This window comes from Lathyrus oleraceus, chromosome 4 (assembly GCF_024323335.1).
Source record: "Lathyrus oleraceus cultivar Zhongwan6 chromosome 4, CAAS_Psat_ZW6_1.0, whole genome shotgun sequence".
Lineage (NCBI taxonomy): Eukaryota > Viridiplantae > Streptophyta > Magnoliopsida > Fabales > Fabaceae > Lathyrus > Lathyrus oleraceus.
In genome coordinates this window covers 427,878,816-427,950,904 of record NC_066582.1, presented here as the reverse complement: position 1 = coordinate 427,950,904, position 72,089 = coordinate 427,878,816, and the positions used below count along the sequence as shown (strand labels likewise).

General features: G+C 39.3%; 2 pseudogenes; both read left to right on the top strand.

Moving 5' to 3' along the window:
* The first annotated feature begins 31,095 nt into the window (after nt 1–31,095).
* On the top strand, nt 31,096–31,195 carry LOC127077263 (uncharacterized; annotated as a pseudogene).
* A 6,663-nt stretch (nt 31,196–37,858) lies between these two features.
* Nucleotides 37,859–37,958, top strand: LOC127077262 (uncharacterized; annotated as a pseudogene).
* Nucleotides 37,959–72,089: the final 34,131 nt, after the last annotated feature.

The window sequence follows — 72,089 nt, the reverse complement described above, 5'->3', positions numbered from 1 at the left end:
AACTGAATTTTGCTTCGAATCTCATCACACATTGATCCATTTGCCTTGATCTTGTGTGGTCTGAAGTCCCCTGTATAGAGGCATCATTATTGTGTTCTTAATTGTTGAAATCGAGCAAGTTTAGTTGAACACCACCAAAGTTCCATCTCTGATTTCTCTCTTAATAAGGATCTAGAGGAATTGAGTGGCATAGGAGTGATGCACATCACTCCACCTTTCGAATGGTGCCTGGATCGTGTATTTTAATTAACATTTTTTGATCTGCAATTTTTGATCTCCACCGGAGCTAGTCGGAGAAGACGGTGGCGCTGGTCACCGTCTGGTCTCCAGATCCAATCGTGGCCGTCCATGTTTATTTCCAGATCTAATCTCAGCAGTCCAAACTTATGACTTATTTTAATTCAGCGTGTGGTGGCATTGACCGTGGAACACGTTGGGCGCGCGCTTATGGATGCTTGGATCTGCCAGCTCAATTAATGAGCTTAGATCCAAGGGCTCTCGCTTTTCCATTTATTTTAATTCTGATTTTAATTTCTATTTCATTTTTTCATTCCATTTCATTTTCTAAAATTCATATCTCTTTTATTATTGCTCCAAAAATTATGGGACCAATTGCATTTTTTCTCTTTTAATTCCTAGTTTCTAAAAATGATTTTTAATATTTTTTATTTTATCATTTGCTATTTTTTAGTAATTTTCTCTTTTCTGGTTATTTTTGATTCATTTTAAATAGTTTTTGATATTCAAAAAATACAAAAATATTTTCTCAACCTCTTTGAATGATGATAGATCTATGAAACATATTCTCATCAATTTAATAATTGATTTGAGATTTATTTGAGATTTTAGTTCAATTAGGTTATTTATATGCATTTTTAATTGATTTAAAATAGTTTCTGACTTTTAAAAATGCTGAAATTTTTTGTCAAACTTTGTTTGACCTTGTTGAACTTGGGATAATTCACTTGGACTTTTCAAAGTTGATTTGAAGTGAGTTTGAAGTTTGACCTTCCTTTAATATTTTAATTCAAGTTTCATTTTAAATATTAAAAATGCCAAAAATATTTTGTTTATTTCTTGACTTCCAATCTTCATTTTGCTTCTGTTTTCTATTGTTTGACCTTGATCTTCCCTATCTTTGGTCAACATTTGTTGATTGGTACATTCCATTTCATTTAATGCACTTTAATTCTTCATTTATAATTCTTCTTCTTCACCTTCTTTTCTTTTTTTATCAATGAGTTAAAGGTTGATGGTTAGCATTGATTAGGGAGGTTTAATCTTTCTTGATTCAAATCTAATTCATCTTGATCAAATGATCAAGTGAATGGCTTTGCATTAAGGATAGATTGCTTTCTAAATCATGCAAAGGACTTAAACTAATACAAGATCATTTCTCATCTTCTTCTTGGCATGGCAAGTTGTTGGAGTTTGATTCACTAATCAAGACCTCTAACTTGTGTTGTTGCCTACATTATATTGACCGACCTCAGATAGTTGAGACTTCTACATAAGTCCAATTAGGATTGCTTAACATAGCGCTAAATTTGCCTTATGGCACACTAACTATTAAAACTAACCACTAACTATTAACATTTAGTTCTTGCTCTTTACATTTATGTAATTTACTATTCTTGTACATATTATTCATTTGCTTTTCCCCTTTGCTCATTTGAGCACATGTTTATGTTAATGCAATTTGCCTTTTGCTCACTTGAGCATATAATTGTGTATATATTATTGTGCTTGTGTTTTGTTTTGATTGTTGTGGACCAAATGCAAAAGAAATGAAAAAATGGACATAGTTTCTAGGAAATTCCCTATGCAAATTGGAGTAAAAGGACCCTAATGTTGAAGATGGATTAGAAGGACCAAATCTCTGAACTCACCCTTGTCCATTCTTGATTTAATTCATGGAACTTTTGATGTGTGTGCTTTTGTGCTAGGGAATTCTATGAGAGCTCAAATTGAAGAACCATTGCGATGTTCATCCAAAGTGAAAGACACAAGATACATTGAGGATCTTCTAAGGAGCTTGTTTTGAGTTGTGTTGATTGCTTGAGCTTACTATCATTTTGCTTGCATATTCCAAAGGATGGGAGCTACTTGGATCATCAATATGATCTCAAGAGAGGAACTCCATTTATGGTCTTGTTTCTTATCCCTTATCTCTTGTATGATTAGGACTTTAGCCATTCTTCTTCTTCCCTCCACTCTAACCCAAGCCAAAACTTTTGTGCAAACATTTAATAATTCTTTTCAAACATTAGAAACCTAAGCCTTATGCTTATGATTTTTAAACTTTCTTTTCATAACACTTATTTTGAATTGAACTTCTAAGGCAACTTTGACCATATTTTGTACATACTTTTCATTGGTAAATATAACTCATTCAAATACCTTTTGTGGTTTCAATGGCCACTTCCTTAATCAAATTTTTTCATAACCTTTAGCTATTAGGTTTGAGTTATCCTTGAGGTAGATGTAATACTCACCTATATCCTTAGTGATGGACAATGAGTCTTCCATGCTTATTATAGGGTTAACCCCTCACTAGCATGTTGAAGCTATCCTCACATGGTGGATTTGTGGTTTTAGGTTGAGTTTTCTCCTTTTGATAACAAAAGACCTTAAGGCTTTTGGACCAAATCAATTCACCAACTTATTTTGAGATTTTTACCCCGAACTACGAGGTTTTGATCCTAATCTTCTTTAAGATTGTACGTAGGCAATGGGTTTATCCATCCAAACACAAAAATGTAAATAACTTGTATATTCTCTTCTCATATTTTCAATCATGTTTGCACAAACAAATTTTCACAAAATACCAACCTTACAATAAGTATGAAAAGGGCTCCCTAGGAGTACCTAGGATGTTTTGGGTGCTTAAAACCTTCCCATTGCATAACCAACCCCCTTACCCCGATCTTTGACATTTTTACTAGTTTTTGATTCGATAAAACTTTTAGGTTTTTGTTCGCTTTCTAACCATTCCTTTGGATAAATAGAAGTGCGGTGGCGACTCGACTTGTATGGTTTACCTTAGATTTAGTCAATATCTCTAATGGTAACGAATACCCCGCTACACTATCTGATCATATGCATTAGCTTTGGGATCACACCTTGGGATCCTCCTTACCCCTCATTCATTGGGTTTGCATTGGGAGAGGTCACCAAGCACATTTGATTGTATCATACTTTTTTTTAATTATTTACTAACCAAAATACCAAAAATATGTCAATATGTAGTTTGTTGCTTTTGTAGGTAGTGTGTGTGTTCACCCATGCTTCATCAAGCTCATATATAGGGTTTGAGACCCTCAATGCAAGGAGACTGATCAAGATATGGTTCACACTAACTCTAGACATCATATATGGATCCCCATGATCTTCACATATCATTTTGATCAAGAATTCATCAAGAGTTTGAAGCTTGTTTGCCTTGGAAACCCTAATTCATCTAGGTATCTTGTGTGACTTCCTCAGCAAGTTTCTTCATCAATTGATCAAATATTTCAAGGTATACTTCATATTACATCATTTTACACATATATGATCCTCCATGAGTCCCATAAAAATTAAGATAATGTCAAGATAGCAAGTTGGTTCATGGTGACTGACCAGAGAAAGTCAACTGGTCAAAACTGGGGTTCCCTAGACCCTATCTCCTATAATGTTTGTCATATGAAAATTATTCCAAGATAAACGTTACTCCTTATTACATTCCAAACAACTTTCATGTTTAAGTCAAGAGCTAATTTTTCTTGGAAAGTCATTTTTTATGGTGAAAGATTATAGGTCATTTTGTCTGAACCCTAGTTAGGAGGTCAACTTCCAAGGACCATAACTTTCTCAATTTTTATGATATTAAATCCATTCAAGTTCCATGATTAAATTCAATATGTACTCTTCAACTTTGATGTTTGGAAGATGTTCAAATTCAACTGGAAAATGCATGTGCCAAGAGAAAACATTATAGGTCATTTTGGGCCACTACCATTGAACAAGTGATTTTCCTCAACTTCTAAAATGCATAACTCCTTAATTCCAAATCCAAATAAGGTCAAATTTATGAACAAATTAAATAAGTTTAAAATAGATACAACTTTTATGAAGGGACCTTTTCCATTTTAAGTCCACACCAAAAGTTATTCAAGGTGGAAGAAGTGAATATTTGACTTGGTACTTAGAATTTTTTTGAATATGTTTGATTTTTCAAACCTACACCTCTAAATTCATCATGATCCAAGCTTCAAATAGAAAAGTGTTCAGCATGAAAGTTGTTCCCTTTGATCTCACCTTTCCAAAAAGTCCAAGATCATCTCATTTGGATAAGAAATGAAGGACTTGCGCATGGGTTCTTTCCAAAGGACCATTTGGATGAATTTCACCTTCACATTTCAAATTCAAATGCATGGCCACATGACATGATTTCATCATGATACACAAGCATTTTTGGACCTGAATACATCACTTAATGGGCCTATCACACGCCCATGCAAGCATGCAAGCATGAAAGCATGCAAGGTGAATTGCTAAATTTAGCAAATTTTGGAAGTGTGTGGAAATGAATCACATTGGCTATAAATACTACCCTCATGACTCAGAATTGAGGACCTCATGCCCAAGCTTTGAACCTACAATCCGAACCCTCATCATTAAAGGATAATCTTGAAGGTTTTCATTTGAAAATCAAGTTTCAAATCTCATTCTGTTTTGAGATTGAAACTCCAAGAGTCCAAGACTCACTTTGATCCTAATCACCTCGTACAAGCTTTTGAAGCCAAGCCAAGCACAATTGGGATCAAGATCAAGCAACGTTGAAGCTCTTTCGAAGGTAATTTTTCAGAATTTTTATCTCTTTGATTATCCCTCAATTCTTCACTATTCTTTGTGATTTTTGGTTGGTTGAAGTCCTACCAATGTATGTAACAAGATTGAGTTACTTTGAGTTCAAATCGAAGCAACTCAACTCATGATTCTCAAAATTCAAATCCCTGTATCTTTTGATATACTTGGAATTAGAGAAAATTGATGCCAGATTCGAGCTCCTGAGCATTTTTGTTTTAAATCCATGTCCTTGTTTTTCATTTTGGTGATGGTTGGTAGTAGACCAGTCCAGTGAGGTCCACCGGAGAAGAAGACTGGAGCCTAGTTCCGGTGATGTGTTGGCAATGTCCTGAACCATCAGATCTTCCTCTTATCTTCTAATCCTGACCTTCACTTCAGATTACCACGTGTGTACACGCGTTAACTGTGGTACATGATGGAGCGCGCGCTTTGGCCATCAGATCTGCCACCTCAATTAATGAGGGAGATCTGATGGCCCTTGTTTTTTTTACTTTCTTTTTAATTTCTGAATTTATGTTTAATTGCTTTATTTTGTTTAATTCATATTAATTTCATTTTTAATCCAAAAAATATGGGACTTTCACCAAAAATATTTATATACTTTTCTATTTCATTTTCTGAATTTAAATTATTTTTTGGATTAATTTTGATATTTTTCATGAATTAAATATTTTTGTACATATTTTTAATTGTTTAAAAATACTTCTGACTTTTCAAAAATGATGAATTTTTTTGTCTAAGGTCCTTTGAACTTGTTTGACCTAGGATAAATCTCTTGACCATTTATTTGGTGTTTTGAAGAGATTTTAGGTTTTGACCAAATTAAATTGAATTTTAATGCATTTTTAAATTGATTGGTTGTGTAAAAATTATGTTGAGCCACTTTTATGGTCTTGTGATGCTTGACTATTTGTTTGGGCCTTGGTCAAGGTTGATTTGACTTTTGTTGAATTAAAATCATTGGATTTAGGGGATTGATGAAATGTGCATTTCATCTCCCAAAATGAATGAATGATTTTAAGTTGACAAAATCTCTCCCATGACCAATTTGTGTTTCTCTCACTCCCCTCCCCACTTCATATTCATCCCTATTATTTCCCATTTCTTTTATTGACCAATGAAATATCAAATATCCTAAGGCTAATTGGTTCATCAATGACCTTGTGTCAGATGAACCAATACGAGTATGAATGAGATATGTCCATTGCTCTATATATTTTCTTTTAGTGTGTGGTATGTTTTAAGAGTTTGGTTCATTATACCAAAGCTTTAACATGCATTAACACCTAAATTTTTATTGCCCGGCCTCAGATAGTTGTGACTTCTACATAAGTCCAATTACGATTGCTTAACATAAAGCTAAATTTGACCCTAAAAGGCATATCATTCTAGTAAGTGAGATTGTAAGTCTCCTATCCTTCATGGTATTATGTGGAAACTTGGCCTTTTTTCCTTCCTATGGAAGATGTCTTGAAAGTGTTCTCCAAAGAATGACTTAATCAATAAAAAAAGCAAAACACCACTAACATTCAATTAACCTTGACTAACATTTGACTAGCTCTTATTAATGTTGCTTTACTTTTAAGTCATTTACTTTATGCAATTTAATTTCTAGTCACTTATCATTCATTGTCATTTACATTTCATTTAACTTGTTTATGTTTATGTCATTTTCACTTTGCTCATTTGAGCCATATCTTGTGATTGTATATATTTGTTTGTGCAACTTGATTTTGTTTGTGGTCTTAGGACGTTAAAATACTTAATAAATAACAAAAACCCTAAAAAATGTTTCATGGATTGTTGAGTTTAATATGAACTTTTGGAATTAGTACTAGGCAACATTCCCTATGCAAAAAGTTATTGTGAACTAAGCCTTAATCTGATGCAAGTGTTTAGATTCATTTGAACTTATCTGCTATATTGTCTTGGTGAAAACTGTTATTTTGATCTTGTGTCTAATGCTCTATTCTGAGTTGATCAAGGAGTATTTCATCTGATACATGAGAAGACAAAGAAGATTGCTAGCTATGGGATTTGCTTGCTTGGATATGGCTATCTTTATTTGATGCCTTGATCTTCATGATGTTTGATATTGCTAATTGCTTGTTGATTATTGCTTGATTCAAAGTCCAAAGGGAAAATGGGTTTTCTATATGACATTCTTGTCTGTTGGATTGCACCAAATTGGTTAGATCTTTTCAACTCTTAACTTTTAATTTTATGCTTAGGATAACCTCTTCATCTTCTCCCACTTCTTAAATTTCAAAATATCTCCCCCTTTTCAAAAACTTTCTTTACTTGTGATTTCAAACTTAGACCTTATTTCAAGTAGAAACTTTGCCCTTATGCCATTGAATTTTTGAACTTCTTTTTCTTAAATCAAACTTGTAAATAAACTTAATCATATTGACTTAAAATTTCAAAAGACAAAAAGAACTAACAACCCCATTCAAACCTTTGGCCCTTTGTGCCTTTCTCAATAATTTTTTTGTTAAAAGCAATTCACCAACTTTGAAATTTTTACCACGAACTACGAGGTTTTGATCCCTCATTTTTATGTTGGTACGTAGGCACAAGTCCGAAGGTCTTGTCAAACAAAAAAATATAATCAATGAATTCTTTTCTCATCCCCACACTCTATTTTTCTCAAACATATTTTATACCCAAAACACACATACACATAAAAAAGGGCTCCCTAGGAGTACCTAAGACACTTTGGGTGCTAACACCTTCCCTCTATGTAACCAACCCCCTTACCTGTAATCTCTGGCATTTTATTAGTTTTGATTTGAAAAACTTCTTATCTTTGGGTTTTGTTTGTACTTTTCCCTTTTCCTTTGTAAACAATAAAAGCGCGGTGGCGACTCTGGTTTTATTAACGTCAAGCTTATCCATAGCTTGATGGTCATGAATTTACCGCTACAAAAATTAATAGGCGACTCTGCTGGGGAGTAGTCCTCAGTGGGTTTAGCCTACTTTTTATGTGTATATATTTGTATATTTGTTTGTGTGATATAATCTGTCTGTTGTGCTTGGTGATCTCTGAGCGGTGAGATAAGTTCTAACCCGAAATTGAGTGCAATTAAGATATGAGGATGGTATAGTCATGTTCAACTTGTGTGGAGTAGTCCTTAACAAGTTGGCTTGAGACCCATCTACTCAGTTGAGACCCTTTTTGAGTTACTAATGTCACACAAGTTATTTGTGGCTAGGCATTACTTTCTCTGATTTGGGGTCTGAGAAGTTGAGGACCGTAGAACATTTAACCCAACTTGGCCTATTTAAGACGTAGTGTGGAGACTGTTCAGGTGTAGACCTGATAACAGTTGTTACGGGATACTACACTCACACGAGTTTCTCTTGAGAATATTATGGGTCGATGAGTCAGTCATCCTAACCTGTAATAGTCGATATATGGGATTAAGACTCTGAGAACTCTTTAGAACATGATCTACAGGTTTTTATCCTTAGTCCATTCACTTGGTGGAGGTCATGTTGGGATCAATAATGTCACACAAGTAAGTTGTGGTTAGACATTACTCTTTCCAATATAGACCTTAGAAGCCAAGGACCTTAGTTTACCAAGCCCATCTTGGCCTTTTCTTAGGATGTAGTGCGAAAGTCGTTCAAGTGTAAGATTTGATACGATTGTTACGCGATACTACACTCATAAGAGTCTCTCTTGAGAATATTTTTGGAATACGAGTAGTCGTTTCTCCGATAATATCCGAAAGATGGGATGATGACTATGGGAACCTCTTGTAGAACACGTTTGGCAGGTTTAAACCCTAGTACACTCCCTTGGGTGGTTCTTAACCGAGACTCCATGCTCGTGACTTGCAACAAACCCTTGATTCATGGTTATCCGTTCATGTGTCCTTAATATCAATGGAACTTGGGTGTTGATAAGGTGTAAACCATAATCCACCAAAATGGATGATTGATATTAAGGATGACATGATCTATCCCATGACCTTTGTTTGGTGTGCTTTGCTTGATCCTTGAGTGTGATTGTTGCATTCATGCATTCATGCACTCGTTTGCATCCATATCATCAATAATGAGGAAAATTTCAAGGAACTTAAGAGGTCTATTTGCAAATTTTTAGACATGGAAAGACAAAGAAGGAATACGAAGAAGTACAGTTTTAGACAACCCGACTTGAAAGAGCTAAGGAATTTGACATCCTATGTATTAGATCCCTTGGGTTTCAAGGCTCGTTTTGGGAAGCTTCTATCTGTTCTGACTACTCAAGTGGACGAAGGATTGATGAGTGTATTGGTGCAGTTTTATGATCCCTTGTACCGTTGTTTCACATTTCCGGATTTTCAGCTTTTGTCCACGCTTGAGGAGTATGCCTACCTTGTGGGTATACCTATTCTAGACCAGTTGCCGTTCAGTGGCTTAGAGAGTATTCCTACTTCTCAAGAGATAGCTGACATGTTGCATATAGATGAATCTCTGGTTGGTGCGCATATGACTACCAAAGGTGGAATTCAAGGTCTCCCTTCTGAGTTCCTCATTGCTCAAGCTACTATGTATGGGAAGGCCATGAGTGAGGACGCCTTTGAGGCCATATTCGTACTTCTCATCTATGGGCTAGTGTTATTCCCTAACATCGACAAGCTAGTGTTATTCCCTAACTCTGTGTTCTTCGTTTATTTTGAAGACAAGCTGACTCACCGGTACTACACCAGAGCAAACATTTCAAGACTGATGGATCATTTGGAACAAGAGAACCGTGAGCTTAAGGAGGAAGTGGCCAGATTGACTGCCCTGATGGAGTCATTCATGGCTGCCCAAAGCCAGTCATCTCCGACGCCTTCAACTCCTCCCCAGAGGACAGTCATTTCTGAGATTGTCTCTTCAACTGTGCCTGCGGCCAGCGTACACTTCGCTCCAACAGCCATGCCAGTCGGGTTTCCGTGGGGGATGCCTCCTAACTTCATGTCTGAGGGTCCTGCCCCCACTTTTGCTTCTCTATCGGCATCTAGCCCGATCCTTGCCGTTCCTCCTCCTGTCGTGCATACTATGTCCAGAGTAGACGACACCATCTATCATTCAGAGCCGTCTGAGGGCCCAGATGTCTATGAGAAGATGGACGCTATCAACGATCAATTTCTTGAGCTTCACAAGGAATTGAAAACTCTCAGAGGAAAGGATCTTTTCGACAAGTCTACTGCCGAACTCTACTTAGTCCCCAATGTGAAGATCCATGTGAAATTCAAGGTCCCTGACTTTGAAAAATACAAGGGAAATACTTGCCCTCTCAGCCACCTGGTCATGTATGCCAGGAAAATGTCGACTCAGACCGACAACGACCAACTGCTCATCCACTACTTTCAGGACAGCTTGTCCGGTGCTGCCCTACGTTGGTATATGGGCTTGGACAATGCGAACATCCGATCCTTCAACGACCTTGGCGAGGCCTTCGTCAAGCAGTACAAATATAATATGGATATGGCTCCTGATAGGGATCAATTGAGGGCCATGTCCCAAAAGGACAAGGAAACATTCAAAGAGTACGCCCAGAGGTGGCGAGAGGTGGCAACACAGATCGTGCCCCCGCTAGAAGAGAAAGAGATGACCAAGATCTTTTTGAAGACCGTAAGTTCTTTTTATTATGAGCGGATGATTGCCAGCGCTCCTTCTGACTTCACCGAGATGGTGAACATGGGGATGCGACTGGAAGAAGGAGCCAGGGAAGGGCGCCTGACCAGAGAAGAAGGCTCTTCTGCCAAACGTTATGGGGCGTTTGTGAAGAAGAAAGATGGAGAGGCACATGCTGTGACCTCCCATGTGAAACCTAGAAGACCCTCTGTAAGGAGGAAGACCGTGCGTCCTGCCGATAACCAGCACCAGGTGGCTCATATAGCACCTGTCTTCAGAGATAATCAGCAACAACCACATCCGCAATATCAACAATAACAGCACCGTCCGTAACAGCAGGCCTACCAGCCTCGAAACAGTAATCAAACCAACACAAGTTACGAGAGGAAAAGGGTCACCTTTGATCCTATTCCGATGACGTATGCAGAGTTATACCCCTCTTTGATAGAGAGGAAGTTGATTACGCCACGAGACCCACCGACTATACCTACAAACCCCCGGTGGTGGTATAAGCCCGAATTACATTGTGTTTATCATTCCGGTGCTCCCCGCCACGACGTGGAAAATTGCTACCCTTTGAAGACTAAGGTTCAAGACCTTGTGAGATGTGGTATTCTGTGTTTCGAGGACGTAGGTTCTAACGTGAAGAAGAATCCATTGCCCGAGCATGGGAAATCTGTCAACATGGTCTAGGGCTGCCCTGGCAAGTACAAAGTCAAATACGTCAGTCATATTCGACAATCTCTGGTCGAGATGCATCGTTTGCTGTGTGATTATAGTCATTACGAGCATGACCACGATAGATGCCGAGTCTGTTCTGTTAATCAAAGAGGTTGTCGCCAGGTGCGTAAAGATGTTCAAGAAATGTTGGATGTGGGAGTCATTGAGATCCTTCAAAACAGAAATTTCGACGAAGATGCTGATGAAGTCAACGTAATTTCTCTAGTATTCTGAATCCCCGAGCCTGTTATCATCAAGTATGATGGTAGCAAGTAGAGGGTTTCTCCTGTTTTGACCATTAAGCCAGCCGGCCCTGTACCGTATTCTTCTAAGAAGGTGGTCCCTTATCGCTATAATGCTGTAGCATTGGAGAATGGGAAGGAGGTGCCCCTGCCCTCTTCATCTGTTGTTAATATTGCCGACGTCAATGGCCTGACCCGCAGCGGTCGTATTTTCTCGGCTCCGCCAAAGCCGCAAGCTAATGCTTGAAGGAATGATAATGCTGATTATGCTGAACGCCCGATTGGGAATGCTGTGAACGCTCTGAATTCGACACTTGTTGCTAAACCTACCTCTACGTTGAAAAATTCTGTCTCTGTTGGCCCGAGTTGCAATACGAAAGAAGAATGTGATGAGATGCTGAGGCTCACCAAGAGAAGTGAATACAACGTTGTAGATCAGCTTCTGCAAACGCCATGCAAAATCTCTGTATTATCCTTGCTGATGAATTCAGAACCATACCGAGAAGCTCTGCAGAAGGTGTTAGATATGGCGTATGTGGATCACGACGTCACGATTGAACAATTCGATAGTATTGTTGCAAACATCATCGCTTGTAACAATTTGAGTTTTTGTGATGCTGATCTCCCCGAGGAGGGAAGAGACCACAACCTGGCATTACACATATCTATGAGCTGCAAAGATGACACCATGTCCATTGTGCTGGTGGACACTGGGTCATCATTGAATGTATTGACAAAAACCACTCTTGCAAAGTTATCATATCAGGGGCCTCCCATGAGGCAGAGTGGAGTAGTTGTGAAGGCTTTCGATGGGTCTCGCAAAACTGTGATTGGAGAGGTTGATCTCCCAGTCAAAATCGGACCAAGTGATTTCCAGATTACCTTCCAGGTTATGGACATTCACCCATCGTATAGCTGTCTCTTAGGTAGACCATGGATTCACGAGGCAGGCGCCGTGACATCCACCCTACACCAGAAACTGAAGTTTGTGAAGAATAAGAAACTAGTGGTGGTAGGGGGAGAAAAGGCTCTCCTGGTTAGCCGTTTGTCTTCCTTCTCTTATATAGATGCTGAGGATGAAGTTGGAACGTCGTTCCAAGCTTTATGTATTGCTGAACCTGTTAAGAAGGGAACTTCTTCATTTGCTTCCTATAAAAATGAAAAGTTGGCCATTGAGCATGGTGCAACTGCTGGATTGAGGCAAATGATCAAGTTGGAAGACAACAAATCCCGGGCTGGCATAGGCTATTCTTTTGGTGTCTTCAACAAGCAAGGGTTGTTTAAGAGCGGTGGATTCGTCCACACCGGTCAAGATGAAGAGGCTGCTGCCATTCTGGAAGAGGATGAAGAGGATTCTAACAACTTCATCATCCCTGGAGGGATCTGCAATAATTGGGTCGCTGTTGATATTCCGACAGTTATCCATAAGTCAAAGTAATGTTCATTGTGTTTGAAAACCCTTCTCCCATGCCAAAAGGAGAAGTGATGACATTGTTGGCACATAAATACAATGATATTTTCATTCAATAAATTCATGTTAAATGTTTGTTTTTCCAATTATTTTCCATTTTCGCTTTTGCATGAAATTGGTGATCACATAAAACCCCAAATAGAAAAAAATAATCTTTTCATCTGCATAATGATTTGCCTTGCTTAAATTCTAAAAACTTTTATATCCAAAATCATTATGCAAGTTGATCAAACCCATCGAACATAATGATCCAACACCATCTCCCAACTTTGAATTCCCTGTATTTGAGGCGGAAGAAGATGATGTTGAAGAGATTCCTGACAAGATTACCCGTCTACTTGAGCATGAAGAGAAGATCATTCAACCGCATCTTGAGAATCTGGAAACACTCAACTTGGGGTCTGAAGATTGTGTGCGAGAAGTGAAGATTGGGGCACTTCTGGAAGAATCTGTTAAGAAGGGGTTGATTGAGTTGCTACGAGAGTATGTCGACGTCTTTGCCTGGTCATATGAAGACATGCCTGGTTTAGATGCTGATATCGTGCAACATTTCCTGCCTTTGAAGCCTGAGTGCGTGCCTGTGAAGCAGAAGCTCAGAAGAACTCATCCCGATATGGAAGTGAAGATCAAAGAGGAAGTTCAGAAGCAAATAGATGCGGGGTTTCTGGTGACTTCTACATATCCTCAATGGGTGGCCAATATTGTGCCAATGCCTAAAAAAGATGGAAAAGTCCGAATGTGTGTGGACTATAGAGACTTGAATAAAGCTAGTCCAAAAGATGATTTCCCACTACCACATATTGATATGTTGGTAGATAATACAACTAAATTTAATGTCTTCTCATTTATGGACGGATTTTCCGGATATAATCAGATCAAAATGGCACCCGAGGATATGGAGAAGACAACATTCATCACACCTTGGGGAACATTCTGTTATCGAGTGATGCCCTTCGGTTTGAAGAACGCCGGAGCCACATATCAACGAGCTATGACTACCATTTTTCATGATATGATGCACAAGGAGATCGAGGTATATGTTGATGATATGATTGCAAAGTCAAGAATGGAAGTTGAACACGTAGAACACTTGTTGAAGCTTTTTCAGCGTCCGAGGAAGTATAAGCTTCGTCTGAATCCTAACAAGTGTACATTTGGAGTCCGTTCTGGAAAGTTATTGGGCTTTATTGTCAGTGAAAGAGGTATTGAGGTTGATCCTGCAAAGGTCAAAGCAATACAAGAGATGCCTGCGTCCAAAACTGAGAAGCAAGTCCGAGGTTTTCTTGACCGCTTGAATTATATTTCCAGATTTATATCCCACATGACTGCCACATGTGCGCCAATATTCAAGCTCCTCCAGAAAGATCAGTCTCATGATTGGACCGAGGATTGCCAAAAGGCCTTTGATAGTATTAAAGAATATCTGTCTGAGCCTCCAATTCTGTCCCCGCCTGTGGAAGGGAGACCGTTGATTATGTATTTAACAGTCCTTGAAGACTCGATGGGTTGTGTTCTTGGTCAGCAAGACGAATCAGGAAAGAAAGAGTATGCTATCTACTACCTGAGTAAGAAGTTCACTGATTGTGAGTCTCGATACTTAATGCTTGAGAAGACATGCTGTGCTTTGGCTTGGGCTGCTAAGCGCTTACGCCAGTATAAGTTGAATCATGCGACTTGGTTGATATCCAAAATGGATCCAATTAAGTATATCTTTGAGAAGCCTGCTTTAACTGGGAGGATTTCCCGTTGGCAGATGTTGTTATCTGAGTATGATATTGAGTATCGAGCTCAGAAGGCGATAAAAGGTAGTATCTTGGCTGACCACTTGGCACATCAACCAATCGAGGATTATCAGTCAGTTTAGTATGACTTCCCAGATGAGGAGATTCTGTATTTGAAAATGAAAGATTGTGATGAGCCTACACTTGATGAAGGGCCAGAGCCTGGTTCCAAATGGAGTATGGTGTTTGATGGCACTGTGAATCAATATGGAAATGGTATTGGGGCAGTGATTATTACTCCTCAGGGCACACATTTTCCTTTTACAGCAAGGCTAACTTTCAAATGCACGAATAATATGGCGGAATATGAGGCTTGTATTATGGGATTGGAAGAATGTATTGATCTTAGGATCAAGCATCTCGATGTTTATGGTGATTCGGCCCTCGTTGTTAATCAGATTAAGGGTGAATGGGAAACGAATCAGCCTGGCCTCATCCCATATAGAGATTATGCAAGGAGGATTTCAACGTTCTTTACTGAGGTTGACTTCCATCATATTCCTCGAGATGAGAATCGGATAGTGTCGCATTACGCGAAAAAACCGGCGGGAAAATGAAACAACAGAGTCGCCACCGTGCGTTATTTATCCCAAAGGAGGGAAAGGAAACGCTCGAAGTAAACCTGGAAAAGACATGGTCTCGCGACCAAAGAGAGATGGGATCGGGAGTCGGTTATGCGAAGGGAAGGTATTAGCACCCCTACGCATCCGTCGTACTCGACGGGATCCACGCACAAAAGAAAGGATAGGGTTGCTAAAAAAACTGCTCACAAACTGCACACAAGGCTGGAAGGAACACACAGAAAGACAAGAGAAACAGGACTCGGCAGGATATCGCATCCTGGGCCTACGTAGTCTGTCAGGCACAGACATCAGAGTCGACGTAGTTCGGGACAGGGGAAACGTGCTCGCTAGGATGTCGCATCCTATGCATACGTATCTTCTCTAACCAGAGAAGAATCAGAGCACTCGTAGCTCGGCTAACGCACGCCAAACAAAACACAAACACAAACAGGAAACCGACTGCCAATCGCTGGACTTATGTCAGACTCCACACAAACAGGCAAACATGGAAACCGAATGCCAATCGCTGGACTTACATCAGACTCCGAACCAACAGACGCACACCCACACAGGAAACCAACTGCCAATCGCTGGACTTATGTCAGACTCCAAACACACACGAAGGGGTTGAAAAAGAAAAAGGGCGCCCGGAGAGATCAGCTCATCTCCTGCCTACGTACCTCATCTGGTATGAGGATCAGGGCGACGTAGTTCCCCTACGCAGGGAAAAAGGACTAGCCTAACCAGATACAAAGGGAGACACAAACTACTAGGGAGATTACGACTCGAGCCTAGAAGTTGTCATGCATACGATCCCTATGTTAAGGTTTCTATCTAACTTGCACAGGGAGCAAGCTATCCTAAACAGCACAAGCAAATACATACAAGCACAAAAAGCAAGCACACACACTATATGCAAACAATTGGGCTCATACAAGGTTAAGCTGTGAAACACAAGCCAACTGGAACCGGGTGTAGTTAGCTCTTAACCCTAACATTGAGAGTTAGGGTGAAGCAGATGAAATGGGAAGTGAGGGTAAGACCTCACAGCTCTTATCTCTGGCCTGGGAGAGCTTCAGACAAATGAAAGTGTGGGAGTTCAGAAAGTTGGAACTCTTCTCCACATATGACTGACACAACAAAGATCTTGGGCTATTATCCACAATGCATCAACACAAGGTGTGTGAGCAAAGTGGATGACACACTGAATAGCAGGAGATGGATTGCACATCTCTTTTATCTTCCAATTGCCTCTTAGAGGTCTTTACCTGCTTGGCACAAATTTAAACATTCACAAGCATTGCCTCTTAAGGAGGGCTTCAGACAGGTGCCTGCCCACATAACAGGACAGGTCTTCCAGACTACATGAAGTCAGAGAGTTATACCTCAATGGTTAAGCAACCATGCAAAGCAAAAGCAAGTTCAAAAGAACTCAAAGCAACTTAGGTACCTGAAAAAATCTAACCCAATCAGTATACAATTCAAACAATCAAACAGACAGTCAATCACACAATCAGACAAATAAGGCATTGAGCAACAATATGCAAGCCACAAGCCAATAGGCACAACACAAATAACTTGGCATCAACCTACAAAACAACATAAGGTTAGCCAACATCCATCAACTAATCAACTCAAATGAGTGAGCAACTCCAATCATGGCAATGTGCTTCTTAACCTGAAATCCACAATCCAAACAGTGAGTCCAAACCACTAGGTCAAAGCCTAGCGTCAAAGAGGGTCAAACATTCAAAACAGAACATGAAATTTAACATGAATCAAACTCATTCAATCAAGAACACATTCCAAAAGGTCTCATGTCAATATCATTAACCAAAAGCATTTCATGAACCAAACATGGCAAGGTATGCACATTGTGACCACATTGTGACATCAGAAGAAACAAATGCACATTAAATAAAAAATGATTCAAATAATCCTGGAAAAATTCATGAGTAAATAGGACATACAACATGATCATCACACAAAAAATTAGAGGCATTGGACATCATTAGGCACGGCAATCACATAGCATAAGTCAAGGCAAGCACAACAAGCACATGTGTGACACAAATTGTCACACCAACTTAGCATAGGCATAAAACAGAGATGGATTATGGTAAAAACCTCAAATCAAAGCCAAAACAACACTCAATATGTCTAGAAATAGCGTGCAAAAATTCACATTCATTGGATAAGAATCAAGCATTTCACAATCAAATGAAATTCAAGGCAATTTAAAAGCTAAAATGTGACCATCCAGAATGAAAAATCTCAATTAAATCAGAAGTGATCCCAAAAATTCCAACAAAAATCATGAGCAATCACAACATCCATAAAATGCATCATACAAAAAATCAAGACAATTGGATATCATTTGGCATGGAAAACATATCAATCAAGTTGAACATCACAAGGTGTGACACAAATTGTCACACCTACCTTAGCATGATCATAAAACAACAATGGTAAATGATAAAAATACCAAATCAACACCAAAATGTCAAGCAATGAGTCTAGTTATAGCATGCAAAATTTCATAGGCATTGGATCAAAGACCAGCATTTCAAAAATGATATGGCAAAACAAGGTCAAACAAGCATACATGTTCAAGTACCCTAGCACCAAAAAATATTCAGCCATGCACAATTTATGGAAAAATGATTAAAAAATAGTAGACAGAATGAGGAATACAATGCAAAAAATCTCATGATTTTTGGATCAATATTCAATTAGATATGATATTTGTAAGATGGAGAAAAAATAAAAATGTAATGTGAAGCATGTATATGAAATGATGAAGAAATGGTGAAAAAACACAAAGCAAATGGTAAAATGCGCTCAGCAGGATTTGAGCCATGTACAAATTCAAACTCAAATGCGCCAAAGCCAAAAACGATTGCGTTTCATCACTTAACCCTAACGCGCGCCAGCATGCATTCAAAAAAAATCCGCAGGTAACAACATGAACTCGTGGATGAATTCGCAGGAAAACCTATGCGTTTTGCAAGAAAATTCGCAGGAAACCTTGACATGCTATGAACACTATGAACACGATGAATATCTTCATATGGAAATTTCCAGATCCAATGAACTGTTCCAGAAATCCACAAAACTCATACCAAACAACTTGCCATGCATCAAACAACAAGGATCAATGAATAATTCATGCTAAAACATCAAGATGAACACGGATCGAAGGAATCAAATATTCACATCAAAACTTAAATCACATGGATCTTCATGGATATAGCATCATTTTACTCGATTCAAAGCTCAGATTACTCAGCATACCATGAACTACAAGAATATCACAACAATTTTGAGAATTAAGGAGGTCGAAAAAGTAACCTCTTGATGAACAGAGTTGAATCCACGCGCTTCCAAGGCTTGGCAATGCTCAAATCTTCTTCCAACGTGCTTCTTGAGATGGATGATGATGAAGTAGAAGCTCAAATGCTCTTGAATTCAACTGAATTTCACATCACCATTAATGCTCCACTCTTTGAGTATGAACAAAACAGTCACGATTTCTGCTGAATTTTCGTCCAAATCTCTTCAACAATACCTCAGGATGATGAATGAATCAAGGAAGAATGCTTGTGTTTGCAGAATTTTGGAGAAAAAAGTGAGAGAGAATTTTGAGAATTTTTGAAAATCTAGATCTAGAATTGGTCATTGTGATGAAACAATTAGCATTAAGGCTTTATTGTCCATGCTAAACATGATTAGGAAAGGATTAGGGCAAATGCAAATAAGTTTAAGGACTTTGTGGTGTGAATACAAAAAATCAATTTCCATGCTCCATGCACCCCATGCACGTGAATAGTGCATGTTTTGGCCTTAAACCCCCTTAAAATGATTCCATGCACCCTTTGGAAATGATTTGGTATGCTCATGTTACACCAAAATGAGTTTATGCAATTTTCCACAAAAATCTTCATGATTGAACCAATGCCATGCAAATGATATTTCATGCCAAATGATTGTATGCTTGGAAAATACATGTTATAAGGAGCAATATGCAAAAAGAGCCACTCAAATTGGACTTTTGGTTTGAAAGTTATGCTCATTTGAAGTTTAAACCACACTTTGTTAAGTTTTGATCACATCTCCTTAACCACACATGAGAAATCCATGATCTTGGGATTTTTGGAAATGGGAGAGAAAGATCTTCAACTTTCATTTGAAGCTTTCTTGATGATGTAATCTTGAGTTGAAGTTGGTCCAAAACCTCTCCATTTTTGGCAAGTTCAAATTACAGGTCACTTGCTATTTTTGGAAAGTCTTGATCTGACTTCAAATCCTTCAATGTTGATGTTTGAGATGTCAAATGATTCTTGTTTGAACATGAATGAGGCATCTCTAACCATTTCCCATCTTCAAATCCATGGTTGAATTGACAGTTGACTTCTGTTGACTTTTTAGGGTTTCAGATGATTTGCACATTGACTGATGATCTCTGAACCTCCAATTCTTGGCCAAATCACTTCAAAATGATCCTTGGGTCACATGAACCCATTATACCAACCCCAGGGCTTTGATCTCATGGAAAATGCACTTGTTGCCTTGCACAGTTGAACCTCCTGACCAGTCCTGCCTGATGACTTGATGGACTATGCAATGAACAATGCAATGTTAATGACCTAAAATGAAAATGTATATACAAAATGGGGGGTACAAATTTGAGGTGCTACAACTGCCCCTATTCAATCAGCTGGGGACATGAACGGATGAGAGCAACGACTGTCAGACCTTCGAGGTAAGCAGGGATTGAATACCAAAGAACCGTAGAAATTTGCACTCTGCGGGATATGATACAGGATATTTGCAACAATGACCAGACAAGACGTTTACCGACGAATCTACTGGGGATTTTGATTTTCATCAAAGGAAAGATACAACCAAACGTCAACGGACGAATGGGAAAAACTCATCGTTTATCGACACCAACGGAGAGGTGACCAGACATCAACGGATGAATGGGAAAGACTCGACCAGATGTCAACGGACGAACGGGAGAAGCTCGACGTTTGTCGACACCAACGGAGAGGTGACCAGACATCAACGGATGACTGGGAAAGACTCGACCAGACGTCAACGGACGAACGGGAGAAGCTCGACGTTTATCGACACCAACGGAGAGGTGAACACTTTGTTGGTGTAAGCCCTAGAGGCCAATACATTTTGGTACTTGTATCGAATAATAAAAGGCATTCTCTTTATTATGGTTGATTAATAAAGTCCCTGGAATAGATAGTCCGTTTAATATATTAAGTGTGACTTAATCATGAGAACACATTAAACATAAGGACACTATTCCTAAAGTATCCGTAGTCGAGCTTTAGTGTGAAATGGGATAACATTAAAGCATTAAGACTATTATGTTTGTAGAATGATGATCACATCTCATGGATCATGGATAAAGAGTTATCAAGTCTTAAACATAGGTATGAATATTAGGAGTAATATTTATACCGGATTGACCCGCTATGAGAATACTATATAGAAAGTTGTGCAAGGTGTCATAAGTTATTCTCATGGTGATAATAGTGTATTCCACTCTTCGACCTGAAACCACTATGGATCCTAGATGTAGAGTCGAGTGCTTTATTGCTGATCCAACGTTGTCCGTAACTGGATAACCATAAAGACAGTTGATGGGTACTCCACAAAGCATGCTGAGGGACATGAGTGACCTAGATGGAATTTGCCCATCCTGCATAACAGGATAAATGTCTATGGGCCCAATATTGAACTGGACAAGGATGACACGGTATATGCCTTATGTTCAATATAGACATAAGGGCAAAAAGGTAATTATACACATAAGTATTATCACAAAAGGTTTTGTCAGATCACACGACATTTTTGTGTCTTAGGTAGCAGTGATGTGTTGCTAGATACCGCTCACTGTTTATTATGTTAAATGCGTGATTTAATATAATTGCCAACGTCACGAAAACCTACAGGGTCACACACAAAGGACGGATTGATGAGAGATAGAGTAACTAAGGAATACCGTAAGGTACGGTGCCCTTAAGTGAGTTATAGAGCATCGTAAGGTACGATGTACTTGAGTAGAATACGAAATATGGTAAGGTACCATGAGCTTAAGTGATTTTGGGCATATTATAAGATATGGGCCAAAATACACTTAAGTGGGCTTTTAGCTTGAAGCCCACACAAGTGGTTCTATAAATTTGGCGGTTGCATTATTTTCGTTTTCTCTCACTCTCTCTCTCTCACTCAAAGCCTTCATTCATACCAGCTAGCACTGAGATTGAAGGAACCCGTTCGTGTGGACTGAGTAGAGACGTTGTCATCGTTCAACGTTCGTGATCGCTTCGTGGATCTACATCAAAGGTTTTGATCGTCACAAGAGATCTGCACCAAAGGTTTCAACCGTCACAAGAGGTAAATATTCTATCACTGATCATGACCATTCGTAAGGATCTCTAAAGGAGAAATTTTTATTTCCGCTGCGTTTTGGACCGCAATTCTCCTTCACACTTCCCTGGGGAAGGGAAATGGTATTTGCAACTGGAAACCAGACAGGACGTTTACCGACGACTCTACTGGGTACCTCTGGCTGGGGAATTACCAGACATTTACCGATGACTGGGATGAGACTCGACGTTTATCGACATCGAAAGATGATGTTTACCGACATCAAACAAAAGACGACCAGACATTTACCGATGACCGGGGAATAAAATGTGCAACCAGACGTCAACGGACGACCAGGCAAAAACTCAACGTTTATCGACACCAACGGAGAGGTGAACTTACTGGGGAAAAGCTAATCACAACCAAACGTCAACGGACGATTGGGAAAAACTCATCGTTTATCGACACCAACGGAGAGGTGACACAGACATCAACGGATGACCTGTGGGGAGGATACAACTAGACGTCAACGGACGAATAGGAAAAACTCAACGTTTATCAACACCAACAGAGAGGTGACTCCTGGGGAAAGAATATATGTTACGAACATCGGACGATGATGTTTACCGACATCAACAAAGAAAACCAGACATTTACCGATGACTGGGGTGGGACTCGATGCTTACCGACACCGAAAGAATGGTGTTTACTGACACCAAAGAAAGAACACACACGGGTGTTGACATGACACTTACCGGTATCACAAGAGGACGACATCTACATATGTCAGGGCAAGGCTAAACACTTGCTGGGGGTCTCACTGGGGAGAATCCAGCTTTCCGTTCGCGGACAGGTGAGGAAATAAACCTCTCTGGGAAATATCAATCCTGAATGCTGTCAGGAGCAACTGTAGCAAACGTGCCGTACAGATGTTGAACAAAGATCCGCCTCTGTCGGGGATATGGTCCAATTAGGTTTGACATATGAATGCATATGTTTGAATTTTCCTATGGCGTAATGCTCCAAATTGAATGGAAATGCTATGCGATTTGAGGATGCAATGATCACTACATGCAAAATGCAAAATGATGAACTCCTGCCGGGGAGCAAACTGATCAGATACTCCAACTCTGTGGGGAGACTCTGTCTGAGGAATACTCTGCGGGGAGTAGCACCAACTTCTCACTCATGCTGGAGAATAGCCCTGCTGCTGGGGAAAGGATCCCAATCCACTCGGGGACTCTGCTAGGGAAACAACCAAAGCGACCTCGCTGGGGAGAGCTGCCAATCCACTCCACAGGTAGGATAAACTCTGCTGAAGATAATTTTCACCGGACCTGATCCACTCGGGGAACCTGCTGGGGAAAACCTTCACAACTCTGGTGGGGAAAGGCATAACTCTGTTGGGGAAATAATATACCAGACCACGCTAAGGATAGACATCCACAACCCTGCCGGGGAAAAGCGTTCACGACCACGCTGGGGATAGCAGTACTTCAAGCCAGACTGCTGGGGAATAAAACCACTCCACCGACACCTCCGCTAGGGATACAACATCCTTCCAATCCGGTGGGGATTAACAATCTTCAGACTCAGTGGGGAACTGCCAACTTTCAGATTAGTTGGAGATAAACCCACTTTCATGCCTGCTGGGGAGTTATAAATCCTTAGACCTGCTGGGGGATAAAAGGCCCTATCCACGGACGTCTCTGCAGGGGATAAGAATAGTTCTGATAACTTTCAGACTTGCTTGGGGAAACATCCTCAATCCGCTGGGGAATTCCTGATCTTGACATAAGTTGGGGAGACAAATCCCGAACTTGCTTCATCTGCTAGGGAATATCCCCATCCTCTCACACTGCTGAGGAATCAACCGTGGCTTAACTGCTTCAGCCAGGAATCAAAAGGTAATAATCTGCAAAACAACACGACAAACATGCCCCGGGGGTTGCATGGACAAGATACGCTCAAGTTTCCTCAACATTTCAAAATGATTTTCAAATGTTTTATCTTTCTGCACGTTATTGTCTAGCCTTCAGGTTTTTATATGCAATGTTTATCAAAAATTCGGACATTTTTGCAAACAAAACAGTAAAATAAAAACAAGAGAGCAATTTATCTGAATAACGACTTTTATTGATTGAAAATGGGCCTGAAAAGGCGAATACATCGGGAAGCAATTCCTAGAAAGAGGTAATTGCGCACAAAAGGAAAAATCTATCCTAATGGTAATGTGAACACGACATCCACTATTTCCCAATTCTGTTATAACTCACAGATCCTCAATTTCTCCCAATTCCTTGCTTTCTGAGAAGAATGATTGGACCGATCCTATCCTTCGAGATGGTAGACGACGAAGCGCGATGAAATACAGATAACTCAGACTGTAGTCTTCTCTTTAATCCCTCTTTTGCCTGGATCGCCCTTTCGGGTTTTCATTCCACCGGGATACCCATTTTTGCCTAAGCCGCCCTTGCGGGTTTTAGACTTACCGGGTGTACAAATTCTTTTCATTTTTATCCCTAACTTTTGCCCGAACCTTTTCTTTTTTTCTTGGTTCGTCGGGATGCCCTTTTTTGCCTGGACTATTTTATTCTTTTTGTCCAGCGGGTCAATTTATGCGAAGTATTTTTTGACTACATCTGAGTTAACAGGGGACGGAAAATCTTCACCATCCATAGTTGTAAGCATCAAGGCTCCACCGGAGAAAACCTTCTTAACAACATATGGACCTTCATAATTAGGAGTCCACTTGCCCCTGTTATCTGTACCGGGAGGAAGGATCCTCTTCAAGACTAGATCACCAGTCTGATAGCTTCGAGGACGCACTTTCTGATCAAAGGCTCTTTTCATCCTTCTCTGATACAACTGCCCATGGCACACAGCTGCTAACCGTCTTTCTTCGATAAGGCTCAACTCGTTAAACCTTGTTTGAATCCACTCAGCTTCGTCTAGCTTGACATCCAGCAAGACTCTCAGAGAAGGGATCTCCACTTCAACTGGTAGGACTGCTTCCATACCATACACAAGGGAGTAAGGGGTTGCCCCGGTCGACGTACGTACTGACGTTCGGTACCCATGCAAAGCGAAAGGCAGCATCTCATGCCAATCCTTGTACGTCACGACCATCTTTTGCACAATCTTCTTGATATTCTTGTTTGCCGCCTCTACAGCACCGTTCATCTTCGGTCTGTAAGGAGAAGAATTGTGATGTTCAATCTTGAACTTCATCATCTTGTTATTGAGATTCGAACCATTATCAGTGATGATTCTCTCAGGAACCCCATAACGACAGATGATTCCCTTCTTAAGGAACCAGGCAACCACTTGTTTGGTGACGTTAGCATAGGAAGCTTCTTCCACCCACTTGGTGAAGTAATCAATCGCAACCAGGATGAAGCGATGTCCATTCGAAGCAGTAGGCTCAATCTTCCCAATCATATCAATCCCCCACATGGAGAACGGCTGACAAACTCATAGCTACTTTGGAAGAGAACAACTCCGACATGCAAGTAGAAACCACCTTAGCTATATCTGTCACACCATGGTACGCTGATCTAGTCAATTATTTAGCTGCCGGAATAGTTCCACCTACTTTATCTTACCAGCAGAAGAAACGATTCTTCCACGACATAAAACACTATTACTGGGATGATCCCTTACTTTTCAAAAGAGGCCCCGATGTTATTTTCCGTCGATGTATACCCGAAGAAGAGGTAGAAAATATAATCCAACACTGTCACTCCGCTCCTTATGGTGGACACACAAGTACATCCAAGACCTGCTCTAAAATCCTACAAGCTGGCTTTTATTGGCCAACTATTTGGAAGGACGTGCATACGGCTATTAAGGAGTGTGACAGATGTCAACGCACGGGAAACATATCTAGACGTGACGAGATGCCACAAAAAGGTATTTTGGAAGTAGAGATTTTTGACGTGTGGGGGATAGACTTCATGGGACCTTTCCCATCCTCTTTCGGTAACAAATACATACTTGTGGCAGTTGACTACGTATCAAAGTGGATCGAAGCTATAGCTTCTCCAACAAATGACACCCGAGTAGTAACTAGACTCTTTAAAAATATAATATTTCCGAGATTTGGCATCCCAAGAATAGTAGTCAGTGATGGTGGATCGCACTTTATATCCAAGGTACTCGAAAAACTACTACTTAAATATGGAGTGAGACATAGGATAGCAACACCTTACCACCCTCAAACCAGTGGACAAGTGGAAGTATCTAACAGAGAAATCAAGCAAATACTAGAAAAAACGGTCGCCACTTCAAGGAAAGATTGGTCATTGAAATTACCAGAAGCTTTGTGGGCATACCGAACTGCTTATAAAACTCCCATAGGGACGACCCCATTTAAGCTCATTTATGGAAAATCCTGTCACCTCCCGGTAGAATTAGAACATAAAGCCTATTGGGCTATTAGAAATTTAAATTTGAATTATAAAGCCGCCGGTGAAAAGAGAATCCTTGACATAAACGAATTAGAGGAACTCAGAAGAGACGCCTATGAAAATGCCAAAATCTATAAAGAAAGAACAAAACAATGGCATGACAAGCGTATATCAAGGAAAATCTTCAAGCAAGGCGACGCAGTACTTTTATTTAACTCTAGACTAAAGTTATTCCCTGGAAAACTACGATCCAGATGGTCAGGACCTTTTCATATCACTAAAATCTTTCCCAGTGGAGCAGTAGAAATAAAAGGACAATCTACAGAACCGTTCACCGTAAACGGGCAACGTCTGAAACACTATCACTATGCGGAAACCAACGAGGATTCGCAAATTCTACACTTAGACGAAACGCCCCCAGGACTTATAGACTATATTTAACAGTTTCTTTGTCGAGCTTGCGACATTTAAACAAAGCGCTTAGTGGGAGACAACCCACAAATTAATTTGTTATTTTATTATTCTATTATCATTTCCCTATTTCTTTCTTAATTATTCTTTTAATTTCTGTTTAGTATTCATTCTTGATTTATTTAAAAAGAAAAAACAAAAAAAAAACAATTTTTTTTTTTTTTTATAATAATATTTTTTTCCTTCTTTCGGCATTTGGCCAAATCCTGACTTAAACTCATGTTTTCTTTTCTCTAGCTAACACTAACCAGATGCTAGGAATGCCATAACCGACCAGCGGTTTACTGAGTTGTTCAGCAGGTTCGACAACTTAGACTTACGTCAGAGATCACCAGGTCCAAGAACCAGAGGCGGAAGACAACCTTAGTTGTAGTTTCTTTTTCCTTTCCATCTTGTATTTCATTTCCTTAAAACATTGGGGACAATGTTTAGTTTAAGTATGGGGGGGGGGGGGGAAACAATATTCTTCCTATTTCCATTTTTCAAGTATGTTACCTTCCCTTTCATTGTTATTTCCCTTTCTTATTATGAAAAAAAAAAAAAAAAATTTATTTTAAGTTAAGTCCCTAGTGTGAAATATTTCTATTATCTATTCCCTCAATTTTCTTGAGCCATATCAAAAAAAAAAAAAAAAAAAAAAAAAAATTTAACACACCCAATAAGTATAAAGGTCGCTTACTTTATAAAATTTGAGTGAAATCAAAACAAAATCATTACCATAACAACGCTCTGAGAACCTCAATATGTTAGATCAGGATAAGTACCTATTATACCGATTCCTTGAACTTTTAGTTCTATGGCAACCCCAAGTAGTTTATACAGAAGTCAGCACCATCTTAATAGCAAACTACGTGGAGAGCCGATGAATATAAGTGAATGATCCCCAAAGTAACCTAAGATATATAAATATATCAAGAAATGCACTAATTAAATTAGGTGATCCTTACCAGATCATTTAATCTAAAGGTTGCAGATCATGCAAAAGCACAATACGAAAGATCCATTATGAGTTGGTTCAGTAGGAATCTGGTACTGAACTTGGTAGGGCGGACTACGGTTCGATCCCCCGCAATTTGCAATGGACTGAATAATAAAGTTATCCGACTTATGTACCAGAACTTCTAGCTAAAAGCGGATCATAATCACTAACCGGTTACTCCACTGCGTGCGCGAAAAGATAAAGGGCTTAATGTGATTTCGCTAGAATGAAAACGGGTAAAATAAGACTAAAGGAACCAGGATAGCTATCATAGGGTACTTGAACTGATTTGCATAAGGTAGGGTTATCTAAGTTGTAACGGTAGTTGTTGATGTCAAGATTAAACTCAAGTCCTCCTAAACAAAAATCCATTTGCAACCTAGTACGAATTGATGTGTGCTTTGAAATTTCATCTGGCTAAAACTTTTAACAAGTTCTATACTGAATTTTGCTTGAGGACAAGCAAAGATTTAAGTATGGGGGAGTTTGATAACACGAAATTATATCACATTTTAAGACTTAATTCAATTAGATTATATTATCATTTACTTTAGTTTATCTCATTTTATCAGATATTATGCAGTATTTCCTTGCTATTTATGTCAGGTATCCATTTTGAAGCAAAAGTGAAAAAGGGAAGAAAAGGAGGTGTAGAAAGGAGTAAAAAGGAAACAAATATCAAAGACCAAGCCCAGCCCAAAGAAAGCGCACGTTGTGCCTGTGACGGGCGTCACAAGGGTTGTGACGAGCGTCACACTAAAAGCACCCCTGTGACGAGCGTCACACATGGTGTGACGAGCGTCACACCATTCCACTAGCTTTTTGGCGCAAGTCACGCCCTCAGAAGAATTGAAGAGACGTTGAGAGAGTTCGTGTCCTATGCCCACGCCGTGTATTTAGCCATGCTGAAGACTCGTGGGAAACAAAAAGCAGTTAGAAGCACTACTATAAATAGCTACATTAGAAACCTAAAAGGGCTCCGCTTCCTCTCCCCTCTTTTGCCGTCTACTCTGCCGAAGCTTTTCAAACCTTCTGTTTTAGCTTTTGCTTATTTTTCTTTTACAGAAAAGTCATCCATAAATACTTCCATGATGTTTTCGAGAAAGTCGGCGAATATTGCCATCATGCATCTTTGAAAAGTTGCAGGGGCATTACACAGACCAAACGGCATTCGTCTATAAGCGAAGGTACCAAAAGGGCATGTGAATGTTGTCTTTTCTTGGTCATCAGGGTGAATTGGTATTTGAAAGAAGCCTGAATAACCGTCTAAATAACAGAAATGTGAATGTTTAGCTAATCGTTCTAACATTTGGTCAATGAATGGTAAAGGGAAATGATCTTTTCGGGTTGCTTTGTTTAGTTTCCTATAATCAATGCACATTCTCCATCCCGATTCGATTCGTTTAGTTATAGTTTCTCCTTTTTCGTTTTCAATAACGGTTATGCCTCCTTTCTTTGGTACAACGTGTACAGGACTAACCCATTTGCTATCAGATATAGGATATATAATACCTGCTTCCAATAACTTGGTTATTTCTTTCTTTACTACCTCACTTAGGATCGGATTTAGTCTTCTCTGGTGTTCCCTAGAGGTTTTACAGTCTTCTTCTAACATGATGCGGTGCATACAAATAGAAGGGCTTATTCCTTTAAGATCGGTTATGTGGTATCCTAGTGCGGTTGGGTATTTTCTTAAGATATGTAGGAGTTTTTCTGTTTCGAGTCTTCCTAGATCGGCATTAACTATCACAGGTCGTTCAAGTTCTAAGTCTAGGAATTCATATCTCAGATTTTTGGGAAGTGTTTTCAAATCAGGGGTTGGTTTGTTAAGACACTGCGTAGGGTCCGGTGTTATTGCTAAACATTGGTTAGATTTGTCCTCTAAAAGATAGTCTGATGATTTGTCTTCTCCTGACTTTGCTTCTTTTATGCATTCATCGATGATATCCATGAAGTAACATGTATCTTCTATTGCAGGTGCTTTCAAGAATTGGGAAAGAATGAATTCAATTTTCTCTTCACCTACTTCGAAGGTGAGTCGTCCTCGTTTTACGTCTATGATTGCACCGGCAGTTGCTAAGAATGGTCTTCCTAGTATAATAGGTGTAGTATCATCTTCTCTAATGTCCATAATTGTGAAGTCAGTGGGAATGTAAAACTGACCTATGCGTACGGGAACGTTTTCAAGGATTCCTACAGGATATTTGATGGAACGATCTGCTAATTGCACAGACATTTTGGTCGGTCTTAATTCTCCCATTTCCAGTTTCTTACATATGGATAAAGGCATAACGCTAATTCCGGCTCCTAAATCGCATAAGGCTTTGTCGATGACAAATTTTCCTATGTGACAGGGTATAGAGAAACTACCCGGATCCTTGAGTTTAGGGGGCATGTTTTGGATTATAGCGCTACATTCGGCAGGGAGTGTAACGGTTTCGCTATCCTCAAGTTTCCTCTTATTAGAAAGAATTTCTTTTAAGAATTTAGCATATGAGGGCATCTGCGTAATAGCTTCGGTAAACGGAATTGTAACGTTTAATTGTTTAAGGAGATCAACAAATTTTCTAAATTGGCCTACATCTTTGGTTTTAACAAGCCTTTGAGGGTAAGGTATAGGTGGTTTGTAAGGTGGTGGAGGTACATAAGGTTCCTTCTTTTCTAGGGTTTCCTTATTACTCTCTTCCTTTTCCTTAGGTTCACTTTCCTCAGTTGATTTCTTAGGGTTTTGGTTTTCTATCCTTGGGTCAGACGGTCCTTCCACTTCCGTTCCACTTCTTAATATAATTGCATGAGCTTGGCTTCTCGGATTGGGTTGGGGCTGTCCAGGGAATGTACCAGTTGGGGCAGCAGTAGGTGCTTGTTGTTGAGCTACTTGAGATATTTGTGTTTCTAGCATTTTGTTATGGGTAGCCAAGGCATCTACTTTGCTTGCTAGTTGTTTAAGTTGTTCGCCAGTGTGTATGTTCTGGTTTAAGAAATCTTTATTGGTTTGTTGTTGGGAAGCTATAAAGTTTTCCATCATGATTTCCAAGTTGGATTTTCTAGGGGTATTATTGTTAGGATTCTGTTTCTGATATCCCGGAGGTATAGATGGGGCTTGATTTGGAGACTGTCCAGGTGCGTATAAAGCATTATTACTCTTATATGAAAAGTTTGGATGGTTCTTCCAATTTGGGTTATAGGTATTCGAATAGGGGCTTCCTTGAGCATAGTTTACTTGCTCTGCTTGGATTCCAGTCAAGAGTTGACATTCCGCAGGAGTGTGGCCTTGGATTCCACAGACCTCGCAATTCTGAGTTATAGCAACCACGGCGGCTGGAGGTGATACATTTAAACTTTCAATTTTCTGGACCAAAGCATCCACTTTTGCATTGACGTGATCAAGGTTACTTATCTCGTACATGCCAGTTTTCGGTTGAGGTTTTTCCACCGTTGTTCGTTCGGTTCCCCACTGATAGTGGTTTTGGGCCATGCTCTCGATAAGCTGGTAAGCATCAGCATAGGGTTTGTTCATTAGTGCACCACCTGCAGCGGCGTCTATTGTTAACCTTGTATTGTATAAGAGACCATTATAAAATGTGTGAATTACTAACCAGTCTTCCAAACCATGGTGTGGGCAAAGTCTCATCATGTCTTTGTATCTTTCCCATGCTTCGAAAAGAGACTCGTTGTCTTTCTGTTTAAATCCGTTTATCTGGGCTCTTAACATAGCTGTTTTGCTTGGCGGAAAATATCGGGCAAGAAAAACTTTCTTCAACTCGTTCCATGTGGTGACTGAGTTGGAAGGAAGTGATTGAAGCCATCTTCTAGCGCTATCTCTTAATGAGAAAGGAAAAAGACGAAGTCGAATTGCCTCTGAAGTGACACCATTAGCTTTAACAGTATCAGCGTATTGGACAAATACGGATAAATGAAGGTTTGGATCTTCGGTAAGATTTCCAGAGAATTGGTTTTGTTGCACAGCCTGCAACAGCGAAGGTTTAAGTTCAAAGTTGTTTGCTTTGATTGCGGGCGGAGCAATACTTGAATGCGGTTCATCTTGCGACGGAGCGGCGTAATCTCTAAGAGCACGAGCTGGTTCTGCCATCTCGGGTATCGAAGGAAAAATGTTTTTGAAATCAGGAAGGTCTACAGGAGGGAGATTGTTCGCAGCACGATATTCCCGAATTCGTCGTAAGACTCGGAGATATAGTTCGATATCGTTGATTCGTAAATAGAACGGTTCGCCTTGTGAGCGAGTGCGTGGCATACAAATCAACGAAAGAAAGAAAATAGAAGAAAAAGAAACCTTAGTCTCTACAGCGTAACGGAAGAGTTACGATATCGATTGAATAAAAGTCCCCGGCAACGGCGCCAAAAACTTGATCGCTCGACTGGGTGAGTCGAGAATGGGATACAAACTGCAAGTGCACAGTTCTATCGCGTAGTTTTAAAAGATATCGATCCCACAGGGACTTATGAATCGATATACCGTTATCTAAGGTTACTACGTAAATCTAAGGTGAAAATGTTTGATTGTTTGGGGAAAAACTAAGAGCTAAACTAATATCTAGATTAAATATTAATGAAACGGATATCGGTATGTAGTTCGTCAAAACTAGGGAATCAAGTCTTTGTCGGTCTCTTGGTTTTAAAATGAATCGTTTCGGTTAACTTTATTGGTTAAAGGTTTTATCTCAAACTCTCGCTCTGTTGAATAAACCATGATTTTATATTAATGTAGCTGTCACTTATAATTAAGTCAAAAACCATATTTTGAAAACAATAAAGTTGCAGAAACTCCTTTTAAGAAAATACTGACCGTTTTAAACACCCTTATCTCAAACTCTCGCTCTGTTGACTTAGGTTATATAATCAAATCCAAATGCTTAACTCTCGTCCTCACATTCAATCTTTAAAAATACTTTTTGGAAAAGGTCAGAATTTAATTAACTCTAAAACTTGCTCTCGCCCTGATCTAGAATTAATGCCTAACTTACACTGTCCAGTTAAAATCTCAAACTCTCGCTCTATTGATTTTAACTTCTTTATGTCTTTTACTTTTGTAAAAAATCTTGTTATTAAACCTGTAAGTTGAGACCGTAAAAAGATTGATTTTGATTTTTAGTTTAGATAGACCGACTCAGTCTTGATCCCTTATTCTGCTTACTTTACATACCGATACCTAGGCAAATTAGCCAGACATGCTAAATAAATAAGAATTTATATCATGCATAAACAGACTCATTCCAGGCAGATAATATAGATAAATAATAAAACAAAATATTAAATAATGATTAAAGAACCTGAATGCGTAATACAATAGTCTTGAACGCTCCACCACAAGCCGGTAGGATTTGTTCTTGGATTCTTCAATTAAACAGTAAATTAAATCAAGGAAATAAAACTGGAATATAACGTAAGGTTAAATCCGGTATAAAGTTGCACAATAGTTTCCGGTGTAGAACCTATTATGCGAAAAATATCTAAAAGCTAAAACGGGAAAGGTAAATTTGCAAGGGAAAAAGAATGTAAAGCTTGCAAAAGAAATAAATAAAATAAACAATGCTGGAAAAGAAAAATAAGCAAAAGCTAAAACAGACTATCTATTCATCCCAGTCATCGGTAAATGTCTGGTAATTCCCCAGCCAAAGGTACCCAGTAGAGTCGTCGGTAAACGTCCTGTCTGGTTTCCGGTTGCAAATACCATTTCCCTTCCCCAGGGAAGTGTGAAGGAGAATTGCGGTCCAAAACGCAGCGGAAATAAAAATTTCTCCTTTAGAGATCCTTACGAATGGTCATGATCAGTGATAGAATATTTACCTCTTGTGACGGTTGAAACCTTTGGTGCAGATCTCTTGTGACGATCAAAACCTTTGATGTAGATCCACGAAGCGATCACGCACGTTGAACGATGACAACGTCTCTACTCAGTCCACACGAACGGGTTCCTTCAATCTCAGTGCTAGCTGGTATGAATGAAGGCTTTGAGTGAGAGAGAGAGAGTGAGAGAAAACGAAAATAATGCAACCGCCAATTTTTGCTTCTGCACAAGGGTTCTATTTATAGAACCACTTGTGTGGGCTTCAAGCTAAAAGCCCACTTAAGTGTATTTTGGCCCATATCTTATAATATGCCCAAAATCACTTAAGCTCATGGTACCTTACCATATTTCGTATTCTACTCAAGTACATCGTACCTTACGATGCTCTATAACTCACTTAAGGGCACCGTACCTTACGGTATTCCTTAGTTACTCTATCTCTCATCAATCCGTCCTTTGTGTGTGACCCTGGAGGTTTTCGTGACGTTGGCAATTATATTAAATCACGCATTTAACATAATAAACAGTGAGCGGTATCTAGCAACACATCACTGCTACCTAAGACACGAAAATGTCGTGTGATCTGACAAAACCTTTTGTGATAATACTTATGTGTATAATTACCTTTTTGCCCTTATGTCTATATTGAACATAAGGCATAGACCGTGTCATCCTTGTCCAGCTCAATATTGGGCCCATAGACATTTATCCTGTTATGCAGGATGGGCAAATTCCATCTAGGTCACTCATGTCCCTCAGCATGCTTTGTGGAGTACCCATCAACTGTCTTTATGGTTATCCAGTTACGGACAACGTTGGATCAGCAATAAAGCACTCGACTCTACATCTAGGATCCATAGTGGTTTCAGGTCGAAGAGTGGAATACACTATTATCACCATGAGAATAACTTATGACACCTTGCATAACTTTCTATATAGTATTCTCATAGCGGGTCAATCCGGTATAAATATTACTCCTAATATTCATACCTATGTTTAAGACTTGATAACTCTTTATCCATGATCCATGAGATGTGATCATCAGTCTACAAACATAATAGTCTTAATGCTTTAATGTTATCCCATTTCACACTAAAGCTCGACTACGGATACTTTAGGAATAGTGTCCTTATGTTTAATGTGTTCTCATGATTAAGTCACACTTAATATATAAAACATCATGGAAGTATTTATGGATGACTTTTATGGAAGTATTTATGGATGTTCTTTCCGGTTCAAGGTTCTCAAGTCTAGAGAGGTGGTCTGCTACTACGTTTTCAGTTCCTTTCTTGTCCTTGATTTCTAAGTCGAATTCTTGTAGTAACAAGATCCATCTTAGGAGTCTAGGTTTAGCATCTTTTTTTGTTAAAAGGTACCTGATAGCAGCGTGATCGGTGTAAACTATTATTTTGGCTCCTACCAAGTAAGAACGAAATTTATCTAGCGCAAATACCACTGCTAGGAGTTCTTTCTCGGTTGTGGCATAATTCATCTGTGCTTCATCCAGGGTTCTGCTAGCGTAATATATAACGTGAAGCTTTTTATCCTTTCTTTGTCCTAGAACAGCACCTACAGCATAATCACTGGCATCGCACATTATTTCGAATGGTTCATTCCAGTCTGGTGTCTGCATAATGGGTGCGGAGATCAATGCTTGTTTAAGAGTTTGAAATGCTTTTAAACAGTTATCGTCGAATATGAATTCAGCATCTTTCATCAACAGTCCGGTTAAGGGTTTAGTTATCTTAGAGAAGTCTTTGATGAATCGTCGGTAAAAACCGGCGTGTCCTAAAAAGCTTCGTACTTCTCTCACGGTTCTTGGGGGTTGAAGATTTTCGATTACCTCTATTTTGGCTTTGTCTACTTCAATTCCTCTGTTCGAGATGATGTGTCCTAAAACAATTCCTTCTTGTACCATAAAGTGGCACTTTTCCCAATTAAGTACTAAGTTTACTTTTACACATCGCTCAAGAACTCTTTCTAGGTTTTCAAGGCATTCTTCGAAACTTTGTCCGTATACAGAAAAGTCATCCATAAATACTTCCATGATGTTTTCGAGAAAGTCGGCGAATATTGCCATCATGCATCTTTGAAAAGTTGCAGGGGCATTACACAGACCAAACGGCATTCGTCTATAAGCGAAGGTACCAAAAGAGCATGTGAATGTTGTCTTTTCTTGGTCATCAGGGTGAATTGGTATTTGAAAGAAGCCTGAATAACCGTCTAAATAACAGAAATGTGAATGTTTAGCTAATCGTTCTAACATTTGGTCAATGAATGGTAAAGGGAAATGATCTTTTCGGGTTGCTTTGTTTAGTTTCCTATAATCAATGCACATTCTCCATCCCGATTCGATTCGTTTAGTTATAGTTTCTCCTTTTTCGTTTTCAATAACGGTTATGCCTCCTTTCTTTGGTACAACGTGTACAGGACTAACCCATTTGCTATCAGATATAGGATATATAATACCTGCTTCCAATAACTTGGTTATTTCTTTCTTTACTACCTCACTTAGGATCGGATTTAGTCTTCTCTGGTGTTCCCTAGAGGTTTTACAGTCTTCTTCTAACATGATGCGGTGCATACAAATAGAAGGGCTTATTCCTTTAAGATCGGTTATGTGGTATCCTAGTGCGGTTGGGTATTTTCTTAAGATATGTAGGAGTTTTTCTGTTTCGAGTCTTCCTAGATCGGCATTAACTATCACAGGTCGTTCAAGTTCTAAGTCTAGGAATTCATATCTCAGATTTTTGGGAAGTGTTTTCAAATCAGGGGTTGGTTTGTTAAGACACTGCGTAGGGTCCGGTGTTATTGCTAAACATTGGTTAGATTTGTCCTCTAAAAGATAGTCTGATGATTTGTCTTCTCCTGACTTTGCTTCTTTTATGCATTCATCGATGATATCCATGAAGTAACATGTATCTTCTATTGCAGGTGCTTTCAAGAATTGGGAAAGAATGAATTCAATTTTCTCTTCACCTACTTCGAAGGTGAGTCGTCCTCGTTTTACGTCTATGATTGCACCGGCAGTTGCTAAGAATGGTCTTCCTAGTATAATAGGTGTAGTATCATCTTCTCTAATGTCCATAATTGTGAAGTCAGTGGGAATGTAAAACTGACCTATGCGTACGGGAACGTTTTCAAGGATTCCTACAGGATATTTGATGGAACGATCTGCTAATTGCACAGACATTTTGGTCGGTCTTAATTCTCCCATTTCCAGTTTCTTACATATGGATAAAGGCATAACGCTAATTCCGGCTCCTAAATCGCATAAGGCTTTGTCGATGACAAATTTTCCTATGTGACAGGGTATAGAGAAACTACCCGGATCCTTGAGTTTAGGGGGCATGTTTTGGATTATAGCGCTACATTCGGCAGGGAGTGTAACGGTTTCGCTATCCTCAAGTTTCCTCTTATTAGAAAGAATTTCTTTTAAGAATTTAGCATATGAGGGCATCTGCGTAATAGCTTCGGTAAACGGAATTGTAACGTTTAATTGTTTAAGGAGATCAACAAATTTTCTAAATTGGCCTACATCTTTGGTTTTAACAAGCCTTTGAGGGTAAGGTATAGGTGGTTTGTAAGGTGGTGGAGGTACATAAGGTTCCTTCTTTTCTAGGGTTTCCTTATTACTCTCTTCCTTTTCCTTAGGTTCACTTTCCTCAGTTGATTTCTTAGGGTTTTGGTTTTCTATCCTTGGGTCAGACGGTCCTTCCACTTCCGTTCCACTTCTTAATATAATTGCATGAGCTTGGCTTCTCGGATTGGGTTGGGGCTGTCCAGGGAATGTACCAGTTGGGGCAGCAGTAGGTGCTTGTTGTTGAGCTACTTGAGATATTTGTGTTTCTAGCATTTTGTTATGGGTAGCCAAGGCATCTACTTTGCTTGCTAGTTGTTTAAGTTGTTCGCCAGTGTGTATGTTCTGGTTTAAGAAATCTTTATTGGTTTGTTGTTGGGAAGCTATAAAGTTTTCCATCATGATTTCCAAGTTGGATTTTCTAGGGGTATTATTGTTAGGATTCTGTTTCTGATATCCCGGAGGTATAGATGGGGCTTGATTTGGAGACTGTCCAGGTGCGTATAAAGCATTATTACTCTTATATGAAAAGTTTGGATGGTTCTTCCAATTTGGGTTATAGGTATTCGAATAGGGGCTTCCTTGAGCATAGTTTACTTGCTCTGCTTGGATTCCAGTCAAGAGTTGACATTCCGCAGGAGTGTGGCCTTGGATTCCACAGACCTCGCAATTCTGAGTTATAGCAACCACGGCGGCTGGAGGTGATACATTTAAACTTTCAATTTTCTGGACCAAAGCATCCACTTTTGCATTGACGTGATCAAGGTTACTTATCTCGTACATGCCAGTTTTCGGTTGAGGTTTTTCCACCGTTGTTCGTTCGGTTCCCCACTGATAGTGGTTTTGGGCCATGCTCTCGATAAGCTGGTAAGCATCAGCATAGGGTTTGTTCATTAGTGCACCACCTGCAGCGGCGTCTATTGTTAACCTTGTATTGTATAAGAGACCATTATAAAATGTGTGAATTACTAACCAGTCTTCCAAACCATGGTGTGGGCAAAGTCTCATCATGTCTTTGTATCTTTCCCATGCTTCGAAAAGAGACTCGTTGTCTTTCTGTTTAAATCCGTTTATCTGGGCTCTTAACATAGCTGTTTTGCTTGGCGGAAAATATCGGGCAAGAAAAACTTTCTTCAACTCGTCCCATGTGGTGACTGAGTTGGAAGGAAGTGATTGAAACCATCTTCTAGCGCTATCTCTTAATGAGAAAGGAAAAAGACGAAGTCGAATTGCCTCTGAAGTGACACCATTAGCTTTAACAGTATCAGCGTATTGGACAAATACGGATAAATGAAGGTTTGGATCTTCGGTAAGATTTCCAGAGAATTGGTTTTGTTGCACAGCCTGCAACAGCGAAGGTTTAAGTTCAAAGTTGTTTGCTTCGATTGCGGGCGGAGCAATACTTGAATGCGGTTCATCTTGCGACGGAGCGGCGTAATCTCTAAGAGCACGAGCTGGTTCTGCCATCTCGGGTATCGAAGGAAAAATGTTTTTGAAATCAGGAAGGTCTACAGGAGGGAGATTGTTCGCAGCACGATATTCCCGAATTCGTCGTAAGACTCGGAGATATAGTTCGATATCGTTGATTCGTAAATAGAACGGTTCGCCTTGTGAGCGAGTGCGTGGCATACAAATCAACGAAAGAAAGAAAATAGAAGAAAAAGAAACCTTAGTCTCTACAGCGTAACGGAAGAGTTACGATATCGATTGAATAAAAGTCCCCGGCAACGGCGCCAAAAACTTGATCGCTCGACTGGGTGAGTCGAGAATGGGATACAAACTGCAAGTGCACAGTTCTATCGCGTAGTTTTAAAAGATATCGATCCCACAGGGACTTATGAATCGATATACCGTTATCTAAGGTTACTACGTAAATCTAAGGTGAAAATGTTTGATTGTTTGGGGAAAAACTAAGAGCTAAACTAATATCTAGATTAAATATTAATGAAACGGATATCGGTATGTAGTTCGTCAAAACTAGGGAATCAAGTCTTTGTCGGTCTCTTGGTTTTAAAATGAATCGTTTCGGTTAACTTTATTGGTTAAAGGTTTTATCTCAAACTCTCGCTCTGTTGAATAAACCATGATTTTATATTAATGTAGCTGTCACTTATAATTAAGTCAAAAACCATATTTTGAAAACAATAAAGTTGCAGAAACTCCTTTTAAGAAAATACTGACCGTTTTAAACACCCTTATCTCAAACTCTCGCTCTGTTGACTTAGGTTATATAATCAAATCCAAATGCTTAACTCTCGTCCTCACATTCAATCTTTAAAAATACTTTTTGGAAAAGGTCAGAATTTAATTAACTCTAAAACTTGCTCTCGCCCTGATCTAGAATTAATGCCTAACTTACACTGTCCAGTTAAAATCTCAAACTCTCGCTCTATTGATTTTAACTTCTTTATGTCTTTTACTTTTGTAAAAAATCTTGTTATTAAACCTGTAAGTTGAGACCGTAAAAAGATTGATTTTGATTTTTAGTTTAGATAGACCGACTCAGTCTTGATCCCTTATTCTGCTTACTTTACATACCGATACCTAGGCAAATTATCCAGACATGCTAAATAAATAAGAATTTATATCATGCATAAACAGACTCATTCCAGGCAGATAATATAGATAAATAATAAAACAAAATATTAAATAATGATTAAAGAACCTGAATGCGTAATACAATAGTCTTGAACACTCCACCACAAGCCGGTAGGATTTGTTCTTGGATTCTTCAATTAAACAGTAAATTAAATCAAGGAAATAAAACTGGAATATAACGTAAGGTTAAATCCGGTATAAAGTTGCACAATAGTTTCCGGTGTAGAACCTATTATGCGAAAAATATCTAAAAGCTAAAACGGGAAAGGTAAATTTGCAAGGGAAAAAGAATGTAAAGCTTGCAAAAGAAATAAATAAAATAAACAATGCTGGAAAAGAAAAATAAGCAAAAGCTAAAACAGAAGGTTTGAAAAGCTTCGGCAGAGTAGACGGCAAAAGAGGGGAGAGGAAGCGGAGCCCTTTTAGGTTTCTAATGTAGCTATTTATAGTAGTGCTTCTAACTGCTTTTTGTTTCCCACGAGTCTTCAGCATGGCTAAATACACGGCGTGGGCATAGGACACGAACTCTCTCAACGTCTCTTCAATTCTTCTGAGGGCGTGACTTGCGCCAAAAAGCTAGTGGAATGGTGTGACGCTCGTCACACCATGTGTGACGCTCGTCACAGGGGTGCTTTTAGTGTGACGCTCGTCACAACCCTTGTGACGCCCGTCACAGGCACAACGTGCGCTTTCTTTGGGTTGGGCTTGGTCTTTGATATTTGTTTCCTTTTTACTCCTTTCTACACCTCCTTTTCTTCCCTTTTTCACTTTTGCTTCAAAATGGATACCTGACATAAATAGCAAGGAAATACTGCATAATATCTGATAAAATGAGATAAACTAAAGTAAATGATAATATAATCTAATTGAATTAAGTCTTAAAATGTGATATAATTTCGTGTTATCAACGGCCAAGGCGAATTCATGACATTCAGAGGGCTTGGTGGTACATGCACCTTATCAGCATAGATTTGACACTTATGGCACTTCCGAGCATATTTGAAACAATCGGATTCCATAGTCATCCAGTAATAACCGGCTCTCAACAGTTTCTTGGACATTGCATGACCACCAGCATGGGTACCAAAAGATCCTTCATGCACTTCCTGCATCAACATGTCTGCTTCGTGTCTATCCACGCATCTGAGCAGAACCATGTCAAAGTTCCTTTTGTACAACACGTCATCCTGATTCAAATAAAAGCTTCCAGCTAGCCTTCTCAGGGTTTTCTTGTCATTCTTTGACGCACCTTCAGGATACTCCTGACTCTTGAGGAAATTCTTGATGTCATAGTACCACGGTTTCTCATCAACAACAGACTCGGCTGCAAACACATACGCAGGCCTCTCGAGTCGATTCACCGCAACATGTGGCACATGATTCCACCAATGAACTTTGATCATCGAAGATAAAGTAGCCAAAGCATCAGCCATCCGATTCTCGTCTCGGGGGACATGATACAACTTCACTTTCTTGAAGAACGTCAGTATTCTCCTAGTGTAATCTCTATAAGGAATCAAATGCGGCTGGTTGGTATTCCAATCTCCGTTGACCTGATTGATCACTATAGCGGAATCTCCATCGATGTCAAGTGTTTTGATCCTTAAATCAATGGCTTCTTCTATCCCCATGATACAAGCCTTATACTCAGCCTCGTTGTTGGTGACGTCAAAAGTCAATCTGGCAGAAAAAGGTATATGAGCAACTTTAGGATTGATAAGCACCGCCCAACACCGTTACCATTCACATTCACGGCCCCATCAAACATCAGTGTCCATTTGTCATCAGGATCCGGTCCTTCCTCGACAAGAGGCTCTTCACAATCTTTCATCTTCAGATACATGATGTCTTCATCAGGGAATTCAAACATCATCGGCTGATAATCATCGATCGGTTGCTCGGCGAGGTAGTCTGACAGAATACTACCATTGATGGCCTTCTGCAACGTGTACTGAATATCGTACTCAGTTAGAATCATCTGCCAACGGGTAACACGTCCGGTGAGAGCCGGCTTCTCAAAGATGTATTTCACTGGATCCATCTTAGAAATCAACAAAGTGGTATGGTTCAACATATACTGCCTCAGTCGGCGAGCAGCCCAGGCCAAAGCACAACAAGTTTTCTCAAGCTGTGAATATTTGATTTCACAGTCGGTAAACTTTTTGCTAAGGTAGTATATGACATGCTCTTTTCGACCAGACTCGTCATGCTGTCCCAATACACACCCCATCGAGTTCTCAGTCATTGATAGGTACATTATCAACGGTCTCCCAGGAACTGGAGGTATAAGGATTGGAGGTTTCTGTAAATACTCTTTTATCTTGTCAAAAGCTTTCTGACAGTCATCATTCCACCTGATTGCTTGATTCTTTCTTAGCAATTTGAATATTGGTTCACACGTGGCAGTTAGGTGAGATACAAACCTTGCAATGTAGTTCAATCTCCCTAAAAACCCACGAACCTGCTTTTCTGTTTTCGGTTTAGGCATTTCTTGTATAGCTTTGACTTTCGCTGGATCAACCTCAATCCCTTTTTCACTGACAATGAAACCCAACAACTTCCCGGATCTCACCCCAAATGTACACTTGTTCGGATTCAGCCTCAGTTTGAACTTAGCCGGTCAAACAATTTCTGCAAATTAACCAGGTGCTCCTCTTCTGTCTGCAACTTCGCAATCATATCATCCATGTACATTTCAATCTCTTTGTGCATCATGTCATGAAAGAGAGTCGTCATAGCCCTCTGATAGGTAGCACCGGCATTCTTCAACCCAAATGGCATCACCTTATAGAAGAACGTGCCCCAAGGTGTAATGAATGTCGTCTTTTCCATGTCCTCTGGCGCCATCTTGATCTGATTATAACCAGAAAAACCATCCATGAAAGAGAAAACCGAGGATTGAGCCGTATTATCCACCAATACATCAATGTGAGGTAATGGGAAATCATCTTTCGGACTCGCTCTATTCAAATCCCGGTAATCGACACACATTCTGACCTTACCGTCCTTCTTCGACACGGGAACAATGTTGGCCACCCACGGGGGATAAGTCGTAACTGACAAAAAATCCGCATCAAACTGCTTCTGAACCTCTTCCTTTATCTTAACAGCCATATCAGGACTCGTTCTCCGAAGCTTCTGCTTGACCGAAGGACACTCTTCTCTGAGAGGTAATCTATGCACCACAATATCGGTATCCAACCCAGGCATATCTTGATACGACCAGGCGAATATCTCCACATACTCTCTCAGCATCTCAATCAACCTGCTCTTGACGTCTTCCTTCAAAGCAGCCCCGATCTTGATATCTTTTCTGGCGTCCTTAGTACCAAGATTAACAATCTCCAACTCCTCCTGATGAGGTTGGATGACCCTCTCCTCTTGCTTCAACAATCTGACCAATTCTTTAGGGAGTTCACAGTCTTCCTCACTCTCCTCTTCAGCTTGGTAGATGGGATTATTGAAATCATACTGAGCCATAACAGAACTGTTCATAGTGGATTCCGTGAGATCACTTCTGCATGTTTAATGCTTTGTTTTAGAAAAAAGAGTTCAAGAAAGTCACAAAAAACAAAAACATTGCCATTTTTATTTTTTTTGAAAAATGAAAACAAAAATAGAAAGACAGGGATCACAAAATTGTTTGCAAAACGTCCTTTATTAATGATATCATTGAAAAACATGATGAGGCCCTACAATGAACCACTACGCCTTGGGCAGAACGTAGGGTTTTGTGCAAAATGAAAAACAAAAGAAAATTACTCTGTTTGAAGAGTAACTTGGACCACATCTTCTGCTGTCCAGTTGTTGATCGACTCCCCTGGTGCACACGGGCGAACCCAGTTGTCTAGATCACAATCACTGTCACCATCTTCACTACTAGCTGCAAAGACGTCACCGTGATTCATCAGCCCAGCGCTGGTAAAGGTACTCGGACCTGTCTGCACTCCCTGCTCCGCCTGCAAGGGTTGATAACCAATACCGAACTTGTCTTCTTTGACAGGCAAATCCACCATCTTGCCCCAGCCTTCAGAATTACCAGAGTTGACAACTTCCATAGCTTGCTTATACGATGCAATTGAGGCACCTGGCTTCTTCTGCTCAGCAAAAGCCACCCTCTCAAGAGCAACAGTCTCGAATGCCTGGCATAAGGTCTCATGGATCTCGCCATCCACCTCCACATATTTGAAAGAGGATAGGTGACTCACCAGAATATCTTCTTCACCGCACACGGTCACAATCTGACCATTCCAGACATACTTCAGCTTCTGGTGGAGAGTCGACGAAACTGCCCCAGCTGCGTGAATCCAAGGACGCCCCAATAAGCAACTATATGCTGGCTGGATGTCCATCACATAGAAGACAATGTTGAACACCTCCGGGCCAATCTTCACCGGCAAGGTGACTTCACCAAAAACAGACCGTTTGGATCCATCAAATGCACGCACAATCAGATCACTCGGAGTGAGGATAACCACTTCAACATCAATCTTACCCAGGATCTTCTTAGGCAGCACATTCAGCGAAGAGCCAGTGTCTACCAACACGTGAGACAACACTGCACCTTTGCATTCCATGGTGATATGCAAGGCCTTGTTATGGTTACGTCCTTCAGGCGTCAAGTCCAAATCGGTGAACCCCAAACCGTGCCTGGTGCTGACATTAGCAATCACACCCTCCAATTGGTTGACAGAAATCTCTTGAGGCACGTAAGCCAGATTCAGCATCTTCAACAGGGCATTACGGTGCGCCTCGGAGCATAGCAACAATGAGAGTATAGAAATCTTGGACGGAGTCTGATTCAATTGATCTACAATCTTATAGTCGCTCTTCTTGATTATTTTCATGAACTCCTCCACGTCTTTCTCAAACGAACCCTCAGGCGCATCCTTCTGAGCCGGTTCTTCATCGACCACAGTCTGTTTACCCTTCGCCTTGGCGAGAGCCTCAGCATTGTTATCCCTCAAAGGTTGTGGAGCAAACAAACGACCGCTTCTGGTGAAACCTCCAGGTCCCCCAACGTTGTCCACAACTGGACTCGCAACCACAGGAGCTCTAGCTGGCACACCAATCGTCACTGGAGCTTGGTTCACTGGTTTGACCTGACTTTCAGCCCTTCGATTGCTGCGATAAGCGTTGTCATATTTCCACGGCACAACCCTACTATCAACAGCCCTTCTGCCCAAAGCAACGATTGTAGTTGGAGTACTGACGGTTATAGGAGCGGAAATGGTAACAGGAGTACCACTAGTCGTAGGCGCATTAACAACTCTCTGGCCACGTCCCTCGGATGGTTTGAAATAGATAGTGACGGTTGACACCACCCCACGATCATTCTTGGCCCGACTAAACTGTAAACAACCCTCATCAATCAAATTCTGTATACCAGCCCTCAACTGCATACACCCATTCTCTGAACCAGCACAATCTGCACAAACTTGATCACAGCCCGGGAATATACCCCCATTCAACAAACGGTCTTTCACAACAAACAACGACGTCTGGACATCCTCAACACTGACCACCAAGTCTCCCGCTTCTCCACCTTCAACATTGTTAACTCTGTGTGCACCATGCGGAGCCATAGGGTTGTTTACAACATTCGGCACAGGAGCAAAATTGATAGTTTTAGCGTCAATTAGGTCCTGGACCTTATGATGAAAAGCCTTGCAGTTCTCAATATGGTGCCCCGGTGCACCAGAGTGGAAATCACAACGCACGTTGGCATCATACCCAGGTAGTATTTTTGTCAACGGTGCCATTGTACGCAACTCCACGAATCCCAATCTGAGTAACTCAGGCAACAACTCAGCATAGGTCATCGACAACGGATCGAAACGTCGATCAGGCATCCTCTGTCTAGGCTGATACGGACGTTGCTGTTGTTGTTGTTGTTGTGGCGGTGGTTGTTGAACCCTTTGTTGTTGCTGTTGACGAGGTTGAGGTGCTGGAATGGTTACAGCAGCAACCTGGCGATACTGATTTCTGTTTGTACTCCTTCAGTGTTGCACCGCATTGGTTTCACCCTCTCTTCGGCGAGGTGCCCCAGCAAATGGCTTCTTGGAAGATGAGGACCTAACATCTTGAATTTTTCCAGCTTTAATCAAACTCTCTGTCCTTTCCCCGCAAATTACAACATCTGAGAAACTACCGAATGGGAAACTCCCCATCCGGTCCATGAATACACCCTGTAAAGTACCGATGAACATGTCAGTCAACTCCCTCTCCAGCATAGGGGGTTGTACTCTTGCAGCCAATTCACGCCACCTCTGGGCGTACTCCTTGAAGCTTTCTCCAGATTTCTGACAAAGACTCTGCAATTGAGTCCGGCTCGGCGCCATGTATATGTTATGTTTATACTGCCTCAAGAAGGCCTCACCCAGGTCTCTCCAGTTTCGGATAGAATCTCTCTTCAGTTCCATGTACCAATCCAAGGAAGCCCGAGACAAGCTATCCTGGAAAAAATACATCCACATCTTTTCGTCATCTGTGTAAGCAGAGATCTTCCTGTAGTATGCCTGCACGTGGGTACGAGGACAAGAAGTACCGTTGTATTTATCAAATGAGGGCGCTTTGAATTTGTAGGGGATCCTCAAACCTTCCACCAAACCCATATTTGTAACATCAAAACCAAGGGAGTTCTGACATTCCATAGCTCTAATTTTCTCAGCAAGGGCATCAACTTTACGGTCCCTCTCTTCAAATCTCACCACATCATCGTCTTCACTGAGGAGTGTGAACATATCCTCCTGCCTGTCAACAAGCGGAGCAGAATGACAAATCGGAGCCCGGGTAGCTCTGGCATTAACAGTCTCTGCAGCAAGAGGCTGTCCATTGATTCTGATACCCATCAATTCATCCCCTACAGCGTAGTCATTGGCGGGAGCAGCAGCAACAACATTCTCATGAACCGGGACACCCACTAGTGAAGCACGGTTGGATGGTGGAATCACAGCTTCCTGTCTCTGGGCTAAGGCACGTAGCTCCTCTTGCCCCTGAACGACCCCTTGCATCATTGTCATGAATTGGGCCATGTTAGCCCTCATCTCGGCCAATTTTGCTTGAACCTGGTCCATGTTCCTCTGATGATTTAATCTGGTTGAATAACGGTGCGGTTGTTGATCAGCTATCCTGCCTGACACAGGAACCAGAGTGAGAAGTCACGAACAAGAACATCTGTTATGCAGAATGATATGTATATGATACTAATGATGCGTATGATGCACATGATATGTTCATTTCTCAGGCATTCAAAGAGCCTAATTCATCTTCAAGAAATGGCAACCTGCAACACAAACACAACAAGCTACACAAGATAAGGAACACAAGGTGAAACACTAACAACCTCATCTATAGATAAGAGCAACAAAGATCATACAACAACGTCAACAAAGATCCAAATGATCAAAGTACAACAACGAATCCCATCCAACAAGCCTGGAGGTAATTCTCAACATAAACAACAGAGATACAAGCTAAGACAAATGTTCTCCCGGAATGAGCGTCTTCAGGTAGTGGCACTGGTCTATCAACAGGTCACACTCTGAACATTCTGGCAAAGGAGTGATCTTCTCCTTCAGTTGTCTTCTGAGCTCTACAACTTCTCCTCCAAGTTGGCTCTCTGATGCATGTCTCAAGTCAATCTCTTTCTTCAGTTGGATGTCCTTGTCTCTGAGTTGCTTCTCCAAGTCTCTTATCTTCTTCTGGTAACTGGCTTCAGCTCTCTGCAACCTCAAGCACTCACGGTGTTCTGCGTTCAACATTGCCTCCATCTCCTCATAGGATCTCTTCTTGCTTTTTACTCCACTAGCATCTACACCCTGCATGCCTTTGAGTTGATGAGCCAAGTTCAACTTATCAGCTTTGGCTTTGTAGAGCTCCATCTGGGTGTCTTGTTCCTTCTCTTTCAACCTACGATTCTCCATCAAGGCTTGCTTGTAGTACTCAGCAGGTACACTCTCAACAAGGATCAAAGGTGGTTGTTCTTGCAAGGGCTTCATCCTATCATAGGGCAACAACAAAGTTTCCACTCTCTTCTTGACCCACTCAGTGTAGTCAGGCATAGCAATGGCAAACTTCCTCCCTAGAACAGCTCCATCCTTGACACCAATGGTCTTCCAAGCTCTTCTTACTCGCTCCAAACTAACAGGATCACTTCGCTTCTCAAAACACACACTCTCAGCTATCTCAGCATCAAGTGGTCTTCCATTCATCACAAACCCCAACTGGCGAAGAGAAAGAATCGGATTGTAATTGATGCAACCCTTAGTCTCTACAAGTGGCACATTTCGGAACTCTCCACAACTCATAATGACATTACGCACATCCATCCGGTAAGACTGCCACCTGATATCATAAGAGGTAAGAGACATAACCCTCTGAGTCCACTTATGAGTGCTCTGAGCATCCACAAAAGGTCCACTGACTGGCAGGAGAGACAAGAACCATCTGAGTAACAATGGGAGACAACATCTGATAGCTTCACCCTTACCATGCCTACTGTGAATAGCATAGTAAGTGTCAGCTAACAAAGTAGGAACTGGGTTTCCTCCAATGAAAATAGTGACTGCAGCATAGTCCACAAAGTTGGGCATACTCGGGAACAGGACAATCCCATAAATCATGATGGCCAACTGAGCATGAAAAGCTTCCCAATTTCCCTTCTCTGCCTCCTCTCTAGCTATCCTCAACAAGAACTTCAAAGGCAAACCCACAACATCCCCACTGGACTTCCAATTATCACTGACTTCTTTGATACCCAAATGGAGAACTCTGGCAACAACTCTAAAATCAACCTCCTTTGGAACATCCAAAAAAGGAACCTGATACTGAATCGGGACACTCATCAGAATGGAGTACTCCTCAAGAGTAGGCGCTAACTGATAATCCTGGAATGTGAAGCAACGAAGCTCTGGGTCGTATAACTGTAGAAGAGTCTGCAACGACACTGGATCTACTACCATCTTCAACAATGTCAACAAATCCCCATACTGATCAACAAACCCCTTCTGGTTACCACTGGTCACAAGGTTGCTTAACTCTATCAAAGAAGTCACTGGCTCACGGTGAACGCTGTAGGAACAAGTCTTCCGCTTCAACTCTGGGACTGATGCCATCATCTCACAGTGAATAGACTCCTGAATGAACCTGAGAAATGATATGCATGCAGAGATTAGCTTTTTCTTTTCTTTTCTTTTTTTCAAATTTTTTTTATTGCATTATTTTTTATTTTATTTTTTTGAAAATAAACATGCTATGATGCCAATGATGCAAACAAGACTGGCTGGCTGTGTATCTCGGAGCACAGGATCAAAGCTTTGGCTTGAACTCGGAACCAGAAATTCATCTGAAACCCAAAGTCATCTGAGACCCCAAAATTCTGAACCAATAGTCACCAAAAGGATCACAAGTCACCAACAAGTCACCGACAAGTCACCAACTGTACCTGTAATAATGATCATTCCCTCCCCACTCACGAGTGTCATCTAGGCCAGGGTAAGGTCGAGAGAAACGCAGCATAAATAACCCTTTCATAGAATATCATCATGTACACACCCGAAGTATGTAACGATAATACCCCATCAGAGTCTGAACTGCTCGTGATATCAATGTTCCGCTAAGTGGCGCAATACCACCCGCTTCCCATGAATCACTCTATTCCTAGGTGTCCTATATTTCACTCATAGCCTGGGTATTGGGCCTTTTACCTCATGTAACTCCCACCCCAACAGAGAGACAAACACAGCTAGCACAGATGAAACATATGATGAATGCAAACATAAATGCAAACATAAATGCAAACATAAATGCAAACAATAAATAAAATGAATGCAATAAATGAAACAGCAAAAGCAACCAAACCCTACCCTAGAGAGCGCTAGGAGAGACTCGCTTAGGGAAGATGGACCAGCAAGAGGTCAACTTCTCTTTATTCCCCAGCAGAGTCGCCAGCTGTCGCATTACGCAAAAAAACCGGCAGGAAAACGAAACAACAGAGCCGCCACCGTGCGTTATTTATCCCAAAGGAGGGAAAGGAAACGCTCAAAGTAAACCTGGAAAAGACATGGTCTCGCGACCAAAGAGAGATGGGATCGGGAGTCGGTTATGCGAAGGGAAGGTATTAGCACCCCTACGCATCCGTCGTACTCGACGGGATCCACGCACAAAAGAAAGGATAGGGTTGCTAAAAAAACTGCTCACAAACTGCACACAAGGCTGGAAGGAACACACAGAAAGACAAGAGAAACAGGACTCGGCAGTATATCACATCCTGGGCCTACGTAGTCTGTCAGGCACAGACATCAGAGTCGACGTAGTTCGGGACAGAGGAAACGTGCTCGCTAGGATGTCGCATCCTATGCATACGTATCTTCTCTAACCAGAGAAGAATCAGAGCACTCGTAGATCGGCTAACGCACGCCAAACAAAACACAAACACAAACACAAACAGGAAACCGACTGCCAATCGTTGGACTTATGTCAGACTCCACACAAACAGGCAAACATGGAAACCGAATGCCAATCGCTGGACTTACATCAGACTCTGAACCAACAGACGCACACCCACACAGGAAACCAACTGCCAATCGCTGGACTTATGTCAGACTCCAAACACACACGAAGGGGTTGAAAAAGAAAAAGGGCGCCCGGAGAGATCAGCTCATCTCCTGCCTACGTACCTCATCTGGTATGAGGATCAGGGCGACGTAGTTCCCCTACGCAGGGAAAAAGGACTAGCCTAACCAGATACAAAGGGAGACACAAACTACTAGGGAGACTACGACTCGAGCCTAGAAGTTGTCATGCATACGATCCCTATGTTAAGGTTTCTATCCAACTTGCACAGGGAGCAAGCTATCCTAAACAGCACAAGCAAATACATACAAGCACAAAAAGCAAGCACACACACTATATGCAAACAATTGGGCTCATACAAGGTTAAGCTGTGAAACACAAGCCAACTGGAACCGGGTGTAGTTAGCTCTTAACCCTAACATTGAGAGTTAGGGTGAAGCAGATGAAATGGGAAGTGAGGGTAAGACCTCACAGCTCTTATCCCTGGCCTGGGAGAGCTTCAGACAAATGAAAGTGTGGGAGTTCAGAAAGTTGGAACTCTTCTCCACATATGACTGACACAACAAAGATCTTGGGCTATTATCCACAATGCATCAACACAAGGTGTGTGAGCAAAGTGGATGACACACTGAATAGCAGGAGATGGATTGCATATCTCTTTTATCTTCCAATTGCCTCTTAGAGGTCTTTACCTGCTTGGCACAAATTTAAACATTCACAAGCATTGCCTCTTAAGGAGGGCTTCAGACAGGTGCCTGCCCACATAACAGGACAGGTCTTCCAGACTACATGAAGTCAGAGAGTTATACCTCAATGGTTAAGCAACCAAGCAAAGCAAAAGCAAGTTCAAAAGAACTCAAAGCAACTTAGGTACCTGAAAAAATCTAACCCAATCAGTATACAATTCAAACAATCAAACAGACAGTCAATCACACAATCAGACAGATAAGGCATTGAGCAACAATATGCAAGCCACAAGCCAATAGGCACAACACAAATAACTTGGCATCAACCTACAAAACAACATAAGGTTAGCCAACATCCATCAACTAATCAACTCAAATGAGTGAGCAACTCCAATCATGGCAATGTGCTTCTTAACCTGAAATCCACAATCCAAACAGTGAGTCCAAACCACTAGGTCAAAGCCTAGGGTCAAAGAGGGTCAAACATTCAAAACAGAACATGAAATTTAACATGAATCAACCTCATTCAATCAAGAACACATTCCAAAAGGTCTCATGTCAATATCATTAACCAAAAGCATTTCATGAACCAAACATGGCAAGGTATGCACATTGTGACCACATTGTGACATCAGAAGAAACAAATGCACATTAAATCAAAAATGATTCAGATAATCCTGGAAAAATTCATGAGTAAATAGGACATACAACATGATCATTACACAAAAAATTAGAGGCATTGGACATTATTAGGCATGGCAATCACATAGCATAAGTCAAGGCAAGCACAACAAGCACATGTGTGACACAAATTGTCACACCAACTTAGCATAGGCATAAAACAGAGATGGATTATGGTAAAAACCTCAAATTAAAGCCAAAACAACACTCAACATGTCTAGAAATAGTGTGCAAAAATTCACATTCATTGGATAAGAATCAAGCATTTCACAATCAAATGAAATTCAAGGCAATTTAAAAGCTCAAATGTGACCATCCATAATGAAAAATCTCAATTAAATCAGAAGTGATCCCAAAAATTCCAACAAAAATCATGAGCAATCATAACATCCATATCATGCATCATACAAAAAATCAAGACAATTGGATATCATTTGGCATGGCAAACATATCAATCAAGTTGAACATCACAAGGTGTGATACAAATTGTCACACCTACCTTAGCATGATCATAAAATAGAAATGGTAAATGATAAAAATACCAAATCAACACCAAAATGTCAAGCAATCAGTCTAGTTATAGCATGCAAAATTTCATAGGCATTGGATCAAAGACCAGCATTTCACAAATGATATGGCAAAACAAGGTCAAACAAGCATACATGTTCAAGTACCCTAGCACCAAAAAATATTCAGCCATGCACAATTTATGGAAAAATGATAAAAAAATAGTAGACAGAATGAGGAATACAATGCAAAAAATCTCATGATTTTTGGATCAATATTCAATTAGATATGATATTTGTAAGATGGAGAAAAAATAAAAATGTAATGTGAAGCATGTATATGAAATGATGAAGAAATGGTGAAAAAACACAAAGCAAATGGTAAAATGCGCTCAGCAGGATTTGAGCCATGTACAAATTCAAACTCAAATGCGCCAAAGCCAAAAACGACTGCGTTTCATCACTTAACCCTAACGCGCGCCATCATGCATTCAAAAAAAATCCGCAGGTAACAACATGAACTCGTGGATGAATTCGCAGGAAAACCTATGCGTTTTGCAAGAAAATTCGCAGGAAACCTGGACATGCTATGAACACTATGAACACGATGAATATCTTCATCTGGAAATTTCCAGATCCAATGAATTGTTCCAGAAATCCACAAAACTCATACCAAACAACTTGCCATGCATCAAACAACAAGGATCAATGAATAATTCATGCTAAAACATCAAGATGAACACGGATCGAAGGAATCAAATATTCACATCAAAACTTAAATCACATGGATCTTCATGGATATAGCATCATTTTACTCGATTCAAAGCTCAGATTACTCAGCATACCATGAACTACAAGAATATCACAACAATTTAGAGAATTAAGGAGGTCGAAAAAGTAACCTCTTGATGAACAGAGTTGAATCCACGCGCTTCCAAGGCTTGGCAATGCTCAAATCTTCTTCCAACGTGCTTCTTGAGATGGATGATGATGAAGTAGAAGCTCAAATGCTCTTGAATTCAACTGAATTTCACATCACCATTAATGTTCCACTCTTTGAGTATGAACAAAACAGTCACGATTTCTGCTGAATTTTCGTCCAAATCTCTTCAACAATACCTCAGGATGATGAATGAATCAAGGAAGAATGCTTGTGTTTGCAGAATTTTGGAGAAAAAAGTGAGAGAGAATTTTGAGAATTTTTGAAAATCTAGATCTAGAATTGGTCATTGTGATGAAACAATTAGGATTAAGGCTTTATAGTCCATGCTAAACATGATTAGGAAAGGATTAGGGCAAATGCAAATAAGTTTAAGGACTTTATGGTGTGAATACAAAAAATCAATTTCCATGCTCCATGCACCCCATGCACGTGAACAGTGCATGTTCTGGCCTTAAACCCCCTTAAAATGATTCCATGCACCCTTTGGAAATGATTTGGTATGCTCATGTTACACCAAAATGAGTTTATGCAATTTTCCACAAAAATCTTCATGATTGAACCAATGCCATGCAAATGAGACTTCATGCCAAATAATTGTATGCTTGGAAAATACATGTTATAAGGAGCAATATGCAAAAAGAGCCACTCAAATTGGACTTTTGGTTTGAAAGTTATGCTCATTTGAAGTTTAAACCACACTTTGTCAAGTTTTGATCACATCTCCTTAACCACACATGTGAAATCCATGATATTGGACTTTTTGGAAATGGGAGAGAAAGATATTCAACTTTCATGTTGGACAAAATTTCATTTGAAGCTTTCTTGATGATGGAATCTTGAGTTGAAGTTGGTCCAAAACCTTTCCATTTTTGGCAAGTTCAAATTACAGGTCACTTGCTATTTTTGGAAAGTCTTGATCTGACTTCAAATCCTTCAATGTTGATGTTTGAGATGTCAAATGAGACTTGTTTGAACATGAATGAGGAATCTCTAACCATTTCCCATCTTCAAATCCATGGTTGAATTGACAGTTGACTTCTGTTGACTTTTTAGGGTTTCAGATGATTTGCACATTGACTGATGATCTCTGAACCTACAATTCTTTGCCAAATCACTTCAAAATGATCCTTGGGTCACATGAACCCATTATACCAACCCCAGGGCTTTGATCTCATGGAAAATGCACTTGTTGCCTTGCACAGTTGAACCTCCTGACCAGTCCTGCCTGATGACTTGATGGACTATGCAATGAACAATGCAATGTTAATGACCTAAAATGAAAATGTATATACAAAATGGGGGGTGCAAATTTGAGGTGCTACAGATGGCAGATGCTCTTTCTACACTTGCTTCGATGATTGTGGTTAGACTTTGGAATGAAGTTCTCAATATCACTGTGATGCGCTTGGACAGACCAGCTCATGTATTTGCAGTAGAGGAGGTGCAAGATGATAAGCCATGGTATTATGATATTAAGTGCTTTCTTCAGAGTCAGATTTACCCGCCTGGGGCATCTGTGAAAGATAGAAAGACTTTGAGGAGATTGTCAGGAAGTTTCAACCTCAATGGCGATGTGCTTTATAAGAGGAACTTTGACATGGTTCTGCTCAGATGCGTGGATAGACACGAAGCAGACCTGCTAATGACTGAGGTCCATGAGGGTTCGTTTGGTACTCATTCCAATGGACATGCCATGGCTAGAAAGATGTTGAGAGCAGGCTACTATTGGCTGACAATGGAGTCTGATTGCTGCAAATATATGAAGAAATGCCACAAGTGTCAGATTTATGCAGATAAGATTCATATTCCCCCGACACTTCTAAATGTGATTTCATCACCATGGCCTTTTTCTATGTGGGGAATTGACATGATTGGCATGATAGAGCCGAAAGCGTCTAACAGTCACAGATTTATTCTCGTGGCAATTGATTACTTCACCAAGTGGGTCGAAGCGGCGTCATATGCAAATGTGACCAGGAAGGTGGTTGTGAAGTTTATCAAGAATCAACTCATATGCCGTTATGGTGTGCCAGATAAGATCATTACTGATAATGGATCTAACTTGAACAACAAGATGATGAAAGAGCTGTGTAGCGAGTTCAAGATCGCATATCATAATTCTTCTCCTTACAGGCCCAAGATGAATGGGGCTGTTGAAGCTGCTAATAAGAATATCAAGAAGATTATCCAGAAGATGGTTATTACGTACAAAGATTGGCATGAGGTGCTGCCATTTGCTCTGCATGGATATCGTACATCTGTCCGCACTTCAACAGGGGAAACCCTTTTCTCTCTTGTTTACGGCATGGAAGTTGTACTCCCAGTAGAGGTGGAGATCCCATCAATGAGAGTCTTGATGGAAGCCAAGTTGACTGATGCTGAATGGGTTCAGAGTCGTTATGACCAGCTGAATTTGATTAAAGAGAAGAGATTGACTGCCATGTGCCATGGTCAGTTATATCAGCAAAGGATGAAGAAAGCCTTTGATAAGAAGGTCAAGCCTCGTATGTTCAGAGAGGGTGACCTTGTGCTCAAGAAAGTCTTGCCTTTCGCGCCCGATTCCAGGGGCAAGTGGACTCCAAACTATGAAGGTCCATATGTTGTCAAGAGAGCCTTTTCAGGCGGTGCTTTGATACTTACAACTATGGATGGGGAGGATTTCACTCGTCCTGTGAATTCAGATGCAGTCAAGAAATACTTCGCCTAAAAAGAAAAAACAAAATTGCTCGCTAAGTCGAAAACCCGAAAGGGCGGCTTAGGCAAAAATGAGCGTCTCGGTGGATTGAAAACCCGAAAGGGCGATCCAGGCAAAAGTTAGAGACATAAAAAATGAATATGTATCCCGCTAGATTGAGTACCTCACTCTGGGGCAATCTAGGCAAACATTAGGGATTTGGCAAGTAACTGCATCCCGAAAAGACTTTGTCCTACAAACTGTCATCCGTCAGAGATTCTCGCTCAGTCATCGTCAACTGAAACTTCAAATACATCGGATTCAGAGTTGGTGGAGAAATGGTCATTATGTTCAATGTAGCCCTTTTCCAATATATATCACCAATTTCAAATTTGTAAAGATCTATGGAGTCTTTCCATTTGCAGACTAGCATTCCATCAAATAAATTTGAGCCTTTATCCAATTATTTTCACTCTTATTTGTTTCTATTCAACAAATGTTTTGCATGTTTTAATTGAGAAATATCATTGTTTTAAATAATTAAATTTTTCATAAATTGTTTTTAAACAAAGTGAACATTCATAATGATAAAGGATACTGGGGATGTCTTCAGTGCTCTCCCGAAGATTGTATGATTCTCAACAGGGTAAGACATTTGTTCATATTCCTGGCATGTTTGTATCCTCTTCCTCCAGAGCCTTTTGTGGTTTTTCTCCCGAGCAGGGTGTTTGGTAAAGATATTCATCCCTCCTTCCTTCAGCAGAGTAATGATCCTTCCTCCTCAGCAGATGTGATCTCTTTGGTAGGGCAGTATTTGGTGATCTTTGGAAGCTTCTGATTGATGGTTATTCCCCGGATGTCCATCCTCTCCTCTGATGATTTCCCCGGTAGAGTTGCTTCTACAGAGGAGTTTATCTGTGCGATGATCCTGTCCCCAGTTGGAATGGCTGATGTTCATTCCCCTGTAGAGATCTTTGTTTCCTGGTATCTCTTGCCCTTTCATCAGATTGGATATTTTTCCACTGGGCCTGGCTTTCTCTCTTGAGATGTAGTACCAGATGTTTGTTCATTGTTCGTTGGACTTGTTTTGTATTAGATATGTCTGTTTGTCAGCATTCATCATACATAAACCACGCATATGTACATATTTTTTAACATTCAGATATCCATGTTGCATTCTTTGCCATATATCTTTGTTTGTTATCTCCTGCTAGTTGGTAATATGTTTCCTCGAAGCAGATGTTTGTGTCTGATCTCCCCATATAGAGTCAGTCCCATAAGCAGAAAATGTTTCTCCTTTCTTCCATATTCCCCACTGAGTTATATCCTCGTGGATGATTATTACTTCTGTTCCTCTCAACACATATATTGGGATGGAGTTCCCCTGAGTTATATCCTCATAGGGATGAGTCTTGTTTCATTGTGTCTCTCTAGTTTGTTCATAGATTGGCTTCTCATGATTTTTCCTACGCTTCCCCGTAGTTTAGATGAATGATTGCTCAGTAACCAGTAATTATCCATCTTTTCCTCGGCGGAGTCTGTGGTTTTCTACCCTTATACCGGTAGTTGTAAACCCTATTTTTATCCGCTTGCAGAGTTAACCTTATTTTTATTCATCCTAACCGATGACGGTTACTCTTCCGTGGTTTTCTACCCAGTATCTGGTAAATGTAATCCCCCTTGACGGTTATCTTTATCCAATATTCGGTATTGATAGTCCTTCACCCTTTTTGAGTATATCTCCCGGTAATCGGCGATATATTTCCTGGATCATTGTCTTTGTCAATGTATCCCCAGCGGGTCATCTTTCATTTGCCATTTGTCAGTAATGATCGTTTATCCCTTTGATTGGTCATCATTTTATACCTGGTTTTCGATATCCCCGATGTCCTTTCTTTTCGGTCGACTTATCCTTTATTAACCCAGTAACCGATTGTGGATAATCTTCCATGCGAGTATGTTATCTACGTTCTGACGGTAATAGATAATATATCTCATGCGCTTTTTGGTCGAAGTCTTTTTATTCTTCCTTAGTCGAGTAAGATTCATATCCCCATTTGTGGAATCGAATGCCCATCCTGTAATCGAGTATTCTTTTTAGCCCTATTATGGATGATGAGTGTCTTGGAAATATTCTCCAACTCACGCCTTGGTCGGTCACCTATTATATGCCCAGTAACCGGTATCCCTGGTGTTCCTTCCTCTCTGCTCCCTATTATGACTTTTTGTCCCTTGTGGAGTCAGATTTCCCTGAGTTGAAATATACCTTTTTAGGTTTTCCTCGGATGGTTGATATCTCTCACCCTTATACCGGTCTTAGATATTCATTCTCCCCGAGCATGTTTTTCTCTCACCCTTATACCGGTGTTCGGATCACATGTCTCTTCGAGCTTATTACCCAGTAACCGGTAATACCTCATCCTGGTGTTCCCCTAGAGGAGTCCTGTCTGGATGTTCCCCAGCGAGGTCCCTTAGTGGATTCTCCCTATCTGAGTCTGGATTTTCATCCGAAGTATCCTTTGTGGATAATTCCGCTGTATTGGCATATTCCCCAATACATGCACCTTTGAGTCAGCTCGGGTCTTTCCATTGATTTATTCTTTTGGAATTCTGCCCATGTCTTTCACCAAGTTCTAAGTCGTGACCTGCTCACGCAACTTATCTCCTTTCTTATCCCCATTAGAGTCCCAGAGTCTCTGTCCCATGGAGTGAATTACTCATATGGATTGTCAGTTTCTCCGGATTTCTTTTCTTCTTTGTGGACACATATCTCCACAGAGTATTACCTTTTTGCATACATACATCTGCATCATGAGGTCTCTTAGGGACCAAAATTCATCTCTTTGTTATTATTTAAGCCCATTCTACCTCGTCGAGACGAAGATTTTAACCTTAACTTCTCCGGCTAGAATGACCTTAAATAGGGGCATATGTAAGACCCTAATTTTGGCCCTAAGATCCCTCATGGCATCATAACATTGCATTTGCATAGCCTCAAGGATCATAAGCACCTTGGCTCCTTACCTTTGGGTGGGATTTCTCTTGTGAGTGGTTTGAGATCACCAGGCATGCTTGAATTGTATAATACTGCTTTTCTCATTTTATTTACTAACTCAAAAGCACAAAAATGTGTCACTAACATTTCTTGTTTGTAGCTTGAGCAATCACAAGGTCAAAAGGCTTCTAGGTGATCCTATGTGCAATGACATGGTCAAGAGAAGATGAAAGCAAGTATGGTAATGGTTCCCAAAGCTCTCATCCATCAAATATGCCTCCCAAGTATCTCAATTCATCATTTTGATCAAAGCAAGTCAAGAGGTTTGAGGTTTGTTTCCCAAGGAAACCCTAATTCATCTGGTCATCAACTATGCCTTACTCATGAAGCAACCTCAACCCATGGTCAAATAAAATCAAGGTAAGTTCTTTAATTCATCATCTAATGAATATTTGAACTTATTTGAGTGTCCTCAATCATCAATTCATCAAGATATGAGTTGTGGACTTGAGAAGTTAATCATTCAATTCATTTGACTATTTTGAAATACACTGAGACCTAACGTTTTATGTGTTGGTCAAATGGAGATGACCCCAAGAGAAAAAATTTTCTTAAGGACAATATGAATAACTTTCATGTTCATTAAAATTTTATTTGAAGCTTTGAAGGTCATCATCTATACCAAGACATTATAGGTCATTTTGACTGAAACCCTAATTTTGGGTCAACTTCCCAAGAACATAACTCATTCATTTTTCATGATTTAGAGGTGAGACTTAATTCATTGGAAATATTATTGTGTCTAATTCAAATGATATGTTGATCAAAATTGAAAAATATCAAAAGAAATACATGTGATAATGCAAAACATTATAGGTCACTTTGGGCCAAATGCATTGAAATGTGAAAAAGTCCAACTTCAAGTGCCCATAACTTCTTTATTAAAAATCCAAATGATGCAAAATTTAAGTCCAAATTGATTGTCTTGAAATGATATACAACTTTCATGTTGAAGATTTTATCATTTGGAGCTTGTATCATTGAAACAGAAGGGCTTGAACATTGGCCAAATTTGTAAACTTCACAAATGCATGTTTTGCACCCTACACTTCAAGCTCCAATTTCATCAATTTCCAAGGCCCAATTGGAGTTTTGATCAACATAGCATTTGTTCCTTATGAAACAAGCTTTCTAATCATTACTCATAAGGTTGCATTTGGAGTTTGGAAGCATCATTTTCAAAGACATGAAGAATTAAGTACATTTTGTGAAATTCATTTCAAACACATTGCATGAGTTGTTAACATTTAATCTGCACATCCATTTCTCATTTGGTGATGTATAACAATCCATTCCAATCAGAATTGGGCCCTCCATGCGCCTGTACAGGCCCATGCATGGAGGCCCTCTTCTCCCATGCACACTTTGTTCATTGCATTTCAGATGGTTTTGGCTATAAATACAAGTGATGTGCTTTTCAATTCTTCAGCATAATGGCGCCTAAATCCCTGCTGAATTGAATCCCCACCCATACCAAAGGAACAAACTTCATTTTTCTCTAAAAATTTCAGATCTGAAATTCAATTGCATTGATTGATTTCTAAGATCTAAAGTTCCTAGACCTCTTCACCTTGATCCATTGAAGCTTCTGTTTGCAAAAGGAATCAAAGAGAGTGACTCAATTCTTCACAATCCAAAGGTTTTGCTCAACTGAATTTTGCTTCGAATCTCATCATACATTGCTCCATTTGCCTTGATCATGTGTGGTCTGAAGTCCTCTGTATAGAGACATCATTATTGTGTTCTTAATTTTTGAAATCGAGCAAGTTCAGTTGAATACCACCAAAGTTCCATCTCTGATTTCTCTCTTAATAGGGATCTAGAGTGGAATTGAGTGGCATAGGAGTGATGTACATCACTCCACCTTTCGAATGGTGCCTGGATCGTGTATTTTAATTAACATTTTTTGATCTGCAATTTTTGATCTCCACCGGAGCTAGCCGGAGAAGACGGTGGCGCTAGTCACCGTCTGGTCTCCAGATCCAATCGTGGCCGTCCATGTTTATCTCAAGATCTAATCTCAGCAGTCCAAACTTATGACTTATTTTAATTCAGCGTGTGGTGGCATTGATCGTGGAACACGTTGGACGCGCGCTTATGGATGCTTGGATCTGCCAGCTCAATTAATGAGCTCAGATCCAAGGGCTCTCGCTTTTCCATTTATTTTAATTCTGATTTTAATTTCTATTTCATTTTTTAATTCCATTTCATTTTCTAAAATTCATATCTCTTTTATTATTGGTCCAAAAATTATGGGACCAATTGCATTTTTTCTCTTTCAATTTTTAGTTTCTAAAAATAATTTTTAATATTTTCTATTTTATCATTTGCTATATTTTAGTAATTTTCTCTTTTCTAATTATTTTTAATTCATTTTAAATAGTTTTTGATATTCAAAAAATACAAAAATATTTTCTCAACCTCTTTGAATGATGATAGATCTATGAAAAATATTCTCATCAATTTATTAATTGATTTGAGATTTATTTGAGATTTTAGTTCAATTAGGTTATTTTTATGCATTTTTAATTGATTTAAAATAGTTTCTGACTTTGAAAAATGCTGAAATTTTTTGTCAAACTTTGTTTAACCTTGTTGAACTTGGGATAATTCACTTGGACTTTTCAAAGTTGATTTGAAGTGAGTTTGAAGTTTGGCCTTCCTTTAATATTTTAATTCAAGTTTCATTTTAAATATTAAAAATGCCAAAAATATTTTGTTTATTTCTTGACTTCCAATCTTCATTTTGCTTCTGTTTTCTATTGTTTGACCTTGATCTTCCCTATCTTTGGTCAACATTTGTTGATTGGTACATTCCATTTCATTTAATGCACTTTAATTCTTCATTTCTAATTCTTCTTCTTCACCTTCCTTTCTTTTTGATCAATGAGTTAAAGGTTGATGGTTAGCATTGATTAGGGAGGTTTAATCTTCCTTGATTCAAATCTAATTTATCTTGATCAAATGATCAAGTGAATGGCTTTGCATTAAGGATAGATTGCTTTCTAAATCATGCAAAGGACTTAAACCAATACAAGATCATTTCTCATCTTCTTTTTGGCATGGCAAGTTGTTGGAGTTTGATTCACTAATCAAGACCTCTAACATGTGTTGTTGCCTACATTATTATTGACCGGCCTCAAATAGTTGAGACTTCTACATAAGTCCAGTTACGATTGCTTAACATAGCGCTAAATTTGCCTTATGGAACACTAACTATTAACACTAACCACTAACTATTAACATTTACTTCTTGCTCTTTACATTTATGTAATTTACTATTCTTGTACATATTATTCATTTGCTTTTCCCCTTTGCTCATTTGAGCACATGTTTATGTTAATGCAATTTGCCTTTTGCTCACTTGAGCACATAATTGTGAATATATTATTGTGCTTGTGTTTTGTTTTGATTGTTGTGGACCAAATGCAAAAGAAATGGACAAATGGACTTAGTTTCTAGGAAATTCCCTATGCAAATTGGAGTAAAAGGACCCTAATGTTGAAGATGGATTAGAAGGACCAAATCTCTGAACTCACCCTTGTCCATTCTTGATTTACTTCATGGAACTTTTGATGTGTGTGCTTTTGTGCTAGGGAATTCTATGAGAGCTCAAATTAAAGAACCATTGCCATGTTCATCCAAAGTGAAATACACTAGATACATTAAGGATCTTCTAAGGAGCTTATTTTGAGTTGTGTTGATTGCTTGAGCTTACTATCATTTTGCTTGCATATTCCAAAGGATGAAAGCTACTTGGATCATCAATATGATCTCAAGAGAGGAACTCCATTTGTGGTCTTGTTTCTCATCCCTTATCTCTTGTATGATTAGGACTTTAGCCATTCTTCTTCTTCCCTCCACTCTAACCCAAGCCAAAACTTTTGTGCAAACATTTAACACTTCTTTTCAAACATTAGAAACCTAAGCCTTATGCTTTTGATTTTCAAACTTTCTTTTCATAACACTTATTTTGAATTGAACTTCTAAGGAAACTTTGACCATATTTTGTACATACTTTTCATTGGTAAATATAACTCATTCAAATACCTTTTGTGGTTTCAATGGCCACTTCATTAACCAAATTTTTTCATAACCTTTAGCTATTAGGTTTGAGTTATCCTTGAGGTAGATGTAATACTCACCTATATCCTTAGTGATGGACAATGAGTCTTCCATGCTTATTATAGGGTTAACCTCTCACTAGCATGTTGAAGCTATCCTCACATGGTGGATTTGTGGTTTTAGGTTGAGTTTTCTCCCTTTGATAGCAAAAGACCTTAAGGCTTTTGGACCAAATCAATTCACCAACTCATTTTGAGATTTTTACCCCAAACTACGAGGTTTTGATTCTAATCTTCTTTAAGATGGTACGTAGGCATTGGGTTTATCCATCCAAACACAAAAATGTAAATAACTTGTATATTCTCTTCTCATCTTTTCAATCATGTTTGCACAAACAAATTTTCACAAAATACCAACCTTACAACAAGTATGAAAAGGGCTCCCTAGGAGTACCTAGGATGTTTTGGGTGCTTAAAACCTTCCCATTGCATAACCAACCCCCTTACCCCGATCTCTGACATTTTTACTAGTTTTTGATTCAATAAAACTTTTAGGTTTTTGTTCGTTTTCTAACCATTCCTTTGGATAAATAGAAGTGCGGTGGCGACTCGACTTGTATGGTTTACCTTAGATTTAATCAATATCTCTAATGGTAACGAATACCCCGCTACACTATCTCATCATATGCATTAGCTTTGGGATCACACCTTGGGATCCTCCTTACCCCTCATTCATTGGGTTTACATTGGGAGGGGTCACCAAGCACATTTGATTGTATCATACTTTTTTAAAATTATTTACTAGCCAAAATACCAAAAATATGTCAATATGTAGTTCGTTGCTTTTGTAGGTAGTGTGTGTGTTCACCCATGTTTCATCAAGCTCATATATAGGGTTTGAGACTCTCAATGCAAGAAGACTGAACAAGAGATGGTTCACACTAACTCTATACATCATATATGGTTCCCCATGGTCTTCACATATCATTTTGATCAAGAATTCATCAAGGGTTTGAAGCTTGTTTGCCTTGGAAACCCTAATTCATCTAGGTATCTTGTGTGACTTCCTCAATTCGTTTCTTCATCAATTGATCAAATATTTCAAGGTATACTTCATATTACATCATTTTACACATATATGATCCTCCATGAGTCCCATAAAAATCAAGATAATGTCAAGATAGCAAGTTGGTTCATGGTGACTGACCAGAGAAAGTCAACTAGTCAAAACTGGGGTTCCCTAGACCCTATCTCCTATAATGTTTGTCATATGAAAATTATTCCAAGATAAACGTTACTCCTTATTACATTCCAAACAACTTTCATGTTTAAGTCAAGAGCTAATTTTGCTTGGAAAGTCATTTTTTATGGTGAAAGATTATATGTCATTTTGTCTGAACCCTAGTTAGGAGGTCAACTTCCAAGGACCATAACTTTCTCAATTTTTATGATATTAAATCCATTCAAGTTCCATGATTAAATTCAATATGTACTCTTCAACTTTGATGTTTGGAAGATGTTCAAATTCAACTGGAAAATGCATGTGCCAAGAGGAAACATTATAGGTCATTTTGGGCCACTACCATTGAACAAGTGATTTTCCTCAACTTCTAAAATGCATAACTCCTTCATTCCAAATCCAAATAAGGTCAAATTTATGAACAAATTAAATAAGTTTAAAATAGATAAAACTTTTATGAAGGAACCTTTTCCATTTTAAGTCCACACCAAAAGTTATTCAAGGTGGAAGAAGTGAATATTTGACTTGGTACTTAGATTTTTTTTGAATATGTTTGATTTTTCAAACCTACACCTATAAATTCATGATGATCCAAGTTTAAAATAGAAAAGTGTTCAGCATGAAAGTTGTTCCCCTTGATCTCACCTTTCCAAAAAGTCCAAGATAATCTCATTTGGACAAGAAATGAAGGACTTGCGCATGGGTTCTTTCCAAAGGACCATTTGGATGAATTTCACCTTCACATTTCAAATTCAAATGAATGGCCACATGACATGATTTCAGCATGATACATAAGCATTTTTGGACCTGAATACATCACTTGATGGGCCTATCACACGCCCATGCAAGCATGCAAGCATGCAAGGTGAATTGCTAAATTTAGAAAATTTTGGAAGTGTGTGGAAATGAATCACATTGGCTATAAATACTACCCTCATGACTCAGAATTGAGGACCTCATGCCCAAGCTTTGAACCTACAATCCGAACCCTCATCATTAAAGGATAATCTTGAAGGTTTTCATTTGAAAATCAAGCTTCAAATCTCATTCTGTTTTGAGATTGAAACTCCAAGAGTCCAAGCCTCACTTTGATCTTAATCACCTCGTACAAGCTTTTGAAGCCAAGCCAAGCACAACTGGGATCAAGATCAAGCAAGGTTGAAGCTCATTCGAAGGTAATTTTTTAGAATTTTTATCTCTTTGATTATCCCTCAATTCTTCACTATTCTTTGTGATTTTTGGTTGGTTGAAGTCCTACCAATGTAGGCAACAAGATTGAGTTACTTTGAGTTCAAATCGAAGCAACTCAGTTCATGATTCTCAAAATTCAAATCCCTGTATCTTTTGATATACTTGGAATTGGAGAAAATTGAGGCCATATTCGAGCTCCTGAGCATTTTTGTTTTAAATCCATGTCCTTGTTTTTCATTTTGGTGATGGTTGGTAGTGGACCAGTCCAGTGAGGTCCACCGGAGAAGAAGACTGGAGCCTAGTTCCGGTGATGTGTTGGCAATGTCCTGAACCATCAGATCTTCCTCTTATCTTCTAATCCTGACCTTCACTTCTGATTACCACGTGTGTACACGCGTTAACTGTGGTACATGATGGAGCGCGCGGTTTTGCCATCAGATCTGCCACCTCAATTAATGAGGGAGATCTGATGGCCCTTGTTTTTTTTACTTTCTTTTTAATTTCTGAATTTATGTTTAATTGCTTTATTTTGTTTAATTCATATTAATTTAATTTTTAATCCAAAAAATATGGGACTTTCACCAAAAATATTAATATATTATTCTATTTCATTTTCTGAATTTAAATTATTTTTTGGGTTAATTTTGATATTTTTCATGAATTAAATATTTTTGTGCATATTTTTAATTGTTTAAAAATACTTCTGACTTTTCAAAAATGATGATTTTTTTTGTCTAAGGTCCTTTGAACTTGTTTGACCTAGGATAAATCTCTTGGTCATTTATTTGGTGTTTTGAAGAGATTTTAGGTTTTGACCAAATTAAATTGAATTTTAATGCATTTTTAAATTGATTGGTTGTGTAAAAATTATGTTGAGCCACTTTTATGGTCTTGTGATGCTTGACTATTTGTTTGGGCCTTGGTCAATGTTGATTTGACTTTTGTTGAATTAAAATCATTGGATTTAGGGGATTGATGAAATGTGCATTTCATCTCCCAAAATGAATGAATGATTTTAATTTGACAAAATCTCTCCCATGACCAATTTGTGTTTCTCTCACTCCCCTCCCCACTTCATATTCATCCATATTATTTCCCATTTCTTTTATTGACCAATGAAATATCAAATATCCTAAGGCTAATTGGTTCATCAATGACCTTATGTCAGATGAACCAATACGAGTATGAATGAGATATGTCCATTGCTCTATATATTTTCTTTTAGTGTGTGGTATATTTTAAGAGTTTGGTTCATTATACCAAATCTCTAACATGCATTAACACCTAAATTGTTATTGCCCGACCTCAGATAGTTGTGACTTCTACATAAGTCCAATTACGATTGCTTAACATAAAGCTAAATTTGACCCTAAAAGGCATATCATTCTAGTAAGTGAGATTGTAAGTCTCCTATCCTTCATGGTATTATGTGGAAACTTGGCCTTTTTTCCTTCCTATGGAAGATGTCTTGAAAGTGTTCTCCAAAGAATGACTTAATCAATAAAAAAATCAAAACACCACTAACATTCAGTTAACCTTGACTAACATTTGACTAACTCTTATTAATGTTGCTTTACTTTCAAGTCATTTACTTTATGCAATTTAATTTCTAGTCACTTATCATTCATTGTCATTTACATTTCATTTAACTTGTTTATGTTTATGTAATTTTCACTTTGCTCATTTGAGCCATATCTTGTGATTGTATAATTTGTTTGTGCAACTTGATTTTGTTTGTGGTCTTAGGACGTTAAAATACTTAATAAATAACAAAAACCCTAAAAAATGTTTCGTAGACTGTTGAGTTTGATCTGAACTTTTGGACTTAGTACTAGGAAACATTCCCTATGCAAAAAGTTATTGTGAACTAAGCCTTAATATGATGCAAGTCTTTAGATTCATTTGAACTTATCTGCTATATTGTCTTGGTGAAAACTGTTATTTTGATCTTGTGTCTAATGCTCTATTCTGAGTTGATCAAGGAGTATTTCATCTGATACATGATAAGACAAAGAAGATTGCTAGCTATGGGATTTGCTTGCTTGGATATGACTATCTTTATTTGATGCCTTGATCTTCATGATGTCTGATATTGCTAATTGCTTGTTGATTATTGCTTGATTCAAAGTCCAAAGGGAAAATGGGTTTTCTATATGACATTCTTGTCTGTTGGATTGCATCAAATTGGTCAGATCTTTTCAACTCTTAACTTTTAATTTTATGCTTAGGATAACCTCTTCATCTTCTCCCACTTCTTAAATTTCAAAATGTCTCCCCCTTTTCAAAAACTTTCTTTACTTGTGATTTCAAACTTAGACCTTATTTCAAGTAGAAACTTTGCCCTTATGCCATTGAATTTTTGAACTTCTTTTTCTTAAATCAAACTTGTAAATAAACTTAATCATATTGACTTAAAATTTCAAAAGACAAAAAGAACTAACAACTCCATTCAAACCTTTGGCCCTTTGTGCCTTTCTCAATAATTTTTTTGTTAAAAGCAATTCACCAACTTTGAAATTTTTACCACGAACTACGAGGTTTTGATCCCTCATTTTTATGTTGGTACGTAGGCACAAGTCCGAAGGTCTACTCAAACACAAAAATATAATCAATGAATTCTTTTCTCATCCCCACACTCTATTTTTCTCAAACATATTTTATACCCAAAATACACCTACACATAAAAAAAGGGCTCCAAAGGAGTACCTAAGACACTTTGGGTGCTAACACCTTCCCTCTATGTAACCAACCCCTTTACCTGTAATCTCTGGCATTTTATTAGTTTTGATTTGAAAAACTTCTTATCTTTGGGTTTTGTTTGTACTTTTCCCTTTTCCTTTGGAAACAATAAAAGCGTGGTGGCGACTCTGGTTTTATTAACGTCAAGCTTATCCATAGTTTGATGGTCATGAATTTACCGCTACAAAAATTAATAGGCGACTCTGCTGGGGAGTAGTCCTCAATGGGTTTAGCCTACTTTTTATGTGTATATATTTGTATATTTATTTGTGTGATATAATCTGTCTGTTGTGCTTGGTGATTTCTGAGCGGTGAGATAAGTTCTAACCCGAAATTGAGTGCAATTAAGATATGAGGATGGTATAGTCATGTTCAACTTGTGTGGAGTAGTCCTTAACAAGTTAGCTTGAGACCTATCTACTCAGTTGAGACCCTTTTTGAGTTACTATTGTCACACAAGTTATTTGTGGCTAGGCATTACTTTCTCTGATTTGGGGTCCAAGAAGTTGAGGACCGTAGAACATTTAACCCAACTTGGCCTATTTAAGACGTAGTGTGGAGACTGTTCAGGTGTAGACCTGATAACAGTTGTTACGAGATACTACACTCAAACGAGTTTCTCTTGAGAATATTATGGGTCGATGAGTCAGTCATCCTAACCTGTAATATTCGATAGATGGGATTAAGACTCTGAGAACTCTTTAGAACATGATCTACAGTTTTTTATCCTTAGTACACTCCTTTGGAATGGTTCTTAACCCGACTCCATGCTCGTGACTCACAACAAACCCTTAGATTCTTGGTTGATATGATCAAGTCTTACCAATATCAATGGAACTTGGGTGTTGATAAGGTGAAAACCATAATCCACCAAAATGGATGATTGATCTTGATGATGACTTGATCCATTCCTTGACCTTTGTTTTGTGTTTGCCTTGTGTGTGATCCTTTGTTTGTGATTGTTGCATTCATGCATTCATGCATACATGCATATCTTAACATTCATCACAGAAAAATAAATTTCAAGGAACTGAGGTATTATTTGCAAATCTTTTCAGACCATGGATTGTTGACGAAGGAACACTAAGAAGTACAATTTCAGAGGTCCTGATTTGAAAGAGCTAAGGAAGTTGTCATCCTTTGTATTAGATCCTTTGGAATTCAAGAAACATCATGGGAAGCTCTTGTATATGTTATCTACTGATATGGTTGAAGGACTCCTGAGTGTTTTGATTCAGTTCTATGACCCTCTTTCTCGATGCTTCACTTTTCCCGATTATCAGCTTGTGCCTATGTTGGAGGAGTATGCCCATCTCTTGGGAATACCCATACCTGACAAGGCACCCTTTAGTGGATTGGAGGAGATTCCTAAATCTCATATCATAGCTGAAGCTCTTCATATGAAGAAATATGAGATTGAGGCTCATTGGGTAAAGAAAGGAGGTATTCTTGGGTTGACTTCTGAGTTCCTCGTTGGAAAAGCTACTACTTTTTCTCAAGCCGGTAATCTGGATGCTTTTGAAGCCATCTTTGTGTTGCTCATCTATGGTTTGGATTTTTCCCTAACATTGACGGTTTTGTTGATGTTAACGCCATCAAAATCTTCTTGATTGGGAATCCTATTCCTACGCTGTTGGTTGACATGTATTTCTCTTTGCATTTTAGGAATTCTAAAGGTGGTGGAACTATTGTTTGCTGTGTGCCTCTCCTGTACAAGTGGTTTATTTTGCACTTGCCTCAGACACATGCTTTCTTGGAGAACAAGCAATGTCTACCATGGTCTCAGAGACTTATGTCTCTCACTAATGATGGTATTGTTTGGTATGATTCTGCGTTGGGTAGTATGGATATTATTGACAGTTGTGGTGAATTCTCAAGTTGCACAATCAAATTCAAGATGTCTACTTCAACTTTTATGTTTGGAGTGAGAGCTAATTCAACTTTTATGAGCATGTGATATGAGGTTACATTATAGGTCATTTGTGACCTATGCCATTGAACAAGTGATTTTTCCAAACTTCAAAGATGCATAACTCTATCATTACAAATCCAAATTACATGAAATTGGTGACCATTTTGGAGGTCTTTGAAATAGATACAACTTTGATGAAGACACTTATCTCATTTGAAGCTCACATAAAAAGTTAAGCAAGGTGGAATATTGAGATATATGGCTTGACACTTAGAAAAAATTTCAACATGTTGAAATTTCCAAACTTGCACCTCAAAATTCTCCATGATCCAACTCCAAATGAAAAAGTGTTGAACATGAAAGTTGTTCCTCTTGATCTAACCATTCCAAAAAGTCTAAATTCATCTATTTTGGACAAGATTTGCTAGGGTTGCGCATGGCTTGAACATTGCATCATCATTTGGCAAAGATCAAACTTCAAGCTTCCATGTACAAATGTCTAGCACTCCAATTTGATTTTAGACTTGTTCACACTCAATTATGGATCAAATGGAATGAACTCATGGGCCTGTACACGCCCATGCACACATGCATCACCCATTGCCAATTTTGGAAACTCAATTGTAAGGTGTAAATATCATGTGATTCAGCTATAAATAGAGCACCATATGCTCAGAATTAAGGACTCCTTCGCGCCAGCTTTGATCCCAAACACCAAACCCTTCCATTTGAGAGGATAATACTGAGAATTTCCTTTGGAAATTGAGTTTGAATCTCATTGTTTTGAGATTTAAAACTCCAGGGATCCAAGACCTTTTATGCATTCTAATCTACTTCTGCAAGCATCCTGAGCAAGATCAAGCACGAGCCAAAGCAAGAACAAGTGAATCCAAACCTGCATTGAAGGTATTTTCCAGAAAATTTCATCTCTTCGATTCTATCTCAATTCAACTCAATTCTCTTGGATCTTTGGTTGTCTGAAGTCCTACCAATGTAGGCAAGAAGATTGAGTTGCTTAGAGGTCAAATGAAGCAACTCAGTTGACACACCTCAAAATTCAACTCCTCATATCTTTCTATATATGTGGAGTTAGTTAAAATTGAGGTCAGATTCGTGCTCTACGCCATTTTTTCTTTCAGATCATGTCCTCTTTTTTCATTTTCTTGATGGTGAAAAGTGAACCAGTCCGGCCAGGGTCACCGGAGAAGATGACCGGCCTTTGGACTCCGGCGATGCGCTGGAAGTGTTCAGAGCCTTTGATCTGTTTCAAATTGTTTTAAACTCACGTGTTGGTTCTGATTACCATCCTTGTGGTGCATTGACTTAAGTCCACGGTGGAAAGCACACTAAGGACCACTTGATCTGCCACCTCAATTAATGAGGGAGATCAAGTGGTCCACGTTTTTTTTGTTATTTTCTGATTTTCTTTTATTCCTTTTATTTTCATTAATTCATATTAATTTTAATATTGATCCAAAAAAATATGAGAGTTTCACCAAAAATTTTCAAATAATTTCCTCTTTGATATTCTGAATTAAAATTATTTTTTGGATCATTATTAATATTTTTCATGATTTAATTGATTTTGTGTTTATTTTTAATTGTTTAAAAATACTTTTAAATCTTTAAAAATTTTGAAATTTTTTCTCCAAGGTCCTTTGACCTTGTTTGACCTATGATAAATCTCATGGCCATTTATTTGGTGTTTTAATGAGGTTTTAGGAATTTGACAAACCATATTTAATTTAAATGCCTTATTTTAGTTTTTTTTTAATTTGAATGAATGTCAAATAATTTTGTTGACTAATTTGTAAGAACAAAAAGTGTTCTACAACAGACTCCGTGATTTTGATGATAACAAAGGATGAAACCAAAAATGGCACCCTAACGAAAAGTTTCTAAGTGTGCAGGGTTCTAAAGAAAGAAGAAATAAATCTGATGATGTCATCAGATGCAAAACAAGATCAGATGCAAAATCTCAAGTATCAGAAGCATCTAAAGAGGAATCTCGTTTCAAGAAGCTCTGACTCTGGACAAAACTACAAAGTATCAGAAGCATCTGAACATGAAGTAAAGTCTAGAAGCTCTGACTCTGAACAAATGCCTTCTGTAAATTCTGAAGTTATCAGCGCCATCTGAACTTTCAAGAAATAACATCAGAAGCCAGATTTCTCCAGATACACAAAGACTCTAATCAGAATTGTTAATCATGATGAAGTAACGTTTAAGCCAAGTTAAAGTTCTGCAAATGGATTTCCTCAATTAGAAAGAGACGTTAATCTCCACTTCCAAGAAAGAAGATACTAATTGTGGTAAGTAGTCACTTCTAAGAGAAAAAGTCTACTGCAG